The following is a 72,089-nucleotide window of genomic DNA, read 5'->3' as shown; positions in this document are numbered from 1 at the left end:
TGAACACCCAAGTTCATTAACACCTACAGGTGGCGAACCTGCAAATATTTCCACAAGACTATCTAGAAAAGTCCGTGGTCGTCATCTAAACTCCGCTAGATGACTAAATCAAACAACAACGAGGCCTCTCATCTGTTTATTACACACCAACTATCTACCCATGTTCTACCCAACATATTAGTAGATAAAAATATACATTTTTATACATAGTTTAAAAACCTGTATAGCATGCTTTAATCAATACATATTCCACATAACATATGAGGCACACACACACATAACACGTAATTCATAGAGAATAATCATATCTATGACATAAAGTGAATACACATTCACACATATAAACAAAAATATACTTAATACACTCAAACCATACTTGTATTATTATCGTGTTTATGAAAGGTAGTATACACTCACTTGATCAGAAGATGACCAGACAGCACTACGACTTGCAGAAGTAGTAATCCTCAGCAGATCTGGAAGATCTTCACAAAAATCGAACTTCTCGCGGGCAGAGCTTCGGCTCGGGAATCGCACTTCTCGGGATCTTCGGGATCTCGGGACTTGCTTCGGGACTCGGGAATAATACCGGGGCTTCGGGGTATTTCTGGCACGCAAATCGATGCAAAACGGGAGAGAGAAGAGAGAAAAGAGCAAAAGAACTCGGCTGTCCTCGCTTCCTATTTATAGGAGGCTGGAGCCTCGGAGTACGCGGGGCGTGCAGGTCCGAAATCGTCACTGCTTACGTATCCGAAGTGCTCGAGTGCGAGTGTCGACATCCCTCGGTGTACGCGGGGCGTACACGAGTATACGGGGCGTACTTCGGATCAGATCGGTGACTCCTTCGGATAATCATCCGAATTAAAGATTAAATTTAAATACAAATTATTTAATAAACTTCGGAAATTCATAACTTCTTCATATGAAATCCGTTTTCGACGTTCTTTATATCCACGCGAAGGTGAGACTACGCTCTACAACTTTCGTTTAGACTCCGTTGGCTAATTTTTACTTTATTTTTATTATTTATTTTTAATAGGTCGGGACAGAAAAACTTCGTTATGAATTCATAACTTCTTCGTTTGATGTCTGTTCTCGCCTAACTTTTCATCGCTTCGATACCAACAACGAGACCTTCGATCCTTGTTTAGATTGCTTCGGCTAAAAACTACTCGATCTGAAATCGAGTATTTCAGGCTGCACACCGCTAAGCCGAAACTTCAATAAATCATAACTTCCTCATACGAAGTCAGATTTGGGCGTTCTATATATATTTGGAAACCTCGTTTCAACTACTACAACATCAACCAAAGATATCAAGTTTATTTTACACTTAAATTTTGACGCCTATTTTTATTCTTAATTAATCCAACCACATAATTAAGCAATTAAGCACAAAACACATAATACTCAAATAATACAATCTTATTATTTCAAAACGGGTTACAAAGGTTAACCTAGACTATTACATTGCTAAAACTGGCAAGCCCGGAAACACAGGCGTTACAATTCTCTCCACCTTAGAATGATTCCGTCCCTGGAATCCCACATCAACAAACAAATGCGGATAGCGACTCAACATGTCACTCTCCGTCTCCCAGGTGAGATTCGGTCCATTCGTGTGTTTCCGTTGGACAAGCACTAACCCAAACCATTTTGCGTCGCAACTTCTTAGTCTTTCGGTCAACAATTGCCTCTAGTTCTTCAATCAACCTTTTGTTCTCATCAATTCTCAATTCAGAAATTGGAATTATGTCGGGAACTTCTCCCGTGAACTTCCTCAAATAACACACATGAAAAGTGTTGTGAATTCCATTCAGTTCTTCTGGTAGTTCGAGCTTGTAAGCTTGGTTCCCAACCCTCTGAAGAAATTTAAACGGTCCAATAAACCTTGGACTCAACTTTCCCCTTTTACCAAATCTTGTAAGTCCCTTCCACGGCGAGACTTTAAACAAAACCGAATCTCCAATTTCAAAAGTCATCGGTCTTCGCTTCTTGTCAGCATAGCTCTTTTGACGATCCTGAGCTGCTAACATTCTTTCCCTAATTATTTTCAACTTTTCAGCAGTTTGATGAACCATCTCCGGTCCCATAAACTGCTTTTCCCCAGCCTCAAGCCAACAAGACGGCGTACGACACTTCTGTCCATACAAAGCTTGATAAGGTGCCATCTTAATGCTCGCGTGAAAACTATTATTATAGGAAAATTCTACCAATGGTAAATGTTCATCCCAATTACCTAGGAATTCCAGGGTACATGCTCTCAGCATATCTTCAAGTGTTTGTATCGTTCTTTCACTCTGACCATCAGTCTGCGGATGGTAAGCTGTACTTAAACATAACTTGGTACCCATTTCCTCTTGTAGACTTTTCCAAAACCTCGAGGTGAAACGGCTATCACGATCTGACACAATCGTTAACGGAACACCGTGAAGCCTCACAATTTCCTTCACGTAAGAATTCGCAAGCTTCTCCATAGACCATTTCTCCTTGGCTGCTATGAAATGCGCACTCTTAGTGAATCGATCAATGACCACCCAAATCATGTCATGAGCATTCTTTGTTCTGGGCAGTTTAGTGACAAAATCGATAGCAATGTCTTCCCACTTACCCATAGGCACAGGAAATGGTTCTAAACTCCCGTACGGTTTCTGATTTTGTGTCTTGACTCTCGCACAAGTCACACACTCGGCCACATACTTTGCAACATCAAGCTTCATTGTCGGCCACCAGTAGTAGGGTTTCAGGTCCCTATACATTTTAGTGCTACCGGGATGAATCGAGTACATGGTCTTGTGAGCTTCTTCCATCAGAAGATCCCTAATTCCTCCTGACTTAGGTACCCAAATACGATCTTGGAATACCTTCAGTCCATGACCGTTTGTACCAAACACCAATGTTTTACCCAAACGTTCCTCCTTTCGGTCATTTTTCTCAGAAGCTTCCTCTTGAGCTTTCTTTATACTTTCCACAATGGTCGAGACAACTTCAATTCTCAACGCTCTTGGCCTTTTCCTTTCAAGATTGACTTTCCGATTGAGAGCATCAGCAACAACATTAGCTTTACCGGGATGGTAAAGTATCTCACAGTTGTAGTCCTTGAGTAACTCTAGCCATCGTCGTTGCCTCATATTCAATTCTTTCTGATTAAAGAGATATTGGAGACTCTTATGATCAGTGAAAAGTTTGCACTTCGTGCCATAGAGGTAATGCCTCCATATTTTCAGAGTGAAAACTACCGCTGCCAACTCCAAATCATGAGTCAGGTAATTCTTTTCATGCTCTTTCAGCTGTTGAGACGCATATGCTATCACCTCTTCTCTTTGGGTCAAAACACAACCCAATCCAACACCAGACGCATCGCTATAAACATCGAAGTCTTCAACTCCATCGGGTAAAGAAAGTATCGGTGCCTCGCATAGCTTCTTCTTTAGCTTCTCGAATGCTTCTTTATGCTTATCACTCCAAGCATAAGTAGCTCCTTTGTGGGTCAAAGCTGTTAATGGAGTAGCAATCGAAGAAAAGCCTTGGATAAACCTTCGGTAATATCCGGCTAATCCTAAAAAGCTTCGAATCTCCGTGGGACTTTTCGGTTGTTCCCACTTCATTAAAGCTTCAATCTTCGCTGGATCAACCATTATCCCTTCTTGGTTGACCACGTGACCCAAGAATTGGACTTCACGAATCCAAAAATCACATTTGGAGAACTTTGCATACAGCTTCTCCTGCTTCAAAACTTCTAACACTTCTCGCAAGTGTCTGCCATGCTCCTCCTGGCTTTTCGAGTAAATCAGAATGTTGTCTATGAACACTATCACGGATTTATCAAGGAAAGGATTACAAACCCTATTCATTAAATCCATAAATGCTGCCGGAGCATTGGTTAGTCCAAACGACATAACCAAGAACTCGTAGTGTCCATATCGCGTTCTGAATGCAGTCTTCTCTATATCTTGCTCTCTTACTTTTAGCTGATGATATCCTGACCTTAGATCGATCTTCGAGAAATAGCTCGAACCTTGCAATTGATCAAATAGGTCATCAATCCTCGGAAACGGATATCTATTCTTTATTGTTGCCTTGTTCAGCTCTCTGTAATCGATGCACATTCTCATACTTCCATCTTTCTTCTTCACGAATAACACCGGAGCTCCCTAGGGCGATGAACTAGGTCTAATGAAACCTTTGTCCAATAACTCCTGAAGTTGCATCATGAGCTCCTTCATCTCTGTCGGTGCTAATCGATAAGGTGCTTTTGCTATTGGCATGGTTCCTGGTAACAAGTCTATTCTGAACTCCACTTGTGTATCAGGTGGTAATCCAGGAAGATCTTCGGGAAATACTTCCGGATAATCACACACCACTGGAATACTCTGCAATACCTTCTTTTCCTTCTTAGCATCAATCACGAATGCTAAGTATGATGTACATCCCTTGGTCAAACACTTTCTGGCTTTCATTAGAGAAATGATTTCAGAATTTACTCGCCGTTTGTCCCTGTACACCATAAATGAATCTTTCCCAGGCGGGTTTACTTTAACTATCTTCTTCTTGCATAAAATTTCGGCATCATTGGCGCTAAGCCAATCCATTCCCAGAACGATGTCGAAACCATTAAGTTCGATAGGCAATAATTCCTCGTGAAACTTATTCCCATTAAGGTCGATTAAGATGTTTTTCATACGATGGCTAACAGGTACAAACTTTCCACTAGCAACTTCGACTAATAAAGCATTATCTAGTCTATCAACAGGCAAAGCTAGTTTTCTACCAAACTCATGCGAAATAAAGGAGTAGTTGGCTCCAGAATCAAACAAAATTTGAGTAGGTAATTCGTTTACGAGAAAGGTACCTGAAGCGACATCAGCTTCATCTTTCGCGGCCTCAAGTGTCATCTGGAAGGCTCTCGCCTTCGGCTTTGGTGGAATGTTGGGCCTAGCTGCCTCCTTCTTCTTCGGACAGTCTTTCAAAATATGCCCCTCTTCATTACAACCAAAACACATCCTTTTGTTGTTCGGAAACTCATTGGCAAAATGCCCAATTTTTCCGCACTTGTAGCAGGTTACATCCTCGCTACATTTCCCAAAGTGCTTTTTCTTGCACTTATCACACCACTTCGCTTCTCCTCCTTTCCCTCCACCAAACTTTTTCGAATCAGATTTCAAAAATTTGCTTTTCTTACTGGAACCAGATGTTCCCTCAAACTTTCTCTTCTCACCAACCTCAACCTTGTCGGTGGTTCTCCCCTTAATCATGTTCTCAACAGACTTGGCAGCCCAGATAGCTGCCTCTAGAGTATGTGTCTGACATATTGACACCTCGTACTCCCATGGGAGTCCCTTCGCATACCGGTCCACCTTTGTCAACTTGTCTGGGACGATACGCAAGGCAAACTCCATCTTATCGGTGAAGTTATTGGTGTATTCATCAACTGACATGCTGCCTTTCGTCAATGTCAGAAACTTGTTCTCTAGTTCCAACAGATTTTGGGCCGAGCAGAACTTGCGCTTGAACTGCACCAAGAACTCTGCCCATGTCAATTGCAGTGGCTCATTAGGGCTCAACGTCTTCCCTAGAGTGTTCCACCAACAAACGGCTCCACCTCGGAATTGACGCACTGCATAGATAGTCTACAACTTGCCTCTGCAGCCACAAGTCATGAAGGCTAACTCCATTTCTGAGATCCAATCCATAACCCCAATCGGATCCTCCTTTCCATTAAAGGTCGATGGTTTGCAAGTTAGAAAGTCCTTGTACTTGCATCCCATTCCATCATTCCTTCCATCATGGTTGTTTTGCCTAACCATCGGTGGGTTGGCTTGACCAACAGACCCACTGAAGTTTCCACCTTCCGAGTGCCCTTCATTTAATTCAGGCTCTTCCACACGAATTGACAGTTCTTCACGATTCTGTTGAAGCAACCATCTAGTTTCATCCATCTGACGACCCAACATCGTTTGAATCACCATTTGCACACCATCCATGGTTATTGGCTCAGGTGCTGCTGCTACGACAGGTATTTGTTCAATCACTGGTGGTTGATTCCTGTTTTCATCAGCATTTCCAACTCCACTTCTTGTTCTCACCATTTTGATCTACACACCGAATAAGGTGAAATTAGACCCTCATTCACGATAGATATTAAAATCATCCTTATCACTCCGAAACGTTTACATGCTAGATCTAATATCGTAGACGCACGCTTAGAATCCTACACACATAAATTTTCTAGATCCGGTCGGCAACAGACCATAGATCCGAACAAATAATATCATATAAGGCAACATATAACATTTAGCACATAAAGCATTTTAGGCAACTTTCCTAAAATAAACTAGTGCTCGTGTCTAAAATATCACAGACACACATCTCAAAATTTCACTTAGCATTCTAAGTTTAAGTCTAGAAATCCTACAAATTCCTAGTTCGCTTAAACTAATGCTCTGATACCAACTGTGACATCCCCAAAATCTTGGCCAGAAAAGACCGATTTTCATTTATGCTTTTAAAATAATTTCAGAGTAAATCCTTTTGATTTGAAAGAGTTGCGGAATTTGTTCCCAAAAACAAAACATAATAAAACAATGTTTACCAAAGCATTTCATTAAAGAAATGTATTTTTCATTATATAATCAAAACTCGGGGTGTCATGTTCCGATACAGACCAATAAGCATAAACGATAACATTACAAGTCATTCAACAAATATATACATATACAGACTTGTAAACAAAACAACTTGATGGTTCATCCATCTTATGCCCTCACGCCACTTCCTGTAATACAAATAAAACTGAGTGGGTCAGGCTTGGGAGCCTGGTGAGCATATAGGGTTTTCAACCCACAATAAATAATCATATTTAATTTCCACCAACCAATAATAACCCAATTACCCATTCCCGTTATTCTCACTTTATGTCCCTAAAAGAACTAACATAAGGGACCTAGTCTAAGAATATTTCATCGGGGCGACAACACATGTTTCGGGGGTTCCTCAGCAATATAAGTCAAATAAGGCAACCATGAGGGGGATGGAGTACAACGAATGAACACCCAAGTTCATTAACACCTACAGGTGGCGAACCTGCTAATGTTTCCACAAGATTATCTAGAAAAGTCCGTGGTCGTCATCTAAACTCCGCTAGATGACTAAATCAAACAACAACGAGACCTCTCATCTGTTTATTACACACCAACTATCTACCCATGTTCTACCCAACATATTAGTAGATAAAAATATACATTTTTATACATAGTTTTAAAACCTGTATAGCATGCTTTAATCAATACATAATCCACATAACAGATGAGGCACACACACACATAACACGTAATTCATAGAGAATAATCATATCTATGAGATAGAAGAAAGTGAATACACATTCACACATATAAACAACAATATACTTAATAAACTCAAACCATACTTGTATTATTATCGTGTTTATGAAAGGTAGTATACACTCACTTGGTCAGAAGATGATCGGACAGCACTACGACTTGCAGAAGTAGTAATCCTCAGCAGATCTGGAAGATCTTCACAAAAATCGAACTTCTCGCGGGCAGAGCTTCGGCTTGGGAATCGCACTTCTCGGGATCTTCGGGATCTCGGGACTTGCTTCGGGACTCGGGAATAATACCGGGGCTTCGGGGTATTTCTGGCACACAAATCGATGCAAAACGGGAGAGAGAAGAGAGAAAAGAGCAAAAGAACTCGGCTGCCCTCGCTTGCTATTTATAGGAGGCTGGAGCCTCGGAGTACGCGGGGCGTACAGGTCCGAAATCGTCACTGCTTACGTATCCGAAGTGCTCGAGTGCGAGTGTAGACATCCCTCGGTGTACGCGGGGCGTACTTCGGATCAGATCGGTGACTCCTTCGGATAATCATCCGAATTAAAGATTAAATTTAAATACAAATTATTTAATAAACTTCGGAAATTCATAACTTCTTCATACGAACTCCGTTTTCGACGTTCTTTATATCCACGCGAAGGTGAGACTACGCTCTACAACTTTCGTCTCCGTCGGCTAATTTTAACTTTATTTTTGTTATTTATTTTTAATAGGTCGGGACAGAAAAACTTCGTTATAAACTCATAACTTCTTCGTTTGACGTCCGTTCTCGCCTAACTTTTTCATCGCTTCGATACCAACAACGATACCTTCGATCCTCGTTTAGATTGCTTCGGCTAAAAACCGCTCAGTCTCAAATCGAGTATTTCGGGCTGCACACCGCTAAGCCGAAACTTCAATAAATCATAACTTTCTCATACGAAGTCAGATTTGGGCGTTCTATATATATTCGGAAACCTCATTTCAACTACTACAACATCAACCAAAGATATCAAGTTTATTTTATACTTAAATTTTGATGCTTATTTTTATTCTTAATTAATCTAACCACATAATTAAGCAATTAAGCACAAAACACATAATACTCAAATAATACAATCTTATTATTTCAAAACGGGTTACAAAGGTTAACCTAGACTATTACATTGCTTAAAATGGCAAGCCTGGAAACATAGGCGTTACATTTACTCTTGAAGAGCAAACTCCATATCTATGCCCTATACGTCCGTAGATGCCACCCGGGTCACTCCAAACACTTGTAATGAAGTGTTTTCGTGCCTCGAAGTGTTTATTCATATTTGATTAGTAGTACAAAACCTAATTACATAAAAATGTGTATCTCTTCATATTACATAGGAACCTCGTGCGTTTTCAAGCCTCGAACTGACGTTTAGCATCCAAACCGACACAATTCTCGTCTAGTGAGTTCATACCCCTACACCTTTTCCGTGTTTTTCAAATGTTTTTAGGGGGAATACAAGAAAAAGTAAAAGGATATCTTGTACTCAAACTTATTATTTCATTTGAAATGTTTCATATTCCTCATGCTCTTAACAATCAAAACCGTTTTAACCAACAGTTTGACTTGCAGAGTTAGTTTTCAAATCTTATTATATATTGTTATAATATATGTTTCTCACATGATTTTCCACTTTATTATTGTTAAAGGCATTAGTTTAGTACTTTTGATTTGTCCTCTGTAACACTCCACAGAGATACGCGAGTGGAGGACCGCCCTTTGTAATTAGAATCTAAAACAGGATTTTCCGCATTATTACTTGTAAATTCGTTAATCTTAATAATTGTAGACATGTCCTCTGTAACACTCCACAAAGATACGCGAGTGGAGGACCGCCCCCGTAACCAGAATCTCCTTGAGGGAGAGCGTGACTTGAGTGTATAGATCTATACGGGGCTGACTACCCCGCACCTAGCTGCTAGCTACAGCCGAACCGAAAGGTTCAAGGGTGACGAAAGTCATAAAATGATTTGGACTTCTTATTGCCATATCTAGTCTATCGTATGGTTATGGAACTCGCAATTTAGATAACGGAGATTTACTTGTTGGTAATAATGAATTTAGTAAGCTAATAACCTTAAGAATTAGTTTACTTTCCACACAATAGTTTTATACACGTGTTAAAACTAACATACATTTCAAGGATAACCAGGCTTTCAGGAAACTTCACACAAACTTTTAGGAAAATAAGGGTTTTTCCTGGGATAACTGAACTGATCTTATCTAGACCGTGTAACTAATGGATAACTAAACTTTACTTATAAGAAAATATAGGATTTTCTTGAATTCATAACTTTTTCAGAAAACCAAAGGAAACTTGTTCATTTTTAGAAAAACAAACCGCTTATGAACTCACTAGCTTTATGCTGACTTTTAAACTGCTTGTATTCTCAGGTCCACATTAGGCAGGTACCCCGCGATCTTTTGGAAGTCGGAGCGTATAGAAGACCCGTCTTAGCTTTTGTTCATATGATACATATATGTATAACACTTGTAACACTTTGTTTTCAGACAATGAAAATGAATCTATGTAATGCAATGTTTTGTGTTTACTATGCTTACTATGTACATTGGTTGCGATACTTCATGACGTCCTCCGCCCCGGAACGTTTCCGCCTTCGGTTTCGGGGTGTGACATACAACATATGCAATCAATCCTATACCCGAAGCGTATGGGATACACTTTATAATGAAAACGTGATACTTTACCAGTTTCTTACTATAATATCGTCATAATATTTCTATTTGCCGTGTTCTCAAAATTCGAACTAAAAAGAGGGATGTCGTAATCATAATCGAACTTTGAGAATGCAAATAATAAATATACCCTTGACTAAATTCAATTAAAATTTCTTGATCTAAGATTTTAGATTGGAAACGAAGTATAACATTCTCTCCCTTAATTATAGCAAAAACAACTTTTCTACCCCTGCCACTTTGCAAAGTGAACCTTTTGTTTTTCTATAATTAATATTGCCAACTTGCAATACTTAAATAATAATCATGATCCCGCTAACATGATGATTATATCCATTCCAGCATAACATTTATACTCCCACTAGCTTTGACACATATTTAGAAACCATCTAAACTTCTAGAAAACAATACTTATTGACTTCCAAAGTTCCTTGTTTCTAATACGATATGCTTCTATAAGCCTTTATCTAAGCTTCTCAAAATCACACACCTTTCTTTAGACAACTCATATGTGTGTCTAAACTAATGCAGGACTTATTTTACTAAGTCCTAAATGTTCAGACTAATCGCCAAATCTCACATTCGAACTATGAAGAGGGATGTCGTAATCATAATCGAATTTGAGAATGAAATTTACATAATCGCTATCTCCTTAAAATCTCTCTTAGTGAAAGCGTTTCCTCACAATCATTTTCATGAAGGAGAGAAACCTTATGACACTTAGATTTTATGGTGTATGTGTTTCTATCCATGTGAATTTTCCATAACCATAATCGAAAGATAATGTTTGTGACGAATTCAAACTCTTATGGACAGAACTTGTTCATTCTTAATTTCTTGCCATCAAGGGTGCCACCATTGCTTCCAAGTTATCTAGTAGCTTACCTATGCCAGTCAATGTACTTTCATTGAGCAAGGTGCTTGCCTTATGCAGTCTAGTGAGAACTCGTAGAACTCATATGCATAATCACTCAACAGGATTGGCACAAAAATAGAATTTTGTCAACACGATAGGTTATAAACCGCAAGTCATGTGCTAGTGTTTAATAAGTTTACTCTTGATTAGTTCTTGAATCTTTTCAAGATCTTTAGACTCCCACTGACCTCTTGACATATTAGATTCTCTTATCAAGAAACATTTCTTGACAAAAACAAAAATCCAAGAGTTAGTGTGTGTTTATATCAAGACAAAACTACGCGCAATTTGGTGCTATTTGGCCTTTGTCTTATTCAAGACATCACAACTTACGAAAATGTGCTAGTGTAAGAACATTCCTACTTAAGATTATCTCACTCATGTCACAATCTTGGAGTATAACTCTAAGACTTGATTTTGGAACGAAGTACGATACATCTTATTGACTTAACCACTACAACAATTCCCAATTCCTCTTCTTAGCCGAACTAGTGCACTAAGATGTCCTAAGAGGATCAATTGTGATATGGTTCTTAATCATTAAGATGATCATAAAACCGATACAAAAGTATTCTCCCTTCTTCCTAGATTGGAGAAACTTTTATCTTTCTGCCTGAATGATTCTTCTTATTCGTTCTGCCATTCATTGAAACTTTTAAATGATTCATAATTACACTTAATCTTGTAAGTATAACCATATTTACTAGACTTTTAGTAAATTATGATGAATAGTCTTATTGTTATTGTGGTGGACTTGACTAGTGCACAACATTGTGTTCTAGTCCTTTAGTCCTTTACTTGACTCACATACTTGTGTGATCAAGGAATTAGTCATAATTTCCTAAGTACCAAGATTTCCATACATCACACAATATAAGTTGTATGATTCCAAATTTCTGTCCAAATGAAACTTGGGTGATGGGAATCTTTCCTTACTTAGAAAATTTTGACACTACCATAAATAACATAACTAAGAATCACATTCATTTATAGAAATACATAAACGTCAATTTTTCACAACGATTTTATTGCAAGGATATATATATAAATAAATAAGACTACTCAAAATTTTATTTTATTCATAAAAGCAGCGGAAAAACATGTCCTTACAATGCAAAATCAACTGAAAAACTATGTAATCAAATATTCCTAACAAATCTATCATAACTTCCAAAGCTCAAAATCTGATCTTCGAATCCATGCGATCGTGATCCATTTCTTCGTGATCAGACTCATCTTGCTCTTCCATCAAGCTTCCTCTCTTTTCATTGATTCTGCAAAATATTCAAATGTAATCTTATCACATTATGTATTAAGAATCAATGAACAGGAACTTAATGGAGTTAGATAGTGGATTTTACCTGAAGTTGAGCCACACGTCTTGACTCTCCCATCTCTTAGATCTCTCGGGTAGATCTGGCAGTTTCGTCTCCAATGCCCCTTCTCTTGGCAATAAAAGCAAATTGACTCTTTTGGAATAGCACACATAACTACTTCAGACTTTGCCTTTTTATTATGATCAAACTTTTCGACCATGGCATGCCTTTCGTTGCCATTGCCTATGTCCATAGAGGTCTGGAAGGCAGATCCACCAATCAACTTTGCTTTTGAGTGCACCAAATCATCACTGATTCAGCAACAATAAGCAAATAGGTGAGATCGATGAGGGTCACGTCGTGGTCTATCATATAGTACTCTCTTACGAACTCACTATATGAGTCTGGAAGCGACTGAAGAACCCATTCAACAGCAGGTCCTCATAGACAATGACTCCCAACATTCTTAACCTATCAATGTGTGACTTCATCTCTAAGACGTGTGCACACACTGACTTTCCTTCTTCATGTTTACTTGCCAAAAGGGCTTGAGTGAGTTTGAACTTTTCAAGCCTTTGAACTTGTGGGTTAGGGAGAACAATAGGAGGAGGTGGAGGAAGTGAAGAACGATTTCTTGTTCAATGATCGAATCGTGGAATATCATCTTCATTTGGAAATCTTTTTCCAATGGATTTAGGAAGACAATAGTTGTTAAATTTTGACATCTACAAAATGGGAGAAAATTCAAGTTAGTTGATTAAGTCCTTAATAAAACACCCAAATGAGATATTAAGGATAGGACATAACACAATATCCTACAAATTGGAAGAGGGATGCCATAATCCAACTTGCAAAACATTTGAAGGTAAGTGAATGACGATTCACTAATTTTCCACCATGAAAAGCGAAAAAGAATTTAAGTTTTAAATGTATTGAAAACTCCTAGATCTTTTGAGATTCATCGAACTTTTCAATGGCATGTTTAAATCTCGATATGCCCCTCGATTTGTGACAGAGATGCCGAGGATCACAAAACACGGTGTGCATAACCATGCAAATATACATGGTGCCCCCAATGTTACAGTCACCTATTCGATGTGCCAGTTAACCACACACGCTCCACTGAACTATGACAAACATCGAGTCACCCTTTTCTACCTTTGCTTAGAACCCATTTAGTGTGTCGGTTAACCACAAATGCTCCACTAACGTCTTAGCAAGGGTACAAAGTGTAATTTCATGGAATTGCATCAATTCACTTTTGCCTAAAGTAACTAAGATTGGGGATTTTGTAAAGCATTTAGTTACTTTATACTTGATTATACTTTTAATGGAAAGGGTTTGCCCTATCCTACCCGTTTGGCTAACGACCCTCCACTAATCAAGGAAGCGGTGGGTGAGAGTGGACACCCATTAAACGACCATTTTATAGGCCATAACCTTATATCCCTCTTATAGATCGACTTCGTGAATGAGGCCTACTAATGGTAAGAATAGCAGTTTATCTTATACATATATAATCTTAGACTTTTAATGTTATATATAGTATAAGGGTGTATTTTACACTTTCAAAATGCTAGGTGGTCTAATTTAATAAATTATACTTTTAATATAATTAAATGTAAACCATATCACTATGGATTCATTAATTCTCTTTTAGTTATACACTTAATTTATTTAATAAAACCATAAGGGTGTAATTTGAACTTTTCAAAATTAGGGTTTTAGAATTTAACATTTTAAAATTAAACCTTTTAATCAAAATTTAAATTCCAAAACTTGAGGGCAAGTTTTGAAACATTTCAAATCATTAGGGTTTAGAATTTAAATATTTCAAAATTAAACTTTATAATCAAAATTTTAAATTCCAAAACTCGAGGACAAGTTTTGAAACTTTTCAAAACTATCTAGATCAAATTACAAATAATTAAATTAATCAAATAATTTGAATTATTTAAATTTGACCTAATTTAATTTTTCATAAGATAATTTAAATTAAAATTACAAATAATCAATCTTTATCTAACAAGTAATTATCTTAAATCTGACAATTATCTATTAATTTGATTAGGATATCAATTACCAAACTTGAAAAATCTGATTTTTATTTGAAAAAACAATTTATGGTAATTATCCAAAGCAAATTAAGGCAAAATTTTCAAAATCATGCTGTCAGACTGAATTCACGAGGTGAACACACTGTGCTCATGACATGAGTCTGGTTTAATTCGAAAATCTCAAATTTTAGGTTTGAAAACATAATTTTGCATCAAATACAATAGAAGAACACCATAGGCTCTGATACCACTGATGGGTTTTGAATAAATCATCAATCCTATGGTGCACATGCAAAAACCTAAAACTTTGGATCTAGGTTTATCTAATTGTACATGCAAATAATCCAAAGCTCATAAGCCCTAGATCTAGCATACTATAATGGAAATCATATATGTAAATAGGGTTTAGATCTTACCTTGATTGTTATGTAGCAATAACAATCTCAAATCCTCCTTGTGATTGGCTTCAGAAAGCTTAGTGTCACACCCCCGAACTAGACGGCGGAAACGTCCGAGGGCTCACGTGACTTTAATTGAATATAATCACAATGAATATACATGAATCATAACATAAACATCGCCGTGCATCAATATATTACAATTGGAATTGTTCACATCAAGTATATTATTTTAACATTACACATTCATAACATAAATTGTTTGAGTGTTTTCAACAACATAACATCCGAACATTACTTCATATTACCCTTCCGCTTACCTCTTACCTGAGAATACAAGTTATTTTGGAAAAACATCAACATATGAAATGGTGGTGAGTTCCTAAGCAATGTTGTGATAAAATGATTTGTGTAGTTTGTAAAACCCAGAAAATCCGATATTTTCTGAAAAGACTTTTGTTTATCAAAGTGTGAAGATCCATAAGCTGATGCATGAATGATTTCAAAAACATATATATGAAGGGCATTTTGTATTGTAGTTATAGAAATTTCTAGAGAGTAATATTGAATTCCCGTAAAACCCGATGTTTTCCGATGTCGAAAGGTATCCGTGATTACTGATTTTTGTAACGTCATATCGAATGAATATTGATTACTCCACCTTGAATATCGTCCTAATTCCGTCTACTTTGATTTCTCATAAGCCTTAGCGAACGAAGAGAAGAGGAGCACTATGTCCTGCTACTATCGTAAGTACCTGAGGCTATCGGGGATGCGAAAGACACGATGGTCCAACTCGCATTTGATTACTTTGACCTTACTAGCCTTACTAATGGGCCACTAGGACCCAATAGCACATAAAAGCTATTGAAAGTCCTTTTACACAGAATTGGGTCATAGGAGGCCCAATAACATATAAGCGTTATCCCTTTGGGCCCAAAGATCATTTTCGATGGACTTGCAAGATCCAACAAGCATGATTTGAAAATCTCAAGCCCAAAGTTTGTAAGTTTACTCATCGTAGTTATCGCGTATCTAATGAAGTGTTTGATTTAACGGTTGTTGTTTTTGTATTGATTCGAGACCGAATCGATTCGTTTATAACGATATTTGGAGTTAAACGTGTATTCGTTTTCCGTTTTGTCGGTAGTCGTGGTTTTGTATTTTGACTTAATGAATTAATTTGTTTAAAAGTAGAAGTTTGACCTTTTCACTACCTTTCTTTTTATAAAAGTAATAATTTTAGTCCTTTATATAAAAGAATCTCATTTTTAGTCCTTAAAACATTTTCTTGACACTTTAGCATCCTAAATTTGTTGAAAAGATAGTTTTAACCCAAAATTTGTTTTGTTAACAGATTCAGCCCTTCCAGAATGGTATTTCTCGGTTAAAACCCTATTTTTCGCAACTTTTACAGTTTTGGCCCAAAATCCAAAAACTTTTCATTTTTGATCCTTTTTGGTAGTGAAAAGCATTTTTGACCCTTGAAATAGTTTTATTACGCTATTTATCCCCTGTCTTGAAGAAAGTTTCATTTCAGCCCCTTAAATTGTCATTTTTCGCAATTTTAGGCTTATTGGGGCAAAAAGCCCAAAATTAGCCCATTAAGCTAAAAATTTACATTTCAAGTCCTTTGAAAATTTTATTATTTAGAAAAGAAATTATGGAAACTGTTTGACTCTTTTGGCCCTTAAGAAACCGTGACTTGGCCATTTTTAACCCTAGTTTTGTATATTTGACATTTTAAGCCCAAAAATGGATTTTTATATTGAAATATGTTTATCATAATCTTATAAGTTATTATTCTTGACTTGTTTAGTGTAAAATAACTTATATTATGTTTGTTTCCCTTCTCATATCATAGATCTCGAGATTCACCCATTTTTAGTTACATGTTTCTCACAAAAACACATAAAAATACACATACATGCATAAAATCACACATAGCATACACATACACATAGATCTACAGATTTTCTTGTATTCTCCCCCATAAAACACATAAAAACCGAAAAGAGAGGGGTATGAAGCTCACCTTGAGTTGTAGTTTCGGTTTTGAAGAGACAAAATGAAGAAAGTTTCGATCCTAGCAAGTCCTCTTGGTAAATCTCGAACTTAGATGATTTCTAAGAGAGTGATCATGATTTTGTATGAGATAAGGAAGAGGTTTTTGATAAAACAAAGAGTCTAGATCATAGATCCAAGCATGAACTTACCTTAGATGATGAATTTGTGGAAATATCTTCTTGAAAAACCTCCTAAATTTCGAGAACTTAGTGAAGAGTGAAGGGAGTTCCCTTGAGAGAGTTTTGAGTGAAATGTGTGTGTGTGTTTGTGTTGGGTTCGGCCGAGAGAAGAAAAGAGAGGGGAAGAGAGAGTAGATGATAAGATGGTTACTTGGAAGCATGAGACTTTGCATGGAAACCCATCAAATATTAGTGAGGTGGCAAATGAAAAGTCAACCCTTCCTTTCTTTTGTGGTTTGGGCCGAGAATGGAGAGGGGAAGAAAAAATAATTGGGCCTTGTATGCTTAAGCCCATTTTATGGTTAAGTTAGATGATTTTTGGCCCAACAGAAATCAAAGAATGATTTTTATGACCTATTAGGGCTAATTTAATTTTTTTATGGTCCAATAAGGCCCATTAAAGATAACCTAGTTCATTTTAGGCTTATAAGGCCCAAAATATTAAGTTTCATGTATATGGGTCCAATTAGGGCCCATTGAGAGTTCTATGTTCAAGATAATTAAATTGGAAGCTTATTGGTGCATTAGGTCCAATAAGGAAATCCTAGTCCAAAATGGACTTAAACCGGGATTTTTAGGGCTTCCAAACTTTTGTTGACTATTTGATGTGCTCTTACAAAGCGTTTGATGGATGTTTTGTTGTTATTGAGTAAGCATCATACATGCTTTCACATTGTTGTTTCACATTTGTTATTGTTGTTAAATGTTTACAAAAGAACTCCTCTGCGCCATACTCTGACTAGCGAATACTATAACACCCCCCACATTATCACGACACTCTCTTGCTGACTCACTGATGCTACGGTTCCCCATAGTCTTACAATACTCTTTCTCTAATTCACGTATGCTACGGCTCCCCGCAGTCACACGATACACTCCCTCTCTGAATAGTGAATACCATGGCTCGCCGCAGTATCACAATACCCTCTCTCTGACTCACGTATGTTGCGGCTCTCCGCAGTCAAACGATACCCTTTCTCTCACTGACTCATGGATGCTACGACTCCCCGATAATCCCAAGTGATCACCTCCACTCGGATCCACCCGCTCTCGTAACACCATAAAATCTCATCATCAAGTCAACACCAAGTTGAGTTCACTAACTCATGCTTCGCAACCCAACATAGATAAGTGCACACACCCACTCAGTTTGTCCACCACCACTTGCTGATGTAACTTCTCGTAGGCAAGGCACTTTTTTTGTTGCACGATTATACCCTTAGACAATCTGACTCTGACGACAATTAACCGAGGGGTCCCCACTGGAACAAAAGTCACCCGAAACTCCGCTCGCCATTCCATAACTCGAGTCTCAACATGACCAAAAATTTAGGACATCATACATGGGTACCTCGGTACACCATCACTACATCTCACGATGTCTTGCCTCAACCACTGATCTTCCACTCACGCAACTCGAAATCTCGAAATACCCCAATATCACAAATTAAAACACGGAGGAATCGCCAACGACTGAAAACACGTCTACAAAAATCCGAAGCTCCATTCTCTACTGATCACCACCCATACGAAACTACTCATACTGACTCTGAAATTAGTTGACAACTCAATTGTTGCCCATCCTGGAGTATAGATCACAATCCATACCGATACCCATAAATCTCAGCAATTGCCCCTGAACTCAGCGGCCCAACCGCCTCGAACTCAATATTTGCAAACCCGAAAATCCCTGGCCATAATAAATTCTCTGACCAACGGCCACCTGCCATGGATTCACTCATCCTTTCTTAAGCACATACACATACATCATCCCACCTTGCACCTCGCTTCATCCACCAATAACCCAAATTTCCTGTGTCCGCACCGCAGATCTCCATAACCAGCTCTCTATCAACACCTAAACAAATCTCTGACCCTCTTAATTTCCCCTCCTAGAGTATATATCACAATCCATACCGATGCCCATAAATCTCAGCAATTGCCCCCTGAACTCAGCGACCCAACCGCCTGGAACTCAACATTTTCAAACCCGAAAATCCCTGGCCACAATAAATTCTGTGACCAATGGCCACCTACCGTGGATTCACTCATCCTTTCTTAAGCACATACACGTACATCATCCCACCTTACACCTCGCTTCATCCACCAATAACCCAGATTTCCTTTGTCCACACCACAGATCTCCATAACCAGCTCTCTATCAGCATCTGAACAAATATCTGATCCTCTTAATAAAATACTTAGTCCTCCCCCACTCAGGGTTCGACCCATCACCAATTGGGATACCCACATTCTACTCCACAGACAGCTTCCGGGTGCATCACACTTAACTTTTGGAATATATCACGTAGTTGTATTAATGATCTTCCCGATGGAAGGCAAACAACTCCAAATATCTCGTAGCCCAGGAAAAAATCTCAGAATCCTGTCGAAGTGACTGCCTCTAGTCATCTCAAGGCCTCAGACTGACACACCGCCGGGTACCCCAACTGTTCCAAAACAATCCTGACTCTCGGTCCAGAAATAATGCACTACCACACACCTCGTCTCTGACTCCTCGACCAGCCTCCCAACACAGGAATCATCATCAAAGCACGAGACCTCACTCCCACAACCGATACATAGCATAACAACGAGGGCCACCACCCTAGTATACTCCTCTTGATCACTTGAAACCGCTGCTAAAAGCATTCCTGGCTTGACTAAGGCATCTTTTTGTACTTCTCTCAGTCTCCACTAATCGCTCTCTCATATAAGGTATACCTCGCAGCAAACATATTACCCAAATACTCTAGTGAAAAGGTTGCAACCCTATGCTACCCCACGGGGTTTACCTCCATCTCTGAAACCGGAAGCTTAACATCTCATTTTACTTCTCCCAAGTAACGGGAACAACGTAACTCTTTTCACATAAATTGACATCTCAACTATCGACCAATTGCTCAACTCTGTCCGCAATTCTCCATAAAGTCTCATCTCTACTCATCCCTGTGTCTTGCGACTCCCACTGGCATCTCACCAATAAATCTCTCGGAAACTAACTCGATTCCTTCTCCATGTATGCTCCATTAAAACTCTCTCGACATGGCCCTCTAGTCCCACACTCTATCATAACTGATCTCAGCCTAATCAATCACAACGAAATAACTGGCGAACTAGAAACACTAACTGCCACGAATCATGGTACTGAAACCAAGTGGTCACCTCTTAATCTAATATGAATCATGGTACCCGAACCATGTTATCTCCTCTCGATCTGCTACGAATCATGGCACTCAAACCATGTTCTCTCTCTTCTCAATCTGCTACAATTCGTGATACTCGAACCTTGTTACCTTTGGAATTCTCCTTGTTTCAAGTATGGGTCCTCTGCTTTCAGTAGTACGGGCCCATAATACCTATCACATCTACCCATACCTTCCACATGGATCGTCCCAAATTTTCTAAGTAGTTGTTCAACCTTCTTAATCACCAATCCCATCACACGTGTTCGCTCTCCAGCGAGATACTCTCCTCTATCAGCGTACTCATCTGGCTAAGGTCACCCTCCCCTAAGCTCTCCCTAGGTTCTCAAACTTTTCCGCCATCAGCTACTGAAGAACTCCTTATGATGCTAGCCATCTACCTCCTGAATATCGTCATTTTCACTTAGTAGCTGACTCCCATCATCAAGAGTTCCACAAAGCACAAAGCAAGCAGCATTCAGGCATCGAATAACCTCTACCAACATGTAAAACCACTCTAGGTTGTTACCCGCTTGCTCTCCTCATACTCAAAGGATATCACCGAACTCAAGAAACTTTACCCCACGTGGGCATCTGACTACTCTCTCAATATACTCCCTCCTAAATTACTCCTCTACTCCAATCCCTCTCTAAAAAGAATTCATGCTGGATACTCTCACTCCGCACATACTCAAAAGAAAATCACAAATAGCAGCAATTCCTAGGCTAAGGCATCACAAATCAGGCCAATCTAGTCCTAAATTATGAAATACTTAGCCTATCTCTAGCATGCATGATATCTCATAAAATATCTCATAAATATCTCTTAACACAAGAGTAAGGGTATTTTGGGAAATCACCGTTCGGGCTCTGGCTGATTGTACATACTGTCCTTCTCGTTTTTCTCTTAGAAACTCTTGCTCGTTTTAGAAAATGGTTTCAATTGAAAATTTTCCTCAAATCCTCAGTTTGAGTCCAGATTTACCCGAAGGTGCATCCAAATCCCTCAAACCAAGGCTCTGATAACAACTTGTAACACCGTAATTTTCCAAACAAAATTTTTATTTTAAATTCATATAATTCTCATAACGCGTTTCACAAAATCTTATTTATTTAATTTACAAAACGCATCTCCATAATTGTTTGTTTAATAATCCAGGATCCTCAAAACATAACTCTTTCTCTGGTGTGTACAATCGAGCCGACGCCTTCCCGCGATCCTGAGAAAACCTGAAATACATAACACATAACACGGTAAGCATGAATCTTAGTAAGTTCCCCAAAATACTACACATATCTCAGTAGCCTCTCATGGCCATACTCAGATAAGACCCTCCGGTCAATGTGTCTCAGTGGGGCCCTCCGGTCCCAGAACTCAGGTGGACCCTCCGGTCCTAACTCAACAAGCTCATAATAATAATACTCAACATAAATAACAGAGACATAATGCAGAATATCACAATACACAAATACGCACATAAGACATCTCAATCACACAAGGATACCACTCATGGTAAGTATAGTGAGAAGACTCACCTCGGATGACGAACAACTCCTATAGAAGCTGCTCCTACGCACCGGCCACTAACTCTGTGCCAAACCCACAATTATCCCAATTAGGAACTAAGTCCGAAACTCTCACTCATTAGGTCTAAAGGTAGTCCACTAACCAACCCAACAATGGCCTAAAACCCATTGGGCCCACCAAGGCCCAATAATAGATGGGCTCTCCCAAGGCCCAATTCTCAATCTAAATGGTATGCCCAACTCAAGGGCCCAAAGTACAATATAATATTTTCCTGCTCAAATTCTCTAATACCCAAGCCCAAACATCCAGGCCCAATCCCTAAGGCCCATTAAAAGATCTAACTCAAAAGCCCATAGAAGGTTACACGGGGCATACCTCCCTTGGTATGCTCAGCGTACACTAGCATGCACGAATCTGATCGGGGACCTCAACCCAGTACTTGGGGTGTACTGGAATTATGTTGGGCGCACACCCAGTTATGCTTAATCCATTCTCATGGTCTTAACCCGTTAAGACCTTAGCTCATTTCTCATATCTGGGATCCCTAATGGCTCTTACTCCATAAAGTTAGGGACTTTAAGCCTTTGCATGGCTGATAAAGTCACAAACACCCACAACTCTCTTTCTCTTGATTAAAAATACTCATATCTCATGCATGAGGTGGTTCCCACGTCCAAGACCTCATTTTTATGGATCCTTTACACTAGAAACCCTTATAAGGACAAATATTAGGCTCTGGAGTGCAACAACTCATAAAGCTTCAATCTTTGGGACCAAAAACCCTAAAATGGACCATATTATGCACAAATAAAAAGGATGAGAAAGCTCTAAACTTTATACCTTCAGATGGTGCTCCATCCACAGGAAAGCTCAGATCAAAATCCTTAACTGCAACTCTATTCTCTTCCATGCTCCATCTTCACTCCAAAGATCCCATAAAACACTTATAAACTCACAATGGTCACACACAAGCTCAAGAACAAGGATTAGGGTTTAGGGGGGTTTATTGAATGAGGATGGTGGCCAAGAATGAGGCCATCTCATTCTTTATATAGGGACACTACTCTTATTTAGGGTTTCCTTCTATGCCTAGTACGCCCAACGTACTAGGTGGCTCAGCTTAAATGTCACGTGCATGAGTACGCTAAGCGTACACACACGTAAGCCCAACGTACTCTGCTGCCCACATTTTCAACTAAGGGACTTATCTTGCCAAATCATCAACTGTCATTGCTTCCTCGACATGACCTCAAATCCTATGAACCTCATACCCTCAGATAGGTGACGAGATACCCTAAGGTCCTAGCAACTTATCACAGCCCCGAGACTCCCTCTTGCTCGGTTGCAGCCCAGGAACCCTAATCACGGGCGATCAGAAATAAGATGTTACAATAAAGTTTCCAAATTTATGGTTATGCATGCTCAATAAGTTCCTAAACTCAAAACCCTTGCTTGTCTTAACCACTCAAGACCTTTATAACTTGCATGCAACCACTAAATGGGCCAAGATAACATTTTTATGACCTAAAATACCCTAAATCTCCAGAAAGGATAGATCCTTTGGTCTTAGAGTAGCACAACTCATGAAGACCAAGAAAAGGGACTTAAGCACACATAAAACTTTCCATGAAAGATCTAAGGGAAAATACAAGTAAAGGTAAAAGCTTTACCTTCTGGAGCTTCCCAAGGAAATGAAAGCCTCAGATCCACAACTTGAATCCTTACCAAGGTTCTTCAAGGAATCTCTTTTTCTTCTTCTCAACACAAAGAACCCTCACACATACAAGGCTAGGGTCTTGCAAAACATCCCAAGGATATCGAGGCTGAAAATGTTGGGATAAATGACCTATAAGGACACTTATATACCACCAAACCCTAAATATTAGGCTTTTCATCTAGACATGAGTACGCCCAGCATACTAGGGCGCGTACTAGTACGCTCAACGTACCCTTATGTACGCTTAGCGTAATCCTCCTCACCAAAATTACCAGATTGCTATTAGGGCATCCCATGGCTACAACCTTCTATTCCCAAGGACTAAAATGACAAAGATAATAACTAAGGAAGGATTTGAAAATAGCTGAAAACCCTGGATGTTACAATTTAATAGTTTTATGGTTTGATAGGATTACCTCAAGAAAATATTCACCAAAATGAATTAATCATCGCTCGGAAACTATTCGACGCTGCCGCTTTGCGAGGCTATACATCTAGTGTGTGTGTGTGTGTGTATTTATACACACACACACATTAATAGAGAGATAGAGAGAAAGTATGAGTAAGAGTGAGAGCAAGAGACTACAGGTGGGAGCGGGAGCGAGAGAGAGAGAGAGAGAGAGAGAGAGAGAGAGAGAGAGCGTGAGAGGGAGAGCGAGAGTGTCAAATTGGTGATTCCTCAGATTTTTATATAAAAGAAAATAAAGTCGATCCATTATATTTACATCGATCAATCCGACCAACATGCAGGAATAACACTATGCATTTCTGTATTTTGGGGGAAACCATTTGACACATGCACATGTCAAAAAAGAATTGTCAAAAGCATCTTGGTTTTGCATTCATGGTGATTTATGTTTTCTTCTTTTTAATTAATATATTTAATTTAAACTATTATTATATATGATTTCAAGTTCCATATTGGTTTAATTCACTATTATTTTTATAATTTGGACTTTTTTTTGGTTAAGTATAATGTATCTGGTGATCATGTTTGTTAATTCTCCGAATGAATGATTATGTGAATTATTTTAATCTTATATGACAGTTGTGCGGAAAATGGTATATTTAGTTTGGTTAGTAATATTCATCATCAGGTAAATACTTTTTTAATTTTGCTTTTGGTTATAGATATAAGCTTTGTACCTTTTTATTAAATTTCATTTCATTCTTCCACAATATAATAAAAAAACATACACCATACTTCTTTTGGTCAACTATTAGTAATATGTAAACATTTTATAACAACATAAAAACATTTTTGGTAGATTTGAAATATACAACATTACACTTTTTAAGAATTCTATAAGTTTTAGATTGTATATTGTTGTTTGGTTAGCAAATGTTACTAAGATGCAATTATAGGAAAAAAGAATACAAGCACATTGCTATTATATGCAAAATTGCTTCCTTTTTCGTACAACATATCACATACTTTACTTCAAGAAGGGACAATGACCTCAGGTTGTTGCTCACACTTTAATGCTTCGAAGATCCAGGTGAAATATTTCATGATTTGCAAAATGATAACATGGAGAAAAAAAGCAACAAGCATCATGTACTCTTTATGTTTCCCGACCAATTTTTACTCAGTTAAACCCTAAAACCAAATTGTACCCACCACCAAAGACTGTATTTATCTACCACTTGTATGAACTCATGATCTACCGTGGAATTATATATACATTTAGATTATATAAAAATGAATAATAATTCATTTATCGGTCCACCCGTTCAACGAACGGGTATTACACTAGTTTAAATTATATGTATGGTATCTTTGTTTAAGAAATTAGAAGATTCTAAAATATTAAACATGGATATTGAAACAAAAGCGTTTGGAGATCTAAACTTTCTAAAAATGGTGCGTTTTATGTAGGAATGGAAATGGGGCAAGTATGGGGCAGGGTTGACCATCTCTGTCCCTATCCCCAAGCGCCTAATCTCATCTCCACCCCCAATCCCCATCCCCATCCCCGACGGGTGCCGGGAATCGAATCTCCTCCCCTTTAAATTTAGGAATTTTCGTTTTCTCCGGCCCATCCTCGGCCTGTCCCCGATCCCTCAAAATAATAAACTAAACTTACACAAAAAAAAATCAAGTTTAATAAGTGATAAAAAAACAGAAGCCATAATCAGATTATGTTTACATCAATCATAAAATCTAACACGCATAAAAAATGAAGTGATGATTTGGTATACGGACCGTGAACAAAATGAGGATTTAAGAACTCTTGAAATTTGGAACATAATTTGGTATATAGACTCTCGGTCCAATACAAATCAATTCATTCTTAGTGGACTTATTTCATAATTAATAAATTATAAACATAGTAATATATATATATATATATATATATATATATATATATATATATATATATATATATATATATATATATATATATATATATATATATATATATATATATATATATATATATATAATGTCAACAATGCAGGGGCTGGGCGGGGCGGGGATTGATATAGCCCGCCCCGACCCCATCCCCGGTTTTAGCATAATGAGGATCCCTAGCCCAATCCCTTGTACCCGTTTTTGCGAGGAATACATGTCCCCAATTGGGGAAGGTCAACCGGGTTCCCCACTGGATCGGGTGAAATTTCCATTTCTAGTCTTATGTTCGGATATTAGGACTCTTATCGATAATAAAGTTACAACTTTGGTAATTAACCCTATAATTTGGATTAAACCGGTGTCTTTAAAAAGTATTGGTTTTGTATGGAAGGTTTATATGGGGCGTATTCATTTGGTTGTAGCTCTTTCTTTTAAAAGTATTGCCATTGCTTCTACTTCCTGCATTATGTGTTCTAGTGCGGTGGAAGACATTGACCATCTTCTTGTGGATTGTTCTTTCGTTTGTGAGTCTCTGATTTGGATTTTTAGATGGTGCAACATCTCGGTCCATCTTTATTCCAAGGTCTCAGACTGCGTTGATTTTGAGGCTACTTGGGGAATTATCCTAAGAAACGGAAAATTCTTCTTATTATCTTCTATGGTTTCCTTTGTGTATTTAGAAAGCAAGAAACGACAAATTTTTTAACAAGGTACAAATTCTCCTCCTAAATTGGCAGATAATGTTTTTACATTAGTCTTTAATTGGGTTATACTAAGGGAAAAGTTAGGAGATTGTAAATAAGGTGATTGGGTTTGTTCCCCTTTCATTGTGTAATTTCTTTGTTTTTTGCCCAATATTGTTGTTTTTAGGCTAGTTTTATAATATTCGTCGTTTCAAAAAAGAAAGCCGTAAAGTGTTAAATATTAACGATTTTATCTTATTTCAAAAATTATTTTCATTAATGTCTAATAATTAAGAAGTTTTTCTCTAAAATAGAATTTATTTGGTATAGCACCTCATAATTTTTTTGTATTATGTCAAACACCTTATAATTGGTTACTCATGCCATGTTCAAAGATGCCCCGGTATAATTATGATAAGTAGGATGTCACATAAGTAAAAACATCTCACACCTAATACTATTCACAACTTAAAAGGGTTCGATTATCCACACAAATATGTTATATAGCTTTTTCATCAATAGAATGACAACATCTTCAACCAGATTAAGCTTTAACCGGAAGTTCATGATGCATGAACAAGCCTGTCATTAGATGACAACGTGGTGACATTTGTCCGGTTTTGGATTTCAAGAACATCGAGCAAATCAAGGAAGAAGGTTTTGGGGTTTCCCTAATTTTTAGGTAACAATGATGTATTTTCTACTACATTCCTTAACTGAGATATAACATGGCTTATTTGGTAGGATCTAGCAGCTCATTATGATTTATTTAAAAAATATGATCTTCCAAGTACATGTGATGATGGAAAATGGTGGCATTATTGTAGATTGTTGTAGGGTTGTTTGTGGTTGTTTTTATTAATGGTTGTATTAGTAGTTATTAGGATGTAATTTTCCTTAGGTTCCACTATATTATGGATTTAAAGTGTAATAGTAATGAACTTGTTTTGAAATGGAAATAAAGTTTCCTAAAATGGTAGTGAGGTTGCTTTGAAATGGTAATCCAATTTTCAACAATGATGTAGCACCATACAAATTAATACAAAATACATCTAAAAAAAGTCATTTTTTTCAAACTACATAACAAGTAGTTGTACATTTATATTAACATGGTGGTATACAAGTAGTTCTCATGAGATCATGTATACAACAAAACGTCGATCAAGCCGAGCATTACAATCAATCTAAAGAAAAATGCCGACTATACACCTGACTTAAATAAAAAAGCATAAGCAATGTAAAAACCTGAAAAATAATACAATATATACCCAATGTTTTTTTAAAAGGGGATTAAAAACGAGTAGATTTACATTTATATTAATTTTACACTTACAAGTAGTTACCAAAATATCATTTACACTAATTAGTATCCAAAGATCAAGTCATGTATTACAATTATTTTATTGCAAAACACAAAACTACACATGGAGCAAGAGATCATATATCTCTTAGCTACAGAGCTGGCAAAAATCGATCCAACCCATTAACCCAACCCGAATTCAACCCAAAGTTAGCAAGTTGGGTTGAGATTTTCAACCCATTTAGGATAAATGGGTCAACCCACCTAACCCATTTAATTAAATAGGTTGGGTTAGGTAAATGTTGTCAAAGACTATATTTATCTCCCTCATGTATGAACTCATGAATAACTGTGGAATTATATATACATTTAGGTTATATGAAAAATGAATAATAATTCATTTATCGGTCCACCCGTTCACCGAACGGGTATAACACTAGTTCAAAATATGTGTATGGTATCTTTGTTTAAGAAATTAGAAGATCGTAAAATATTAAACATGGATGTTGAACAAAAGCGGTTGGAGATCTAAACATTCTAAAAATGGTGCGTCTTATGTAGGAATGGAAATGGGGCAGGTATGGAGCGGGGTTGACCATCTCTGTCCCCATACCCAAGCGCCTAATCTCATCTCCATCCCCATCCCCATCCCCGACAGATGCCGGGAATGGAATCCCCTCCCCTTTAAATTTTGGGATTTTCGTTTTTTTACGGCCCATCCTTGGTCCATCCCCGATCCATCAAAATAATTAACTAAACTTATGCAAAAAAATCAAGTTTAATAAGTGATAAAAAACAGAGGCCATAATTAGATTATGTTTACATCAATCATAAAATCTAACAAGCATCAAAACATGAAGTGATGATTTGGTATACAGACCGTCGAACAAAATGAGGATTTAAGAACTCTTGGAATTAGGAACATAATTTGGTATATAGACTCTCGGTCCAATACAAATCAATTCATTCTTAGTGGACTGATTTCATAATTAATAAATTATCAATATCGTTATATATATATATATATATATATATATATATATATATATATATATATATATATATATATATATATATATATATATATATATATATATATATAATGTCATCAATACGGGGGCAGTGCAGGGTGGGTTGGGGATTGATATACCCGGACCCGACCCCATCCCCGGTTTTAGCATAATGGGGATCCCTAGCCCCATCCCCGGTACCTGTTTTTGCGAGGAATACATGTCCCCAATTGGGGAGGGTCAACCGGGTTCCCTACCGGACCGGGTGAAATTTCCATGTCTAGTCTTATGTTCGGATCTTAGGACTCTTATCGATAATAAAGTTACAACTTTGTGGTGATTAACCCTACAATTTGGATTAAATTGGTGTCTTTAAAAAGTATTGGTTTTGTATGGAGGGTTTATATGGGGCGCATTCCTTCGGTTGTAGCTCTTTCTTATAAAAGTATTGGCATTGCTTCTACTTCCTTCATTATGTGTTATAGTGCGGTGGAAGACGTCGACCATCTTCTTGTGGATTGTTCTTTTGCTTGTGAGTCTCTTCTTTTGATTTTTAAATGGTGAAACATCTCGGTCCATCTTTTTTCCAAGGTCTCAGACTGCTTTGATTTTGAGGCTAATTGGGGAAATTGTCCTAAGAAACAGAAAATTCTTGTTATTATCTTCTATCGTTTCTTTGTGTATTTAGAAAGCAAGAAACGGCAAATTTTTTAACAAGGTACAAATTCACCTCCTAAATTGGCAGATAATGTTTTTACATTAGTCTCTTTAATTGGGTTATGTTTAGGGAAAAGTTAGGAGATTGTAAATAAGGTGATTGGGTTTGTTCCCCTTTCATTTTGTAATTTCTTTGTTTGTTTTTCGCCCAACATTGTTCTCTTTAGGCTATTTTTATAATATTCGTCATTTCAAAAAAAAAAGTCATAAAGTGTTAAATATTAACGATTTTATCTTATTTCAAAAATTATTTTCATTAATGTCTAATAATTACGAAGTTTTTTTCTAAAATAGAATTTATTTGGTTTAGCACCTCATAATTTTATTAATTATGTCAAACACCTTATAACCGGTTACTCAAGCCATGTTCAAAGACGCCCTGGTATAATTATGATACGTAGGATGTCACATAAGTAAAAACATCTCACACCTAATACTATTCACAACTTAAAAGGGTTCGATTATCCATAAAAATATGTTATATAGTTTTTTCATCAATAGAATGACAACGTCTTCAACCAGATTAAGCTTTAACCGGAAGTTCATGATGCAAGAACAAACCTGTCATCTGATGACGATGTGGTGACATTTGTCCAATTTCGATTTCAAGAACATCGAGCAAATCAAGGAAGAAGGTTTTGGGTTTTCCCCATTTTTTAGGTAACAATGATGTAATTTCTACTACATTCCTTAACTGAGATATAACATGACTTAAAGTGTAATAGTAATGAACTTGTTTTGAAATGGAAATAAAGTTTCCTAAAATGGTAGTGAGGTTGCTTTGAAATTGTAATCCAATTTGCAACAATGATGTAACACCATACAAATTAATACAAAGTACATCTAAAAAAGTCATTTTTTCAAACTACATAAAAAGTAGGTGTACATTTATATTAACATGGTGGTATACAAGTAGTTTTCATAAGATCATGTATACAAGAAAACATCGATCAAGCCGAGTATTACAACATTCTATAGAAAAATGCAGACTATACATCCAACTTAAATAAAAAAGCATAAGCAATGTACACACCTGAAAAATAACACAATATATTGATGGGTTTTAGCCATAAGAACTTTCCTATGTGCGCATGCAAAACCCTACAGCTTGGATCTAGGCTTTCTAATTAAACATGCTTTGAATCCAAGACTTCTAATGACTAATTAGGTATACGAACAATACAAAATCAGATCTAGAAGTTTACCTTTGAATCTCTTGTTTGATCTTGTTGTCTTGGAGCTCTAGAGTCACAATTGTCACTCCTCTAATGGCTTACAAACACCAACTAGCAAAGAGGATGATTTGAGAGAGAGGTTGGGAAGAAATCGGCCAGGGGTTCTTTTCCTTTGAAGAGATGCCGATTTCCCTTGCTCAAGGGGTCTATTTATACTTGTAGACTTCTAGGGTTTCACCTTTAAACCCTAGCTGGATAATCTTTCCTTAAAGCAATCCAAATCCTTACCTTAGATAAGCTTTGGATGATTTTGAGCTATCCTAAGCCCTAGAATCCGTGCAACCCTTATCCTTTAAGGATTTACAGTCTAAAGTGTAACTATCAAACAATTGACAGTTTATACCCTCTTATTTAATTAATCTCTTTAAGTCACCAAATTAATACTAATTAATTTATGACTTATATTAATCAAATAACAATATTATTATTCCTTACATTATTCTCATAATATATTAATAATATTTATTCTCTCATAATAAATCATCCTATCAAGTTGCTATGGTGAAGGCAACCCAAAAGGACCATGCACTATCGGGTCAAATACTTGCCTAATATAGTTGCAGCCTTAGACACTATTCCAACAATCTCCCACTTGGATAAGTCTAGTAACTATATGCACAAGTACAATTCGATTTGCAATCGTAGCTCTCAAAGACGCTGTCAAATACTGATCTAATCAATCTTGTCCTTTAGATAAGGGATCGTACAGTCCTCTGTTAGATATCATGGTGGCAATTCTATGGAATGATTAGTCAAGCATTTAGGTTTCTCGATCTCTGATTTATTCGACATAGAACTTAATCGAACACATCAATTCAGTTCTGACCGGGCCCGACACATAAGTCAAATCAAATCATCGAGCGGCCGAGATATCGCTTTTAACTTCTTAGGATAAAAGTTACAGATAAACTTCGACTTATATGCATTTACTTGTTCATTAATCAACTATACACAACAATGCGTTTTATAACATCGAGTTACCGATGCATTTTTGCATTATCAATGTACAATCAATTAACAAATAACAAACCATATATCTAGGTTTTAAGACTATATGATATTATCGTCTTGCGATCACCCTTTTATATATCATATTCCATAACGTGATTCCAGCAAGCGCGGGTTTGTTCCAATGCTCAAAACCAGTTCATAAGCACTCATGAACGTCGCATCAATCTTTTGCCATGTCTAATACCATTTAGACAATCTACGCACCAATTCATGACAATCTTCTTTCATATCTACTTCCAACATATGAACGATTATGGACAATTTGAACAATTCGATTATTCTTAATAAATTCAATTATTCTGGAAGTCAAAACATGCAAAATGAAACAATAGTTAAACAATTAACATAAGACAGTAACATTACTCATAATAAAACTCCTTTATTTAATCATCAAATGTTAATTACATTTATCTATTACACGTTTCTACTACTATCTAATGTATGCTAATATCATCCTTCAACCCAATACTCCTAGCATGCTGCAAGTGCTTAACCCTACTCAGTCCCTTCGTAAGTGGATCTGCTGGGTTATCTTCTGATGATATCCTCTTCACTACGAGTTGTCCTTCTTCTACACGATGTCTTATAAAGTGATATTTTCTGTCGATATGTCTGGATCTACCATGATCCCTCGGTTCCTTGGTCAAGGCAACCGCTCCTTCATTATCACATAAAATCTCCATGGGCTCCTTTACGACAGGTACAACTCCAAGATCACCGATGAGATTTTTCAGCCATATTGCCTCCTTTGACGCTTCGCTCGCTGCAATATACTCTGATTCGAACGTTGAATCAGCTACGGTTTCCTACTTGGAACTTTTCCAAGTCACTGCTCCTCCATTCAGGGTAAAGACCCAGCCTGAATGCGAACGGTAGTTGTCCCTGTCGGTCTGAAAGCTGGCGTCACTATACCCTCGCACCTTCAAGTCATCACTCCCTCCGAGAACTAAGAACCATTCCTTCGTCCTCCAAAGGTACTTAAGGATATTCTTCACCGCAATCCAATGAGCTCTGCTAGGATTCCCTTGATATCTGCTAACCATGCTCAAAGCAAAGGCTACATCACGGCGAGTACAAGTCATAGCGTACATGATTGAGCCAACTGCGGAAGCGTATGGTACTCGGCTCATTTCTGCAATTTCTGCTTCGGTACTCGGACTTTGAGTCTTACTCAACTTGGCATTACTTTGTATCGGTAATTCTCCCTTCTTCGAGTTTTCCATACTAAAACGTTTTAGTACCTTCTCTAAGTAAGTGTTCTGACTAAGTCCTATTAGTCTCTTACTTCTTTCTCTCACTATCCTTATTCCCAAAATGTAAGAAGCCCCTCTGAGGTCCTTCATAGCGAAGCACTTCCCGAGCCAGGACTTAACCTCCTGCAAATTCGGGATGTCGTTTCCTATGAGTAATATGTCATCGGCATATAGAACGAGGAAGCTTACTATACTCCCACTGGCTTTGACATATACACGAGATTCATCTTCACTTCGTGCAAATCCAAACTCTTTGACTTTCTCATCGAAGCAAAGATTCCATCTGCGAGATGCTTGCTTAAGTCCATAAATGGACTTCTCAAGCTTACACACTCTATTCGGATGCTTCGGATCCACAAACCCCTCTGGCTGAGCCATGTAAACATCCTCAGCCAACTTCCCATTAAGGAAAGCGGTCTTGACATCCATTTGCCAAATCTCATAATCATGAAATGCGGCAATCGCTAGCATCACTCTAATAGATTTTATCTTCGCAACTGGTGAGAAGGTCTCGTCATAGTCAACTCCGGGAATTTGAGTAAAGCCCTTTGCGACCAATCGTGCTTTATATGTGTGTACGTTTCTATCCACGTCAGTCTTCTTCTTGAAGATCCATTTTCACCCAACGGTCTTACGTCCGGGCACATTATCAATCAAATTCCAAACTTGGTTATCATACATGGATTGGATCTCGCTATCTATTGCCTCTTTCCATTTTGCAGACTCCGGGCCTGCCATGGCTTCCTTATAGCTATTAGGTTCATCAAGATTTATTAGTGTACCATCACTAATATACGTGTCCCCTTCGGTAGTAATATGAAAACCATAAAACTGGGGTTGAACTCTAACTCTTTTGGAACGTCTAAGAGGTAAGGACTCGTCAATCGGTTCAACCGGAGTTTCCTCCTCGGGTTGAGTGCCAACGGTAGAGGTTCCTTATGTTGGGTTTTGAGCAATCTAACACTTCCTAAGTGTTCATGCAACCCTAATAAACCTTGGATCTATGTTTGTCTAAATACATGCAAAATAATTGATTTTCCAAGGTTCATAATCTATCTAACATGGCATGGGGAACATTTCAACATAAAAGAGTTAGAAGAGATTACATACCTTTTTGATGAGTTTGATTCTTAAGGAGTTTGAGGGCCAAGCACCAATAGTGTGAACGCCTCAAATGGAATCACAAATCACTAGAAACTCTTGGAAAACTTTGAGAGAGTATACACACTTGCAATTTTTCGGCCACAAACAAGCACACACACACACACACACTAGTTCACTAGTTGCCATTTCATGCACCATAAGCATGCTTATATAGTGTACATGGTTAGGGTGAAACCCTAATAACCCATGACCTTTCCTTTTCCAAGGACCCATGGGTTAAAAGCTCCATGGATCATCCATGGACTTCCATCCAAGCCTAGCCCATTAACAAATGAGTGTTAGCCCACACCATATAAAACCAATAGCCCATAATCTAATTAGTCTTCCTTATATTCTCTAAATTAATTCATAATTAATTTAAGACTAAGACTAATTAAATAACATAACTTCATATTAATATATTATAACTTATAATATATTAATAAACATATGTGTATAACTCTCATAAAATTATCCATAAATCGTTCGGGTGAAGTGCAACCCAAATGGACCATGCCGGGTCGGGTCAAGTATATACCAAATAAGTTATGGACTTAGACACCTTATCCAACAGACTCCCACTTGGATAACTCTAATAACTGTATTTGCCTATATAACTTCAGGAACCAACCAACAATCGTAGCTCTCGAAAACTCTGTTGAACTATGAAACGCCATTTTAAGACAAGTGATCATTTAATCCTCTGTTCTCATGATATTAGTCGGACAAACACATGTAACTATGTCTTGCTTATTGTCTGGCAGTTGTTTCTCGATTTCCGATTTGTTTGACAAAGAAATTTACTGAACACATCAGTTTAGTTCTGACTGGGCCCGGTACATGGGTCAACACAAAATCATCGGGGGGCCCAGATATCGCTTCTATTTCTAGAAGGAACAGATAAAGTTCGACTCATATGCTTGTTCTACTACTTTTTGAATTGTACACAAAGGCACGTTTTATAACATCAAGTTACTGATGCGTTTACGTGCAATCAATGCACAACCAAATCATAGGTAACAACTCATATCTCTAGGTTTGAAGACTTATATGATATTATCGTCTCACGATCACTCGAGATAAATTCCATGAAGTGATACAAGTGAGCGTGGGTTTATACCAATACTCATAACTTATGAGTACTCATGAATGTTGCAGCAACCATTGCCATGTCTAAACACCTTTAGCCATCTACAAACCCAATTCATGACAATCTTGATTCATACCTACTTCCGACGTATGACCGATTGTGGAGGTTTGAATAAATTAATTATTCTGGAAGTCAAAACATGCAAAACTGAAACAATAGTAAATAATTGACAATGATAGTAACACTTTACTCATAAATAAGTCACAAATTTTATTCATCATCAAACGTCGATTACATTTTACAAGTTTCAGGAAAACTATCTAATCTGTAAAACTAATATCGTCCCTCAGCCCAATGCGCCTTGCATGCTGAAAATGCTTAACCCTCGTCAGTCCCTTTCGTAAGGGGATCTGCAGGATTCTCATCCGACGATATCCTGCTTGCCACGAGGAGTCCTTCTTCAATCTTGTGTCTTATGAAGTGATATTTTCTGTCAATTTGTCGGGATCTGCCATGATCTCTTGGTTCCTTGGCTAAGGCAACCGCACTATTGTTGTCACAGAAAATCTTCATAGGTTCCTTAATAGCTGGTACAACTCCAAGGTCTCCGATAAAGTTCTTTAGTCATATCGCCTCCTTCGCTGCTTCACTCGCTGCTATATACTCTGATTCACAAGTCGAATCAGCCACTGTCTCCTGCTTGGAACTCTTCCAAGAAATTGCCCTTCCATTTAAGGTAAAGACCCAACCCGAATGAGAGCGGAAGTTATCCCTATCAGTCTGAAAACTAGCATCACTATACCCTAATACTCTCAAGTCATCACTCCCACCAAGGGTAAGGATCCAATCCTTAGTCCTCCGCAGATACTTGAGAATGTTCTTTACCGCGGTCCAATGAGCCTTGCCAGGGTTCCCTTGATACCTGCTGACCATGCTCAAAGCAAATGCCACATCAGGGCGGGTACAAGTCATAGCATACATGATCGAGCCAACAGTGGAAGCATACGGTAATTGGCTCATCTCAGCTATCTCTGCTTCTGTACTCGGACTCTAAGTCTTACTCAGTTTGGCATTGCTTTTGATCGGTAAATCTCCTTTCTTGGAATTCTGCATGTTGAACCTTTTCAACACCTTATCCTAGTAGGTACTCTGACTAAGTCCAATTAGTCTCTTACTCCTTTCTCTTAATATCCTTATCCCTAGGATATAGGCAGCCTCCCCTAGGTCCTTCATAGCAAAGCACTTCCCAAGCCAGGACTTAACCTCCTGCAAGGTTGGGATGTCATTTCCTATAAGTAGTATGTCATCCACATACAGTACCAAGAAGCTAATTATACTCCCACTAGCTCTGACATACACACAAGACTCATCTTCACTTCTCGAGAAGCCAAACTCTTTGACCTTCTCATCAAAACAAAGATTCCAGCTACGAGATGCTTGTTTTAATCCATAAATGGATTTCTCAAGCTTGCATACTATGTTAGGGTACTCTGCACTGACAAAACCCTCTGGCTGATTCATGTACACATCCTCAGCCAACTTTCCATTAAGGAAAGCGGTTTTGACATCCATTTTCCATATTTCATAATCATGAAATGCTGCAATGGCTAGCATAACCCTAATAGACTTAATCTTTGCTACCGGCGAGAAGGTTTCATCATAATCAATACCCTGAGTCTGAGTAAAACCCTTCGCAACCAGTCGAGCCTTATAAGTATGCACTTTTCCTTCCATGTCGGTCTTCTTCTTGAAGATCCATTTGCACCCGACTGTTTTACAGCCTGGTACATTGTCAACCAAGTTCCAAACTTGATTGTTATACATGGACTGTATCTCGCTGTCCATAGCCTCCTTCCATTTAGCAGACTCCGGACCTGCCATGGCTTCCTTAACACTGCTAGGTTCATCCAAATTTACCAGTGTACTATCGCTGATAAACGTATCACCTTCCATAGTAATATGAAAGCCATAATAAAACGAAGGTGTGTTCCTAACCCGTGTGGAACGCCTCGGAGGTACAGACATGTCAGCTTGCTCAACAGGAGTTTCCTCCTCAGGTTGATTGCTAGTGTCTGAGGTTCCTTCACCAATTGCTTCTTGAATTTCTTCAAGATCAATTTGCCTCCCACTGTCTCCTAGGCTTATAAACTCTCTCTCACGAAAGACCCCTCTTCTTGCTACAAAGACCACATTCTCACTAGGTCTGTAGAAGAGGTAACCGAAGGATTTTTGTGGGTAGCCGATGAAAATACACCTTTCACTTCGGGGTTCGAGCTTATCATGAGTTTCACGCCTCACCAAAGCCTCGCAACCCCACATCTTGATGTGGTCCAAATTGGGAACCTTCCCAGTTCACATCTCATGAGGTGTTTTGGTAACCTTCTTTGTAAGGACTAGATTAAGGATATGGGCGGCAGTCTCTAAGGCATACCCCCAAAAAGAGATTGGTAGCGAAACTCGACTCATCATAGAGCGAACCATGTCCAACAAGGTTCGATTACGCCTCTCAGCTACACCATTCAACTGTGGTGTCCTGGGAGGAGTCAGTTGTGAGACAATCCCACACTCCTTAAGATAGTCAAGAAACTCGGTACTAAGATACTCACCACCTCGATCGGATCGAAGCATCTTAATGTTCCTGCCCAATTGATTTTCTACTTCCTGTTTGAATTCCTTAAACCTTTCAAAGGTTTCTGACTTATGTTTGATTAAGTAGACATACCCATATCTACTAAAATCATCAATAAAAGTCACATAATACTGATTCGCATCCCTTGTGGCGGTTTTGAATGGCCCACATACATCAGTATGTATTAAGTCCAACAAACCCTCACCCCTTTCACAAGTTCCAGTGAAGGGTGATTTTGTCATCTTTCCAAGTAGACAAGATTCACAACTATCATCCGATTTAAGGTCGAATGACTCCAAGACTCCACTCTTTTGGAGTTGGCCTATGCGTTTCTTGTTTCGATGTCCAAGACAACAATGCCACAATGATGCTTTATCTAGGCTAGTAGAAGAATCAATATACAACACATTATTTCCTAAGTTGTCTACAATCGACACAGTTTCATACACACCATCACAAGGTAATGCTTTAAAATAAAACACATTTTTAAAGAAAGCATTAATACCACCACATTCATTATCAAACGAAAAGGTAAAACCTTGTTTGTACAAAGCATGAAAAGAAATAATATTCCTCGCCATTTCAGACGAGTACACACATTTATTCAAATCTAATTTTAACCCATTATTAAGCAACAAAGTATAAACTCCAATCTTGGAAACAGGTGAAGCCTTCCTATTCCTCATGATCAAGTTTATCTTCCCGTGCTCCACATCCTCACTTCTTCTTAGGCCCTGCATATCAGAACATATGTGAATACCACATCCTGTATCAAGCACCCAAGAGTTAGAATATGTTGAGTAATTAGACAATATCGTGTAAATACCTGCATGGGTGGGTTTCACTTTCCCATCCTTTAGATCCTGCAAGTACTTAGGGCAGTTTCGCTTCCAGTGTGCCTTTTCATGGCAATAAAAGCATTCAACATCCTTGGGAACGGAAGAAGGAGTGACAGAACCGCTCTTGGTCTTCGATGAGGAGCCTTCAAGAGACTTTCCCTTGGTACCCTTCGAAGGTTGCTTCCTCTTTTTCCCTTTGCCTTTCCCGATAGCCAAAACAGGGGTAGATGTTGGAGTAGGAGTAGTAGAGGTAACAACCGCCTTGCCCTTAAGACCGGTTTCAGTGGTCTTCAAGAGTCCTTGAAGCTTGCTGAGGGTAACTTCCTCCTTGTTCATATGATATGTCATACGAAATTGGTCATAACAAGAAGGTAAGGAGTGCAAAATGATGTCAATTGCCAACTCCTTAGGGATGTTCACATTCAGCTTCAGCAAACGGTCCACATACCTTTGCATCTTTTGCATGTGAGCCGTGACGGAATCACCGTCCTTCATGCGGGTAGTTATTATGGAGGAGATTATTTCATACCGCTCCTGACGAGCACTCTGATGGTACCTTTCCATCAGGTCTTGGTGCATCTCAAAAGGGTAGAAATCTTCATATGACTTTTGGAGCTCGGCTGTCATCGTGGCCATCAAGATACATGCCACCTTAGTAGCATCTCTCTCATGTGTCCTAAATTCAGCGATCTCCTCAGGAGTAGCAGTAGACTCATCAAGCTCTTTTAACTCCTTATCGAGGACATATTCCTTGTCCTCATAACGAGTAACCATCGTGATGTTCCTAATCCAATCCATGAAGTTAGAACCATCAAAGATGACCCTCCCACAAAGATTCATGAGAGAGAAAGAACCAGTTGGGTTAGAGCCCGAAGCATTAGTGTTGGAAGACATCTAAAAGAAGAAAGCAAGTTTAGATTAGATATATAGAATCCTTAATAAGACACCAAAATGTAATATTAAGGCTAGGACCCAATCACAATATATTATACTTAGAAGAGGGATGCCGTAATCTAAGTAATAATATATTTGAAAGGTAGGTGAATGACGATTCACCAATTTCCACCATGAAAAACAAAATGAATTATTAGGTTTTAATTGGATTTGAAATTCCTAGATTCTTTTGAGATTCATTGAACTTTTCAATGGCATGTTTCAATCTCGATTGTTCCCTTCAAGTTTTGTGACCGGGATGCCGAGGATCACAAAACAAGGTTTGAATAACCATGCTAATTCACTTGGTACCCTTAATATTATCACCTAATCAATGTGCCGGTTAACCACACACGCTCCATTGATCTATGACAAACATTAAGTCACCCTTCGTGATCCTTACCAGTCCAAGTTAGTGTGCCGGTTAACCACACACGCTCCACCAACGACTTGGTAAGGTACAAAGTGTGAATTCCATGGACTAGCACCATGTTCACATTTTTCCTAAAATAACTAAGATCGGGAATTAAAGAGGTTTAGTTACTTTATAATAATCATTATACTTTTAATGAGGATTTAAAGTCATTGTCCTACCCATTCGGCTAACGACCCTCCACTAGTCAAGCAAGCGGTGGGTGAGAGTGGACACCCATTAAGTCGCCATTTTATAGGCAACAACCTTATACCTACCTTATAGACTGGTTTCGTGAATGAGGCCTACTAACGGTAGAACGACTTATTCTTATACATATATATATATATATATATATATATATATATATATATATATATATATATATATAATAATAATAATTAACCATTAATGTTATAAATAGTATAAGGGTTGAATTTTAACTATTAAAACTCTAAGGGTTGGAATTAAAGTTTTTTAAAGTGTGTGAAACTTTACAAATTCCAAAACTTGAGGGCAAGTTTTGTAACTATCCAAAACTTTTCATTTCATAACTTATGAATTAAAGGTTCATAAAAATGAAGACTCTTCATTTTCATGTAACTTATGTGTTTAAATGTGTGTGTTAAAGAAAGTGACCTTTGGATATCCATAACTTGAGGACAAATTATGGACTCCATTAAAACACATAAATGATCAAGAATTAATTCTAAACAATTCAGCAAATAATTCCTATCATCTTCTAAATTCATAAGAACATGAACATGATCATCAAAATTTCAAAAATTATATGAACACATAAAAATCATGGAATTTTGATATATGCTATTGTAAATGGATTAGAACAACCATTACACCAACTAAAACAAGTTTTAAAACACCAAAACAGTTTAGGGTAATGTTTCTAGTCCATTTCCAGCAGCTAAAGTCGAAAATCTACACTCTGTGGCTCCTACTCGTCGAGTGCATGAACCTACTCGGCGAGTAGGTTGAAGATACACATGAACTCGGCGAGTCCCCCCATGGACTCGGCGAGTTCATCAGTCAGACAACAAGTTTTTCGACTTTTCCAACTATTTTGCATCAAGTATCAAACAAGCAAGCCTAGGCTCTGATACCACTGTTGGGTTTTGAGCAATCTAACACTTCCTAAGTGTGCATGAAACCCTAATAAACCTTGGATCTATGTTTGTATAAATACATGCAAAATAATTGATTTTGCAAGGTTCATAATCTATCTAACATGGCATGGGGAACATTTCAACATAAAAGAGTTAGAAGAGATTACATACCTTTTTGATGAGTTTGATTCTTAAGGAGTTTGAGGGCCAAGCACCAATACTGTGAACGCCTCAAATGGAATCACAAATCACTAGAAACTCTTGGAAAACTTTGAGAGAGTATACACACTTGCAATTTTTCGGCCACAAACAAGCACACACACACACACACTAGTTCACTAGTTGCCATTTCATGCACCATAAGCATGCTTATATAGTGTACATGGTTAGGGTGAAACCCTAATAACCCATGACCTTTCCTTTTCCAAGGACCCATGGGTTAAAAGCTCCATGGATCATCCATGGACTTCCATCCAAGCCTAGCCCATTAACAAATGAGTGTTAGCCCACACCATATAAAACCAATAGCCCATAATCTAATTAGTCTTCCTTATATTCTCTAAATTAATTCATAATTAATTTAAGACGAAGACTAATTAAATAACATAACTTCATATTAATATATTATAACTTATAATATATTAATAAACATATGTGTATAACTCTCATAAAATTATCCATAAATTGTTCGGGTGAAGTGCAACCCAAATGGACCATGCCGGGTCGGGTCAAGTATATACCAAATAAGTTATGGACTTAGACACCTTATCCAACACCTTTATCTATCGATTCTTGAATCCATTTAAGCTCGATTTGCCTCCCACTTTCTCCTTGGCTTATGAGTTCTCGCTCTTGGAAAACTCCTCTCCTCGCAACAAAGACAACATTGTCCTTCGGTCTATAGAAGAGATATCCAAAGGATTTCTACGGGTAGCCGATGAAAATACATCGCTCACTACGAGGTTCGAGCTTGTCGTGAGTATCTCATCTTACAAAAGCCTCGCAACCCCAAACCTTGATATGTGCCAACGAGGGAGCTTTCCCTGTCCACATCTCGTGAGGTGTTTTGGCAACCTTCTTAGTAGGGACTCGGTTAAGGATATGGGCGGCAGTCTCTAAGGCATACCCCCAAAAAGAGATTGATAGTGAAGCACAACTCATCATAGAGCGAACCATATCCAATAAGGTTCGATTACGCCTTTCTGCCACACCATTCAACTGCGGTGTCCTAGGAGGCATCAATTGTGAAACTATTCCACACTCCTTGAGATAATTGTGGAATTCAAGACTTAGGTACTCTCCTCCTCGATCGGATCGAAGCATCTTGATTTTCCTGCCCAATTGATTCTCCAATTCATTCTTGAACTCTTTGAACTTTTCAAAAGTTTCTAACTTTTGCTTGATTAAATAGATATACCCATATCTACTATATTCATCGGTAAAAGTCACGTAGAAGCGGTTCCCATCCTTCGTGGTTGATCTAAACGGTCCACATACATCGGTATGTACTTCTGAAGGGTGACTTGGTCATCTTTCCAAGTAAACACGAGTCGCATGTGTCATCTTCCCTAAGGTCGAATGACTCCAACACTCCATCCTTTTGGAGTTGGGCTATGCGTTTCTTGTTGACATGTCCAAGACGACAATGCCACAAGGATGCTCTATCCATACTATTGGAAGAATCTATGTTCAAAACATCATTTCCTAAGTTATCAACAATCATAACAGTTTCATAAATTCCATTACATGGTATAGCTTCAAAATAAAAAAAACACCATTTAGATAAGCCAAAATAGAACCATTCTCATTATTAAAAGAAAATCTGAAACCTTGTCTAAATAAACCATGAAATGAAATGATGTTTCTAGCCATTTCTGGCGAATAGCAACAATTGTTCAAATCTAAAGTTAAACCATTCCTAAGCACTAAAGAATACACTCCAATCTTGGTCACATGCGGAGATCTTCTGTTCCCCATGGTTAGATTTATTCTTCCAGCCTCCACATCCCTATTTCTTCTTAGTCCCTGCACATTAGAACAAATGTGGTAACCACAACCGGTATCAAGAACCCAAGAAATAGCATGAGATGAATCGTTAGATTTGATTGTGTATATACCCGCGAAAGATGGCTTGATCTTTCCTTCCTTGATGGCTTGCAGGTACTCTGGGCAGCTTCTCTTCCAATGTCATATTTTGTGGCAGTGGTGGCATTCTGCCTCCTTTGGGTTAGGGCAGGGCTTAGCAGGATCAACTTTGGTCCCACTAGAAGAGGCACCATCTCAGGCTTTAACCTTACGATAGTTCTTAGATGAAGCCTTCCTCTTTTTTTCCTTTCCTTGTCCAATAGCCAAGACAGGAGCAACGGATGGATTGGGAGTTGGTGTAACAGACTTGTCCTTGAAGTTGCTCTCAGCGACCCTCAAGAGACCTTGGAGTTTGCTTAGGGTGACCTCTTCTTTGTTCATGTGGTAGGTCATCCTAAATTGATTATAGCTTGGAGGCAAAGAGTGAAGCACCATGTCGATCGCCAAGTCTTCCCCAAAGTCAACATTCAACTTGCGAAGACGGTCGACATACCTTTGCATCTTTTGCAGGTGCACGGTAGGAGACCCTCCATGACCCATCTTAGCGGAAATCATTTTAGTGAAAATCTCATAACGCTCTTGTCTCGCGTTTTGGTGGTATCTCTCCAATAAGTCTTGGTGCATCTCATACGGGTACATGTCCTCATAGGACTTTTGGAATTCGGAGTTCATGGTGGTTATCATGATGCAATGTACCTTCGTTGCATCGCGCTCATGAGTTTCAAAAGCGGTCATTTAAGCCGGAGTAGCGATTTCAGGGTTAATTTTCTCGAGCTTCTCATCGAAGACATACTCCTTGTCCTCATAGCGAGCAATGGTGCGAATGTATCTTATCCATTCGCTAAAGTTTATCCCATCGAAAGTGACCTTTTGACAAAGGCTCATCAATGTGAAAGAACTAGCAGCAGCGTTGTTTGCGTTCGACATCTACAAATAGAAAGGACAAAGATAGATTAGAATATGAATCCCTAATTATCACCCAATAAGAAGAATTAGGGCTAGGATCCAACAACGATATTTACATATTAGAAAAGGGATGCCGTAATCCAACATGCAAATAATATGAAGGTAAGTGAATGACGATTCACTAATTCTCCACCATAAAAACATAACTTTAAGTCCTAAATGTATTGAGAATTCCTAGGTTCGGATGAGATTTGTTGAAACTATTCAATGGAATGTTTAAATCTTGATATGCCCCTTTTGTTTGTGACTGGGATACCGAGGATCACAAAGCGGGTGTGAATTACATGCAAATTCACATGGTGCCTTCATTGTAACGATCACTTATTCGATGTGCCGGTAAACCACACACGCTCCATCGAACTATGATAAACAATGAATCACCCTTTGCCACCTTTGCTTAGAATCAATTAGTGTGTCGGAAAACCAAACACGCTCCACTAACTTCTTAGCAAGGGTGCAAAGTGTAATTTCATGGGATTGCATCAATTCACTTTTCCTAATGTAACTAAGATTGGGAAATTTTAAAACATGTAGTTACTTTGTATTTCATATTATACTTTTAATGAGAGGATGAGGCTGCCCTATCCTACTCGTTCGGCTAACGACCCTCCACCGATCAAACAAGCGGTGGGTGTGAGTGTACACCCATTAAGCGCCATTTTATAGGCCGCAACCTTATACCCACCTTATAGATCGGCTTCGTGAATGAGGCCTACTAACGGTAAGACTAGCATTTTAGTTATATATATATATATATATATATATATATATATATATATATATATATATATATTAATCTTGTAATAATATATTAGTATAGGGTTGTATTTTAACCTTTAAAAAAATCTAGGGTTTGAAATTTAAATTGTCTAAATTAAAACTTTTAATCACAAAACATAAATCTCAAAACTTGAGGACAAGTTTAAAACTTTTAAAACATGGAGGATCAAATAAAATATAATTTAAATTAACAATTAATTCCATAATTATCCATGTTTGATTTATTAAGGATTTCTTGCAAGATAATTACCAATTTAATCAAAATAATTAATTAATTATCATATAAGGAAATTAAATATTTTATTAGTTGATAAATATCTTTAATTAGATCAAGATTATAGTCATATATATATCAAAAAATCGGATTAGGGTTGATCTAATATGATAAAGGCAAGTTTCCATAAGATAAATACCAAAAAATCCCGAGTCTGGCCCTTCCTGACGCTCAGACTCGCCGAGTACGCATACTGGACTCGCCGAGTCAGGCCAACTCACCTAGTCCACTATGGGACTCGCCGAGTCTATGACTCAGAAACACAAAAATCGAATTTTACAAATAAGATTCAAACAAACAAGAACCAATTTAATAGAAACCAATCTAGGCTCTGATACCACTGATGGGTTTTAGCCATAAGAACTTTCCTATGTGTGCATGCAAAACCCTAATGCTTGGATCTAGGAATTAAACATGCTTTGAATCCAAGACTTCTAATGACTAATTAGGTATAAGAACTTTACAAAATCAGATCTAGAAGTTTACCTTTGAATCTCTTGTTTGATCTTGTTGTCTTGGAGCTCTAGAGTCACAATTGTCACTCCTCTAATGGCTTACAAACACCAACTAGCAAAGAGGATGATTTGAGAGAGAGGTTGGGAAGAAATCGACCAGGGGTTCTTTTCCTTTGAAGAGATGCCGATTTCCCTTGCTCAAGGGGTCTATTTATACTTGTAGACTTCTAGGGTTTCACCTTTAAACCCTAGCTGGATAATCTTTCCTTAAAGCAATCCTAATCCTTACCTTAGATAAGCTTTGGACGATTTTGAGCTATCTTAAGCCCTAGAATCCGTCCAACCCTTATCCTTTAAGGATTTACAATCTAAAGTGTAACTATCAAACAATTGACAGTTTATACCCTCTTATTTAATTAATCTCTTTAAGTCACCAAATTAATACTAATTAATTTATGACTTATATTAATCAAATAACAATATTATTATTCCTTATATTATTCTCATAATATATTAATAATATTTATTCTCTCATAATAAATCATCCTATCAAGTTGCTATGGTGAAGGCAACCCAAAAGGACCATGCACTATCGGGTCAAATACTTGCCTAATATAGTTGCAGCCTTAGACACTATTCCAACATATATACCCAATGTTTTTTAAAATGGGAATCAAAACAAGTAGATTTACATTTATATTAATTTTACACTTACAAGTAGTTACCAAAATATCATTTACACTAATTAGTATCCAAAGATCAAGTCATGTATTACAATTATTTTATTGCAAACAACAAAACTACACATTGAGCAAGAGATCATATATCTCTTAGCTAGAGAGCTGGCAAAAATCGACCCAACGCAATAACCCAACCCGAACTCAACTCAAAGTTAGCAGGGTTGGTTGAGAATTTCAACCCATTTAGGATAAATGGGTCAACCTACCTAACCCATTTAATTAAATAGGTTGGGTTAGGTAAATGTTGTCAAAGACTATATTTATCTCCCTCATGTATGAACTCATGAATAACCATGGAATTATATATACATTTAGATTATATGAAAAATGAATAATAATTCATTTATCGGTCCACCCGTTCACCAAACGGGTATTACACTAGGTTAAAATATGTGTATGGTATCTTTGTTTAAGAAATTAGAAGATCGTAAAATATTAAACATGGATATTGAAACAAAAGCGTTTGGAGATCTTAACTTTCTAAAAATGGTGCGTCTTATTATGGAATGAAAATGGGGCAGGTATGGGGCGGGGTTCACCATCTCTGTCCCCATCCCCAAGCGCCTAATCTCATCTCCATCCCCATCCCCATCCCCGACGGATGTTGGGAATCAAATCACCTCCTTTTTAAATTTTGGGATTTTCGTTTTCTCCGGCCCATCCCCGATCCATCAAAATAATAAACTATACCTACGCAAAAAAAAAAAATCAGATTATGTTTACATCAATCATAAAATGTAACTGTAACAGCCCTGAATTCAGGTATAACCCTTTATCCCTTCATCTTTTCATAAATATTATGTTGGCCCTTTTGTGTTGGGGCGAGTATGCTGGGCGTACAAAGAGTACGCTGCGCGTACTCGCGCGCTTAAATTGAATGCGTTGCCACCCGGGTACCCTGGGCGTACCTAAGGCTACGCTGGGCGTAACCGGTCCAGACCCAAAACCCTAATTTGAGTTGTTGGCTACAAAAGGAATGAGATGGCTTTGTTCCTCAGCCACCATCCTTCAGAAAGAAACCCTAAGAGAGTGTCCCTTCGTTCCTAGCCCTTTTTGTGAGTGTTCTAAGCTTGGTGGTGTCATTTCAAGGTAGCAAAGGAGAAGAAGAGTCCATTGTGAAGGCTAGAAGCCGGTGTTCAAGTGTAGATCCGGGCTTGGCAAAGTTTGGAGCTTCTTTCTAAGGTAAAAAGTTCGGATCTTGACTTGTGGATCTTGTGGTATGCTTTATGGACCATTTTCTAGGGTTTTGGTCCCAAAGGTGGAGACTTTATGAGCAAGTGGCCTCCATTAGCTTAGATCCATCATATTTCTCGTCCATTTGAGTTGTAGATCCATAAAAATGTAATCTTGGACGTGAATGATTAGCCATGCGTGAGATCTAGATCCTTGAGTTGAAATGGAAAAGTGTTAAGAAGTATAAGAGCCTTTACAGCCATGCCAAGGCTTAAAGGTTCCGACTTTATGAGTAAGGATGCTTAAATAAGGCCGGATCTAGAAGTTGAAGTAGTGGCTTAACCGATTAAGACTAGAAATGAAGAGTGTCTAGATCTGACTATTACGTTGGGCGTAACTCCCAGTACGTGCAGCGTACTAGGTGGAGACCCCGATTATTGAGTTGGCGATGTACGCCCCGCGTACTGAAGATGTTGACTTTTGCTGACTTTTAGGGTTTTGGTCAACATGTCGACTTTGAGTCAAGGGAGGGTAAAATGGTCTTTTACCCCTCCGAGGAATGTTAATAAAGGGTAAAGTCTAGTGGTGGAAGTCTATAGTAATTAAAATGATATTCGTTATGATTAGGCGAGGTTGAGTCTTAGTTTGGGATTCGGAGATAGCGAGCACGTGAGATTCTAGACTTTCCACGAGGTGAGTTTTCTCACTATACCATACCCGGAAGGGTTTAATTGTGTGACCGGAAGGTCGGGTATGTTATGAGTTGTATGCATTGAATGGGATTAAGTTAGCCGTTTATATGTGCTATGTATGTTATGCTTGATGTGCGCCGGAAGGCATTTATGTATGGGCCGGAAGGCATTTATATTATGGGCCGGAAGGCATTTGTGTTATGGGCCGGAAGGCATTGTGGTGTGGACCGGAAGGTCGACGCGGGTAAGACCAGAAGGTTCACCGGGTTGGGACGGAAGTCCCCTGAGACACATGGACCGGAAGGTCATGGCCTGGAAAGGCGTATGTGCGTAAAAAGTATTTTGGGGAACTCACTAAGCATTTATGCTTACAGTTGTTGTGTTATGTGTTTCAGGTACTAGCGAGGACCATGGAAAGGCGCCGACCTGATCTGTACACACTGATGGGGAATTTATGATCTTGGGATTCATATGATTTGTATTATGATATGATACATTGGATCTTTATGACTTGTTTTGGATGAAAACATGTTTTTAAGAAATGAAAATTTTGTTTTGAAAATTTACATTGTTACAAGTTGGTATCAGAGCCTTGGTTTGAGGGATTCGGATGCACCTTCGGGCGTAACTGAACTCAAACTGAGGATTTGAGGAATTTTTCAATTAATAAAGGCATAAAATTTTTATAAGAGATTCTGTAATAACCAAAGAAGAAGCAGTGTGTACGGTCAGCCAACGCCCGAACGGTAAAATCCCTAAAATACCCTTACAATATGTGTTATCAGATGTGTTGCGATATGTTATGCATGCTAGAGTAGACTAGGTATTCATATTAGGACTAGAGTGGCCTGATTTATGATGCCTTAGTCTAGAGGGAAACCTGCTGCTATGAGATGCTTTGAGAGCGAGTAGGTAATCAGTGCATAGCAAGAATAGAGTACTCGTGATTCGGGGTCCAAGGAGGAGGACTTGGGATGAACGCTGATGTAGTGTAGTCAGTAGTATAGGGCCCGTACTACTGAAGACACCGGATCAGTGGGCAGTCCAAGTAAGAATCCTTTGGGTATCGGAGGTCGAGTAGGGTTGCGTTATCAAGTGCGAGTATGCTCGATTGGGTCTTTGATATTTTTATGTTGTATTTAAGAGGCATCATGGTTGGGACACGCCACAGACCTGAGACGAGCGGCGTGAGTGACGAGGAGATTCGTCGGATGATCCACGATGAGGTGGCTGCGGCAATCCGGGCCGAGATACCGGAGATATTTGGGTCTATCAAGACCACGCTGTTGGAGACTTTTGATGAGCGGTACACTGCGGTGACTGAGGCCACAGCCGCTGCAGCTACGGCAGCTGTGGCTGCTGCTAGGCCTCAGGGAGGTTACTCATTGTTGTTCCGAGAGTTCAGCAACACGAAGCCACCCGAGTTTGATGGGACGTAGGATCCGATCGCTGCGATGAGATGGATTGCTGACATTGAGGGATGCTTCTATACTTGTTCATATCCGGAGCATCTGAGGGTACGGTTCGCTTTGAACCAGCTCCGCTTGGGAGCAAAGGATTGGTGGAAGTTCGTGACGGCGAACTTCACTCTTGTAGAGATTTCAGCGGTGACCTGGGAGAGGTTCACCACCATGTTCAGAGATGAGTATGTTCCCCCGGTGGAGAGGGAACGGTTGGTTCAGGAGTTCTTGACCCTCAAGAAGGGCAATGATTCGGTTACTATGGTCACCCGGAAGTTTCATGAGAGGGCGATGTTCTGCCCTGAGCAGGTGGCTACTAAGCAGGCTCGGATGAGCCGGTATCTGGGTATTCTGAGGAGGGACATCGGGGAGTTCGCGTCGAACTCGACGTACCAGACATTTGCTGAGCTCCAGGAAAATGCTAGGAAGAAGGAGATTGAGGTGGAGACTCAGGCCAGGGAGGAGGCCGAGTCTCAAAGGATGGATCGGTGGCCGGCTCAGTCTCAGCCGGCAGCCAAGCGAACCAAGTCCGCTGATTCGAGGACTGGAGGCCAGAAGGGCCGCACTTGCGGGAAGTGCGGCAAGGGTCATGAGGGGACCTGTTGATCGGGTGCTTGCTACAAATGTGGCAAGGAGGGGCATATCGCTAGGGATTGCCACAAGGGATTTATGGTTTGCTTCCATTGCAACCAGACTGGCCATCGGAAGGCCGAGTGCCCTCAGCTACACCAAGGATCAGCGCAGGGATCTGCGCCGGCTGCTAGGATTACCGAGGCTCGACCGACGAAGGCCGAGGCTCCGAAGGCTCGTGGGAGAGATTTTCAGTTGACTGCGGAGGAGGTCCGTGCGGCGCCCGATGTCGTGGCTGGTATGTATTCCGTCGTGTATTTATTTTGATGCTGAGATGTTGTGCTTATTTTATGATATGCGTATGTACTTTTTTTGTTTATTCTGTACCTGCCTTGGTATTGTATGACTCGGGTGCGAGTTGGTCTTTTGTATCTCTGGCTTTTAGTCAGCACCTTGGTATTGAGCGAGAGGTGATGAGTCGACCTCTGAGGGTTTCCATAGCTGATGAGAAAGCGGTATATGCCACCGACGTGATTCGAGGATGTGTGATCGAGATTTTTGGTGTCGATTTTCCTATAGACCTAGTTCCTATCGCTATGGGAGATGTCTGCGTCATCGTGGGCATGGACTGGTTGAGTAAGTTCGGAGCGGTCATTGACTGCGAGAGACAGCTAGTGACTATGCGAGACCCTAGTGGGGGAGTGCTTACTGTGTATGGCGATGGGACCCGATGCGTGTCAGCGTTCTGTTCGGCTACCAGGGCGAGGCAGAGTTTGCAGCAGGGCTGCAGTGGATTCATAGCTTTTGTAATGGACGCACGAGTGGCCACTGGGAGGCCAAGTTCAGTTGACGAGGTTCCGATAGTGTGTGAGTTCCCGGATGTTTTTCCCGAGGAGTTGCCGGGTGTGCCTCCTAAGAGGCAGGTGGAGTTTCGTATAGATTTGATTCCCGGGGCTGCGCCTATCGCTAAAGCGCCATATCGGCTAGCACCGCCAGAGATGCATGAGTTATCCTCACAGCTGCAGGAGCTGTTGGGGAAAGGGTTCATCCGTCCCAGTAGCTCTCCCTGGGGAGCGCCTATCCTTTTTGTCAAGAAAAAGGATGGTTCACACCGGATGTGCATTGATTACCGGGAGTTGAACAAGTTGACGGTCAAGAACCGTTATCCGTTACCAAGGATCGATGATCTATTCGATCAGTTGCAGGGGGCGTCTTGGTTCTCCAAGATAGACTTGAGGTCGGGATATCACCAGATGAGGGTTCGGGATGAGGATATCCAGAAGACGGCGTTTAGGACTCGTTACAGGCATTACGAGTTCGTGGTGATGCCATTCGGGCTCACCAATGCACCAGCGGCGTTCATGGATCTCATGAATAGGGTGTGAAGGCCGATGTTGGATCGGTCGGTGATCGTATTCATTGATGATATTTTGGTATATTCGAGGTCTAGAGAGCAGAATGAGGAGCATTTGAGGGAGATCCTTGGAGTTCTGAGATCGGAGAGGCTGTATGCCAAATTCTCCAAGTGTGAGTTCTGGTTACGAGAGGTCCAGTTCCTAGGACACCTTGTTAACCAGGAAGGGATATTGGTCGATCCGACCAAGATTGAGGTAGTGATGAGATGGGAGGTGCCGAGATCATCCACTGAGATCAGGAGCTTTCAGGGATTGGCCGGCTATTATCGGAGGTTTATTAGGTATTTCTCCAAGATCGCCGTGCCACTTACCAAGATGACCCGGAAGGGTGTTGCATTTTCTTGGGGTCCGGAGCAGCAGTCCTCATTTGAGACCCTATGTCAAAAGTTGTGCGAGGCCCCGATGCTCGCACTCCCGGAAGGGATGGAGGATTTTGTGGTATATTGTGATGCATCTATATCTGGGTTAAGGGCAGTGCTTATGCAGAGGGGGCACGTTATAGCGTATGCATCAAGGCAGCTGAAGCCTCATGAGTCGAGATATCCCACCCACGATCTGGAGTTGGGGGCGGTGGTGTTTGCCCTCAAGATCTGGCGGCACTATCTATATGGGGTTCGGTGTACCATATACACGGACCACAAGAGTCTGGAGTACTTGATGGATCAGCCAAACCTGAATATGCGCCAGAGGAGATGGTTGGATGTGGTGAAGGATTATGATTGTGAGATCCTATACCACCCGGGCAAGGCTAATGTCGTAGCCGATGCTTTGAGCCATAGGTCGGAGAGCGCCCCGATCTGAGACATTTGTATGAGGTTGACGGTGATGACTCCGGTATTGGACACCATCCGAGGGGCCCAGGTTGAGGCTGCGAGACCAGAGAACCGAAAGCGGGAGCGGGTTGTTGGGCAAGTGTCGGAGTTCGTTACCGATAGTCGGGGACTTATGACATTTCAGGGCCAGATTTGGGTACCATTTGTGGGCGGGACGCGTACCATTTTGATGGAGGAGACACATCGATCGAAGTTCTCGATCCATCCCGGGGCTACTAAGATGTATTTGGACCTAAATAGGGAGTATTGGTGGCCATGTATGAAGAGGGATGTTGCATGGTTCGTTGAGAGGTGCCTAACTTGTCGCCAAGTTAAGGCCGAGCACCAGCGTCCGCATGGTAAGCTGCAACCGCTGGAGATTCCCGAGGGGAAGTGGGAACAGATTACCATGGATTTTATCACCAAATTGCCAAGGACTGCGAGGGGAGTCGATGCAATTTGGGTGATTGTGGACAGATTGACGAAGAGCGCTCATTTTCTTGCTATCAGTGAGAACTCTTTTGCTGAGAGGTTGGCGGAGTTGTATGTGAGAGAGGTGGTATCGCGGCATGGTGTTCCGATGTCGATTGTTTCAGATCTAGACGTGCGATTTACTTCCATATTTTGGAAGAAGTTTCACGAGGAGTTGGGTACGAGACTGCATTTCAGTACCGCATACCACCCACAGACAGACGGGCAGAGTGAGCGGACGATTCAGACGCTCGAGGATATGCTCCGAGCGTGTGTTTTGGATTTTGGAGGGAGTTGGGACACCTATTTACCCTTGGCATAGTTTTCGTAGAACAACAACCATCATTCGAGCATTGGTATGCCACCCTTTGAGCTGTTATATGGGAGGAGGTGTCGGACCCCCATCTGCTGGGGAGAGGTGGGGCATCGGGTAATGGGTAGTACGGAGATTGTGCTTCAGATGACAGAACAGATACAGCAGGTCAGACAGAGATTGTTGACCGCTCAGAGTCGCCAGAAGAGTTATGCGGACAGGCGTCGGTCCGAGCTCGAGTTTCAGGTTGGTGACCTTGTACTCTTAAAGGTCTCTCCTTGGAAAGGAGTGATCCGATTCAGGAAGAGGGGCAAATTGGGGCCTTGATATATTGGACCTTTCAGGGTAACCGCGAGGATAGGCAGGGTAGCCTACTGTTTAGATCTACCTGCGGAGCTGGGACAGATTCACGACACCTTCCATGTGTCGTAGTTGAGGAAATGTATTGCCGACGAGTCGGCAGTGGTACCATTAGAGGATATTCAAGTGGATGCGGGCCAGAACTATATTGAGAGACCGGTGGCAATTAGGGATCGAAAGGTTAAGGTTCTGAGGAACAAGGAAGTGCCCTTGGTGCAAGTGCAGTGACAGCATCGGAAGGGGTCCGAGCTGACATGGGAGCCCGAGTCGGATATGCGGGAGCAGTATCCGGGGCTGTTTTCGGTATAAGACTTTGGGGACGAAGTCTGGTTCTAATGGGGGAGAATTGTAACAGACCGAAATTCAGGTATAACCCTTTAGCCCTTCATCTTTTCATAAATATCATGTTGGCCCTTTTGTGTTGGGGCGAGTACGTTGCGCGTACTCGCGCGCTTAAATTAAACGCGTTGCCACCCGGGTACGCTGGGCGTACCTAAGGCTACGCTGGGCGTAACCGGTCCAGACCCAAAACCCTAATTTGAGTTGTTGGCTATAAAAGGAATGAGATGGCTTGGTTCCTAAGCCACCATCCTTCAGAAAGAAACCCTAAGAGAGTGTCCCTTCGTTCCTAGCCCTTTTTGTGAGTGTTCTAAGCTTGGTGGTGTCATTTCAAGGTAGCAAAGGAGAAGAAGAGTCCATTGTGAAGGCTAGAAGCTGGTGTTCAAGTGTAGATCCGGGCTTGGCAAAGGTTGGAGCTTCTTTCTAAGGTAAAAAGTTCGGATCTTGACTTGTAGATCTTGTGGTATGCTCTATGGACCATTTTCTAGGGGTTTGGTCCCAAAGATGGAGACTTTATGAGCAAGTGGTCTCCATTAGCTTAGATCCATCATATTTTTGGTCCATTTGAGTTGTAGATCCATAGAAATGTAATCTTGGACGTGAATGATTAGCCATGCATGAGATCTAGATCCTTGAGTTGAAATGGAAAAGTGTTAAGAAGTATAAGAGCCTTTACAGCCATGCCAAGGCTTAAAGGTTCCGACTTTATGAGTAAGGATGCTTAAATAAGGCCAGATCTAGAAGTTGAAGTAGTGGCTTAACCGATTAAGACCAGAAATGAAGAGTGTCTAGATCTGACTATTACGCTGTGCGTAACTCCCAGTACGCGCAGCGTACTGGGTGGAGACCCTGATTATTGAGTTGGCGATGTACGGCCCACGTACACCAGTCTGTACGCCTCGCGTACTGAAGATGTTGACTTTTGCTGACTTTTAGGGTTTTGGTCAACATGTGGACTTTGAGTCAAGGGAGGGTAAAATGGTCTTTTACCCCTCTGAGGAATGTTAATAAGGGGTAAAGTCTAGTGGTGGAAGTCTATATTAATTAAAATGATATTCGTTGTGATTAGGCGAGCTTGAGTCTTCGTTTGGGATTCGGAGATAGCGAGCATGTGAGATTCTAGACTTTCCACGAGGTGAGTTTCCTCACTATATCGTACTCGGAAGGGTTTTATTGTGTGACCGGAAGGTCGGATATGTCATGAGTTGTATGCATTGAATGGGATTAAGTTAGCCGTTTATATGTGCTATGTATGCTATGCTTGATGTGGGCCGGAAGGCATTTATGTATGGGCTGGAAGGCATTATGTTATGGGCCGGAAGGCATTTATGTTATGGGCCGGAAGGTATTTGTGTTATGGGCTGGAAGGCATTGTGGTGTGGACCGGAAGGTCGATGCGGGTAAGACCAGAAGGTTTACCGGGTTGGGACGGAAGTCCCCTGAGACACATGGACCGGAAGGTCATGGCCTGGAAAGGCGTATGTGTGTAAGAAGTATTTTGGGGAACTCACTAAGCATTTATGCTTACAGTTGTTGTGTTATGTGTTTCAGGTACTAACGAGGACCGTGGGAAGGCGCCGGCATGATCTATACACACTGATGGGGAATTTATGATCTTGGGATTCATATGATTTGTATTATGATATGATACATTGGATCTTTATGACTTGTTTTGGATGAAAACATGTTTTTAAGAAATGAAAATTTTGTTTTGAAAATTTACGTTGTTACACTAACAAGCATCAAAACATGAAGTAATGATTTGGTATACAGACTGTCAAACAAAATGAGGATTTAAGAACTCTTGGAATTAGGAACATAATTTGGTATATAGACTCTTGGTCCAATACAAATCAATTCATTCTTAGTGGACTTTCTTCATAATTAATAAATTATCAATATTATATATATATATATATATATATATATATATATATATATATATATATATATATATATATATATATATATATATATAATGTCATCAATACGGGGGCGGGGCGGGATGGGGATTGATATACCCGACCCCGACCCCATCCCCGGTTTTAGCATAATAGGGATCCTTAGCCCATCCCCGGTACCCGTTTTTGCGAGGAATACATGTCCCCAATTGGGGAGGGTCAACTGGGTTCCCCACCGGATTGGGTGAAATTTCCATGTCTATTCTTGTGTTCAGAATATAGGACTCTTATTGATAATAAAGTTACAACTTTGGTGATTAACCCTACAATTTGGATTAAATTGGTGTCTTTAAAAAATATTGGTTTTGTATGGAGGGTTTATATGGGGTGTATTCCTTCGGTTGTAGCTCTTTCTTATAAAAGTATTGGCATTGCTTCTACTTCCTGTGTTATGTGTTCTAGTGCGGTGGAAGACATCGACCATCTTCTTGTGGATTGTTCTTTCGCTTGTGAGTCTCCTCTTTGGATTTTTAGATGGTGCAACATCTTGGTCCATTTTTTTCCATGGTCTCGGACTGCGTTGATTTTGAGGCTAATTGGGGAAATTGTCCTAAGAAACGGAAAATTCTTGTTATTATCTTCTATGGTTTCCATTGTGTATGTAAAAAGCAAGAAACGACAAATATTTTAACAAGGTACAATTTCTCCTCCTAAATTGGCAGATAATGTTTTTACATTAGCCTTTAATTGGGTTATGTTTAGGGAAAAGTTTGGAGATTGTAAATAAGGTGATTGGGTTTATTCCCCTTTCATTTTGTAATTTCTTTGTTTGTTTTTTGCCCAACATTGTTCTTTTTAGGCTAGTTTTATAATATTCGTCGTTTCAAAAAAAAAAAAAAAAAAAAAACAAAGTCGTAAAGTGTTAAATATTAACGATTTTATCTTATTTCAAAAGTTATTTTCATTAATGTCTAATAATTAAGAAGTTTTTCTTTAAAATAAAATTTATTTGGTATAGCACCTCATAATTTCATTTAGTATGTCAAACACCTTATAATCGGTTACTCACCATGTTCAAGGATGTCGTGGTATAATTATGATAAGTAGGATGTCACATAAGTAAAAACATCTCACACCTAATAATATTCACAACTTAAAAGGATTTGATTATCCGTACACATATGTTATATAGCTTTTTCATCAATAGATTGACAACATCTTCAACTAGATGAAGCTTTAACCGAAAGTTCATGATGCAAGAGCAAGCTTGTCATCTGTCACACCCCCGGACTAGACGGCGGAAACGTTCGAAGGCATGTGACTTCGTTGTGCAGTATCATAACCATTGAATATACACGAAACTGATCAATCCAAGCATTATACATTGAGATAACAAACTTACATTGCTTACATATTGTATTTGTTCTTCGTGTTACACAAAATATACATAAGTAGAAAACGTCAAACAACAACTAAATGGTCTTGCATCAGCGTCCCTTGTTACCTGCTTACTAGATCACTGAGAATAAAAGTCGTTTTGAAAAGCATCAACTAAAAAGTTGGTGAGTTCATAAGCATTATTGTATAAAATCGTTTACACTTTTTTAGAATCGTTCTCATTGTACTTTTAGAAAATCCGATATTTACTATGAAATCATTTGAAGTCTTGCCTTAAAAATCATGGGTATATGTGTGCATGTCATAATTTTTGTTCATCTTTATAAGGAGTGATCTTTGAAAAGTATTGTATTTCGTGAAAACGATTTGTGTCCGAGAATAGTTTTTTTGAATAGTAATAGTGAACCGTTTCAACAAAAATCGCTTATCTTCAAAAAGGAAATATGGTTAAAAATCTTGTTCCCCTTATCGAGTAAAATTGAGTGTGCGTTCTAGTTTATCGTTATCGAAATCGTAGAAAAATCGTTTTCTCCAGAAAATCCTATATTTTCTGCTATAAAATATTCGTAAGTTCTAGTTTATCGTCATCGAAATCATAGAAAATCGTTTTCTCCATAAAATCGTATATTTTCTGCAATAAAATATTCGTAAGTTCTAGTTTATCGTTATCGAAATCGTAGAAAATCGTTTTCCATAGACTCATACACTTTTTAATTTGTAAAATAACAGTATTACGACTCTATACTTGTTAGGAGAAAGAGTCAACATGACAATTGTGGACATTCTACGCAATGAAAAAGGACAATCAACACAACAAATGCGGACCATCACCTATCACGTATAGGACAGTCAACACAACGTGCCAAAATTTATTGATGAGGTTTTCCTTACATAAATTTCTAGTTAATTAAACATATTCTAGTGAGTCGTTATAACCATACTAATCTGACGGAGTGCGTGTTTTGGCGTTTCTCAGGCGCCCTCGTTTTGGAAAAGACATTTGTCACCCTAGACTGGCCTGTCTAGCTGTAGCGAACAGCGAAGGTGCGGGGTGTCAACCCTGTATAGATCTATACACAAATTTCCGCTCTCCCTCCAGAAGACTCTGGCTATAACTCCTTATAGGAGTTAGACGTACACTAATATTTTCGTATTTAGGTAATTTTGAGATTTTTCTGACTAGAATATTAACAACCTTTTGAGCAATCGTTAGAGATCCATTATTTGTTAAATAAATAATGAAATTCGTACTCTTTGAATAGAAATATCGTTCTCGTTCCATATCGTTGATTGTGCTCGTTAACTGGGTGCTCGTGTTCGCTCCTTTTCGTTTATTAAAAAATGAGTCATTTTAGTCGAGATAAAAAGTGTCAAGTTATAATTTATATAAATTTATAACTGCCGGTTATGTCACTCATTTTCTGTTTTATGACATATAGAACATTACTTATGTTCTTGGAGGTTTTATAACATCACCTTATGACATGCAAATATTTCTGTCATAAAGGCTCTATTGGTATATTTTCTTGATGCAAACTTTTATATCGAATATTTACAAAATACCTTCTGATACTTTGCAATTAGTCACAAAGTTCCATTTTTGAAAATTTCTAGAACTGGTGTCCACATTTCAAGATCCCTTTTTATAACTTTTATCTCTAGACATGAAAGCATAGATAAAGGGGTTAAGTTGGACACAACCAATAGTTGGGAGGCTCTTTTGTACAAAGTATCCTCTGTTCTTTATGAAATTGATAAATCCTACGTTCATGAGTATATTACTAAAATATTAATTTAATAATATCTCACACACACATACAAATATACGTAAATATGCAATCATTTAAGAATTTAGGCAAGATTTGACTTGTACTCTCCCCCAAAAACATTAAAACATTGAAAAAGGTGGGGTATGAAGCTCACCTTAGTTACTTGTTGGGTGATTTGAAGAGATGAGGAGGAGTTTCCAAGTTCCAACACTTGGGGGTTCTTTTGAGCTTAGAAATATCCTAACAATAATTTTTGTGTAAATATAATGAAATCTTAGAATAATGTGAAAAATTATTATTCACAGAAGGTGAATACTTACCAAAAATCTGGGAATTTTTCTTGAAGGGATGAAACTTGAAGCTTGAAGGAGTTGAGAGCACTCTTAGAAGTTTGCTGGAGATGAAAATGAGAAGTGTGAAAGTGGAAGGAGAGGAGTTCATGTATTCTAAGTGGAGGGATAAGGAGTGACTTGACATTTGATTGGAGGACTAGTGGGTAAAGCTTATTTCCTAAGGTTAATGTGTGTTTATTTGGGATTTGCATGGGAAATGAGAAATTTCATCAAATCACAAAGTCAAACTTCCTTGTCCTTTTCTTGATTTAGGATAATGTCTTCCTAAATCCCAAACATTTGTTTCTATGTAAATATTCTTAAAATAATTAATTTTAGCATAAAATAGGTGTTTAAGGGGTTTAGGATAGGAAAAATATGAATTTGTTGTGATTTCCGGCGTCAAAATGACCAAAAATGATGAAAAGGACCGAAAATTACCAAAATCCGGAGTGGGGATTGGTTCATGCGACGGCCCAAAGGGTGTAGGAGAAGTTCCGGAGTCAGCTTCTAATTTCCGGAGCATTTCTCAATGTTCCTGAGTCATTTGGGTCATTTCCGAAACTGATGGGTGAGTTCCGAAGTGAGAAGCTTCTTGGTTTCTCAGAAGGTATCCAGACTAATAGGGTTCCGAACCAAGAGGAGTCCGGACCAAGAGGTTCAGGATTAAGAGGAGTCCGGACCAAGAGGGTTCTGGACCAAGAGGTTCCGGACTAAGAGGGTACTTTTGAGGTTTCCTCTTCTGGTTTTGAGCTGTTTTCAACTAAGGAAGGTACTTAGGGAGATTTGAGAGAGATTTGAGATACGTGGAGAGATTTGGGAGAGATTCAATATACTTGGAGAGATTTGGGAGATATTCACTATACTTGGAGAGATTTCACATACTTAGAGAGATTTGGGAGAGATTTCACATATTTGGAGAGATTTGGGAGAGATTCACTATACTTGGAGAGATTTTGCATACTTAGAGAGATTTGGGAGAGATTCACTATACTTGGAGAGATTTCTCATACTTAGGGAGATTTGGGAGAGATTTCACATACTTGGAGAGATTTAGGAGAGATTCACTATACTTGGAGAGATTTGGGAGAGATTCACTATACTTGGAAAGATTTGCATTCTAACACTATATGGCTCCTTAGGAACTCATATTGAACACTTAGGTGTGTTAGCACAAGTCTCACAATAGTCCTTGCTTACTTGAGGATGAAATTTCCTAGCCAAAATGGCTAGTTGTGACATCATCCCCCTGTTAAAGGGAATTTCGTCTCGAAATTCTTTCTAAAGATAGGGTCATGAAAGCGGAAATAGGTGAGAGTACTTTTGAGTTATTTGGTTTTCGTGTTCCCAAGTGAATACCGGCTCACGCCTAGCGTTCCCTTGAACCTTCACCATCGGGATGTGGCTTTGTTTTGTATGCTTAACTTTTGTATCCATAGTGTTGATAGGTTGATAAATTTTTAGGAGGTTCTAGTCTACTAACCTTATCTAGTGGGACTAGAAAGGTTTTGTCTGACAGACCCTTTGTAGGTTCGACACATGGAACGCAGGATGTACGTCACTAAGATTGGAGGGTAGTTGGAGTTCGTAAGCTACCAGACCGATTCGTGCAAGGATATCGAATGGTCTGGTGCATCGGGGAGTTAGTTTATATTTCCTTTCAAATCGAGACATCCTTCCCTGAGGGAAGATCTTTATGAATACCCTGATCCCTTACTTGGGATTCTGAGGCTTTAACCTGCTACCTATGTAGGTTTATTGCTGACTTATACAATGTTTGGGGTCGTGTTCAGGTTTTGACTATCCTTTTTGTGGTTTCTCGAATAATCTTGGGCTTAGGGAGTGTACTATTGAGTGTTTGTCCTCTTGTCAGTTGGGTGTCTCTCACCTCAGCCCAATAGAGGATGATCTGCATTTCCGGTCACGCGGGGCCTCGAAGGGTACAACTCCCATGCTCGGGTGGCAGTTGTTGGTATATGAGTACTCGAGTAGAGGTAGGTGGGTATCCCAACTGTTTCAATGTCCATTACACATGTTTCCCTTCGGAGTGTAGATTCTTGTTTACCTCGTTCTTGTCAAGTGGGATTTCTAGGAATTTGGTGGTCTGGCTCTTATGAGTGTCGAATACATGGGATGTAAAATGTCTAAACTAAGCTCTTAGGTTACTCGGAGACTATGGGTCATCGGATCTTTCTCGGCGAGGCCTTTTGAATGGTCTTCTAGGGATCGGGATCCTGGTGCCTTAAAAGTAGAGTTTTCTGGGCCTTAAGAGTTGGTACTATGGTCACCAAGGTTGAGTTTGTGTGTGATGTGGTTGACCTCATGAGTCTTCGATAATCTTGGGAGTTTTCTCCCTAGGGTCTTTCCAAGCTAAAGGTAGGTCGGACTTTTCTAGTTCCTTGCTGTTGGTTGATCATGTCTCCAATTCGTGGTAGGGAGCATTGATCCTTGAGGATGGGTTTTGTTTGGCTTTATCGTAGTCGGTGGTGCCTATCGCAATTTCGTCTTTCTCCCCTTATGAGTTAGACAAGTGCTTCCTGTGTTTAGGGACTGGGTCTGATGTGTCCTTTCTATAATATGCCGATCTTATGATCAGACACTATTTGTTCTTGTGGCCGTGCTAAGTGGTGTCGGGTGTTTGGTCATTGAGGTGGTTCCAGGAGTCGAGGTGATTCTATCTCTGCTTAGCACATGGTTGAGGTTTTTAAGAGATTTTGGGAATCTTTGGAGGAATGTTGGAAGCCTTTTGGATTCCTTTTTATGCCCTTTGCGCCTTGATTTTCAATCTTTGCTGGGGCTAGGGAAGGGCGTGGTATTCCTTACGCCAGAACTTAGGCGTCTGGTTGATAGGGATTTCGTCGTTATCGACTGAACAAGTTTTGTTATTCGGTTGAGTAGAACGAAAGTCTATTTGCAGAGCTCGAGGTTTGTAAGGTGAGAATCAATCCTATCCGTGTCAACTGATGACATTGGACTCTTTGTTGTTACATCGATTTGAGGAGTATTGGTTGTTAGGAATGACAGGGTGTTTTATATTCATGTTCCTATCATTACTAGTTTTGTTTTCGTTGTTACCATTGGGTCTATCTCGTTTCTACTTTTTTGGTGTTCTAGTGTTTTTGTTCTTATCGTTGCTAGTTTCATTTTTGTTGTTACCATTGGGTATATCTCGTTTATGCTTGTTAGGTGTTCTAGTGTTCGTGTTCTTATCGTTGCTAGTTTCGTTTTCGTTGTTACCGTTGGGTCTATCTCGTTTCTGCTTGTTAGGTGTTCTAGTGTTCGTGTTCTTATCGTTGCTAGTTTCGTTTTCGTTTTTACCATTGGATCTATCTCGTTTCTGCTTGTTAGGTGTTCTAGTGTCCGTGTTCTTATTGTTGTTAGTTTCGTTTTCGTTGTCACCATTGGTTCTATCTCGTTTCTGCTTGTTAGGTGTTCTAGTGTTCATGTTCTTATCGTTACTAGTTTCGTTTTCATTGTCACCATTGGGTCTATCTCGTTTCTGCTTGTTAGGTGTTTTAGCGACACAAAGGTGCTGCTATAAGTCAAGGGAATTCGTAATCTGACTTCTGCCAGGTTTTTCCACTATAGATGGATGTGATGCGACCGCACATACTTAGGATTTTAAAAGGTATTTGACTGTGGGGTTATGTCCTATTCAGACCAGGGATAGGAAAAATGATGCGGGATCGCACATTTTTAGTTTATGGAATCCTGACTATATATGATACTAACTTTCATATAGAACCATCATGGTCCATTCGTAAGGATTCGCTAGCTTCTCCGTGATTTACGAATTTGCTCGAATTGGGAAATAGTTTTTGATTATGTTTTCAATTTGCAAGACCTTTTTGTGAACATTCGTTACATAAAGTTTATCGTTTGAAACGTACCAAGAATCTCGGTAGGGTTTCTTGTCGTCTCTCCTTGTATAGTAGTCACTCCCTCGTCAGTCATCTCTATTGGACAATTTCTCTTGAAATGTCTTGTTGCACCGCACTTGTGACAAACTGGACTTACTTCTGAGTTGAGGGTCGGAGTGACGCATGGGGCCGGGGCCTTACAATAACAGGAGGTGTGTCCCATCTTGTTGCACCTTTTACAACGAAATGTCTGACATGCTCCCCAATGATGGTATTTGAACTTGTTGCAGGGTGGATTGTTCCTAAGGTATGATTGTGTTGATGTGGAAGGAGTAGGTTTAGTAGGGGTAGGGACTGGTCCCGCTTGTTGCCTTTTTGTAAAACTCTGAGTCGAACTACCTCCTTTTTCGTTTCCGAACTTTTGTTTCTTGTTCTTAGGTTTAGGTTTTTGAGTGCATGGGTGAGTTGTCCTTCGTTGGTTTCCTTGGTTATTTTTGTGGTTGTAGTTACCGACACTGCTTCCAACTTCGTTTGTGTCATTGACATTGAAGTATTCAATGACGGCTGCCACGGCCGCTGTTACAGTGGCTTGGAAAGTGACAGAGTCTATTCGTAGGATCGGCGCATGGTCGGGGTACTGGTTACCATCATGAGAAGGTATAACTCTGTTGCACACGAAAAGTGAGCTTGTGAGTACTCATAGTTAGTTCCAAGTGATTTTACTTGCATAATATTAACGTACTAGTGTTAACCGGGTCAACCTACATCCCCATGATGCAGTTATGGCAGAGAGTGGAAACATGTATTGTGTGACGTAAAGTCCGTCAAAATAGCACATAGCTAGCAATATGGTTAACAGATTAAGTTGTAGGGATTCTGGGAGGACGTACTCCTCTTGGTTTACTATTACTTGTTGTGATTAAGGGCATTATGGACCTAAGGCAAGTAGTGTAGTAATCCTCTTTTGGAACACAAAGTGCTTGGCCATTCCACTTATACTATGTGTAACACCCCAAAATTCATAACAAAAATTTCTCTTGAAATCATTGCCAAAGCTATATTAATAAAAACATATCATACGTCATAACATAAATTCAGAGTGTAAATTCCAAAACTTATTTCATTATCAGAGTAAAACATCCCAGGCTGACTAATCAATGGTGTGTGCCATGCGATCACCCCGAGCTCTTCCCTCCGCTACTAGAAGTACCTGAACCCAAAACTGAAAACCGTAAGCACGAAGTTTAGTGAGTTCCCCCAACCTACCACATACCCTAAATAAACACATATTGCACATACTGGGCCACACCCGCTATTCTGGGCCTCGCCCGCTACAATGGCCCCGCCTGGCTTCGAGCCCTGCTCGGGTACAAATCTGTTTCTTTTATGCCCCGCCTGAATCTGGGCCCCGCCCGCTAACCACATAATACAAAATAGCATATAACACATAACTGAACATACCCTACTGTATTCCTGTCCTAAGGCCTCGCTTGTCTTGGGCCTCGTCCCTATCCTGTTACTAGCGAGTCATGGAACCCCGTCCAAGCTCCTCCTACAAGTGAGATACGGGCCCCCGCCCACCCTCACTCCATACCTATCTTGGGCCTTGCCCCTGCTCTACTACTAATGAGATATGGAACACCGTCCATACTCTGCTATTTGTGAGATACGGGACCTCGCCCACACTCACCTTCCTACCAGTCACATACATGCATCATACAGACAACAAGTATACTCTATCATTCAAACCATTCCTTGGGCACTCGCCCGACATTGGACCTTGGTCCTGAATATCATACAAGCAAACAGTGCCTAGGGCTAACCCCCGGGTCTTCCTACTCATAACTACATGGGTCGGCATTGTGGCTGTAGACCCATTCACACAAAGGGAAACTCACCAGCACTGCTGAACTCTTGCTGATAACCCTCTGACTGCTGACCAACAATTCTCTGAACCGCTGCTCCACTAGCTCCCTGAGCTACCAATAACAATATACATAACACTTATATCCAAACAGAACTCTAGAAGCCAACTAAGTCCACTCTTGTCAAAGTCAAAGTCCTTGTCAAAGTCAAACTGCTTGACTGACTCCAATCGCCGAGTCCTTATGCTTTGAAACTCTAATAATACACCTCAACTCGCCGAGTCACCCTGCCGAATCGTCGAGTTCAACGATCTTTGAGTCCCATCCTGTCCAACTAACTGAGTCACCACTCAACTCACCGTTCTAGGTCTTAACCAGAAAAGGTTGGGGTTCTGCGATCCAACTCGTCGAGTCCACATCAATCTTCAACAGATTCGCCGAGTTGTTCTTCCAACTCGTCGAGTTCCTGCCTATCTTCATCCAACTCGCCGAGTCCACCCATGTGACTCGCCAAGTAGCTTCAGTTCTTAATCCATACAATGGCTTTTCGAGCCATGCAAGGATTCCAACTCATAGATCCACTCTTCCAAAGTCTATTCCTCACGTAAAGTTGCAAACTTTACGTGAAACCAAGGAGCTATAGGCTTAAAACACTCTAGGGCTAGGGTTTATGACAAACATGCTTCACCAACACACCAAGGGCTGATACTTTACGGGGTTTTGGACCAAGACAAGCCTAGATCTGAAGTAGCAACCTCAGATCTGGACTTCTAACTCAAAAAGGCTCCTTATCATACCAAAATGGCCCCAAAACATCATCCATGAGAAGATCTAGAAGCAACAAAGGCAAGGTGACAGATTGTTACCTTCAAACTGATGATCACAACAAAAGGGTTGGATCCTCCAGCTCCTTAGTGGTCAAATCCTCCAAATCTTCCTCTTGCAAAAGCCCCAAACTCACTTTCTTCCTTCTCTCACTCAACTTAGGGTTTGGAATCGTGTATAGTAGCTTCCGGCCAACAAGGCGGACTAAGGAAAGGACATAAGGTCCTTTAAATAGGGTGCAAACCCTAAGATTAGGGCTTTTCTCATCCAGACCAGACTCGCCTAGTCCACTCGCCGAGTCGGTCACTTAATATGTAACCCGGATCCTGCTCCGACTCGTCGAGTTCTTCCCTGGACTCGACGAGTTGACTCCTTGACTTATAGCTTTTCCTTTCTTTTCTTGGTCTTTCTGATTCTGGGTGTTACACTATGAGTGCCCTTTTGTGTCCCTTACGTAGCTAAGGTTGTCCTAGCCTTGATTGCTATGAGTTGTGGTCTCCAAATGACCATTTCCTCTTTTAAGGAGTGTATATGGTCTACATAGTTCTCTGGTCCTACTGGTGGGTTTCGTAAGGAATTTGGAATGGTGTTCTTGTTACTCGTGGGGGATCGAATTTCCACTGTTGTACACTAGGCTTTGTTTGTGGTCTCCATTACTCCATGATGGAGGGTTGGAAACCGGGAGTCAATTCGGGTTACTCGTGACCCAAACGGATGTCTGATTCGTGAGGGTGTCGGCTATCGAAGTTCGGTGGGCGTCGATTGTGGATCAGATTGTCTTTTGTGGAGATGTGTCTTGAACCGGGTACGAGTCAATTGCTCAAATTGTTTTTGCGTGGGTATCGTTTTGTTTCTAGGTCTGTTCATTCCAAGAGTACCTATATGGGGTGTTTATGTATCTGGGAAGAGAAAGGTGAAAGGGTCTCGGGTCTATTCTCAGTTGGGTAAAGCTAGTCAAGGGTTTCCTTGGTGCTTTTATCCTTGCTGGGTTCTTAGTCGAAATTCTCCCTTTCATAATTCATCTCTGGGTACCCCTTAGGGTCCCCTTCTGGATTTTCCTCTTAAACTTCTTTTGGTCTCTCCTTGCCCCATCCGCAAATCACCGTGATAGGGTAGTAGAAGCCTTGGCGAGGAATTTCAACTACGTTGTTTGTGAAAGAGTCGCGACACGAGGTATACGGGGATAGTTTAGGTGTGAGGGGGTTTATAGTATCCTAAAATACTCCTATAGTATTTTAAAAGTATTCTCTTGTGCACATAGTTGGTAGATCTTAGGTTTGTTGCAACACCACCATCACTCCCAAGCACATGTTGGTCATATCTCGAATAAATATAGTTGATCAGGCTATATTGATCCTAGATATGATTACATAACTACCTAGGTTTGACTGTAGTGTTCAACCTTTAGTTACTTTTGGTCTTCTCGTTATGATACTGGGTTAGTAATTATGTATACTTATAGAAAATACTTATCTTCTTAAAGTATACTTTTAGGTAGAGTTTGTTTTAGTCCCATTGTATTTATAGTTATATATCTAGTATGGCTAGATATACCAGCTCACTATAAACAATGCTCTGATACCAATTTGTCACACCTCCGGACCAGACGGCGGAAACGTCCAGAGGCGGGTGACTTCATTGTGCAGTTTCATAACAATTGAATATACATGAAACCGAGCAATCCAAACAACATACATTGAGATAACAAACTTACATTGTTTATATATTATATTTGTTCTTCGAGTTACACAAAAGATACATAAGTAGAAAACTTCAAACTACAGCTAAATGGTCTTGCATCAGCGTCCCTTGTTACTTGCTTACTAGAACCCTGAGAATACAAGTTGTTTTGAAAAGCGTCAACTAAAAAGTTTGTGAGTTCATAAGCATTTTTGTATAAAACTGTTTACACTTGTTTAGAATCTTTCTCATTGTACTTTCAGAAAATCCGATATTTTCTATGAAATCGTTTGAAGTCTTGCCTTAAAAATCTTGGGTATATGTGTGCATTTCATTACTTTTGTTCATCCTTATGAGGAGTGATCTTTGAAAAGTATTGTAATTTTTGAAAAAGAGTTGTGTCCGAGAATAGTTCTTTTGAATAGTAATAGCCAACCGTTTCAAGAAAAATCCCTTATTTTCAAAAAGGAAATATGGTTGAAAATCTTGTTCCCCTTATCGAGTAAAATTGAGTGTGCGTTCTAGTTTGTCGTTATCGAAATCGTAGAAAAATCGTTTTCGCCAGAGTCCTACGCTTTTTAATTTGTAAAATAGCAGTATTACGACTCTATACTTGTTAGGAGAAAGAGTCGACATGGCAATTATGGACATTCTATGCAATGAAAAAGGAACGTCAACACAACAAATGCGGACCATCACCTATCACGTATAGGACAGTCAACACAACGTGCCAAGATTTATTTATGAGGTTTTCCTTAAATAAATTTCTAGTTAATAAAACATATTCTGGTGAGTCGTTATAACCATACTAATCTGACGGAGTGCCTATTTTGGCGTTTCTCAGGCGCCCTTGGTTTGGAAAAGACATTTGTCATCCTAGACTGGCCTGTCTAGCTGTGGCGAACAAAGAAGGTGCGGGGTGTCAACCCCGTATGGATCTATATACAAATTCCCGCTCTCCCTCCAGGAGACTCTGGCTATAACTCCTTACATGACTCAGACGTACACTAATATTTTCATATTTAGGTACTTTTGAGATTTGTCTGACTAGAATATTAACAACCTTTTGAGCAATCGTTAGAGATCCATTATTTGTTAGATAAATAATGAAATTCATACTTTTTGAATAGAAATATCGTTCTCGTTCCATATCGTTTATTGTGCTCGTTAACTGGGTGCTCATGTTCGCTCCTTTTCGTTTATTGAAAAATGAGTCATTTTAGTCAAGAGAAAAAGCATCAAGTTATAGTTTATATAAATTTACAACTATCGGTTATGACACACATTTTCTGTTTTATGACATATAGAACATTACTTATGTTCGTGGAGGTTTTATGACAACAGCTTATGACATGCAAATATTTCTGTCATAAAGGATCAATTGGTATATTTTCTTGACGCAAACTTTTATATCGAATATTTGTAAAATACCCCCTGATAGTTTGCAATTAGTCACAAAGTCCCATTTTTGAAAATTTCTAGAATTGGTGTGCACATATCAGGATCCTTTTTTATAACTTTTATCTCTAGACATGAAAGCATAGATAAAGGGGTTAAGTTGGACACACCCAATAGTTGGGAGGCTCTTTTGTACAAAGTATCCTCTGTTCTTTATGAAATTGATAAATCCTACGTTCATGAGTATATTACTAAAATATTAATTTAATAATATTTCACACACACATAAAAATATACGTATATATGCAATCATTTAAGAATTTAGGCAAGATTTGACTTGTACTCTCCCCCAAAAACATTAAAACATTGAAAAAGGTGGGGTATGAAGCTCACCTTAGTTACTTGCTGGGTGATTTGAAAAGATGAGGAGGAGTTTCCAAGTTCCAACACTTGGGGGTTCTTTTGAGCTTAGAAATATCCTAACAATAATTTATGTGTAAATATAATGAAATCTTAGAATAATGTGAAAAATTATTATTCACAGAAGGTGAATACTTACCAAAAATCTGGGAATTTTTCTTGAAGGGATGAAACTTGAAGCTTGAAGGAGTTGACAGCACTCTTAGAAGTTTACTGTAACAATGTAAATTTTCAAACAAATTTTTCATTTCAAAATAAAGTATTTTGATTCAAAACAAGGCATAAAACATTCCAAGTTTCATGTCAGAATACAAATCATATAAATCCCAAGATCACAAAACATCTATCAGTATGTACAGATCACGCCAGCGCCTTCCCACGGTCCTCGCTAGTACCTGAAACACATACATAACAACTGTAAGCATAAATGCTTAGTGAGTTCCCCAAAATACAACTTACGCACATACGCCTTTCCAGGCCCTGACCTTCCGGTCCATGTGTCTCAGGGGACTTCCGTCCCTGCTGGGTAAACCTTCCGGTCCTACCCACGCCAACCTTACGGTCCAGATTACACGCCTTCCGGCCCATAACATAATGCCTTCCGGCCCACATAACTTAATGCCTTCCGGCCCACATAAACATACATAGCACGCATAACAATTATCTTATCACATATAGCACATATATCACATATCATATCCGACCTTCCGGTCACACAGTCAAACCTTTCCGGGTACGGTATAGTGAGAAGACTCACCTCGGGAATATCGAAAGCTAGCAAATCCCGAAGTCACTCGTGCTCGATCCGCCGAGCTACAATCTCCCTATAACATCATACATCTCTTATTAACACTTTTATCTTCTAAGTTTGACTATCCCTAAGAAGTCAAACATAGGTCAACTTTGGTCAACGGTCAACGGTCAACTTGACCGGACTCGGCGAGTGCTAGGGCGACTCGGCGAGTCTAGACGTCCTCACCAATTCTCTAAGATTCCCTTTCTACACGTCGAGTATCTCCCCTGACTCGACGAGTTCCTCCTGGAAGAATCGCGGGGCCACCCCGACTCAACTCGCCGAGTCTGAAGAACAACTCGGCGAGTCCCAGTTCGACTCAGACCATTCTAAGGCAAACTTCAAGCTACTCGCCGAGTCTGTTCATCGGACTCGGCGAGTCCATGCCATGCAACCGCTCAAACTGCTTTCTAAGGTCAGATCTGCTCCGGCAATTCATAGGTCTGCCCTTCCTAGACTGGTTCATCACGTAAAGTCCTTATTTCGGTGCTCATGATACACGCCATGACTCATAATTGACGTTTTAACCTAAGGCATAAGGATTCCAATCCAAAACCTCCATTGATTCCCGAAATGCTCAGGCATGGGACATTCTGGACTTCCAAGGGTCTCAATATAGGGTTCCAATCGCTTGGGGGACTAAGGAAACACTCAATCTAGCCACAAAAGGATTCAATAAACCCTAAATCCATATACACATCAACATAGAAGAATGCAACTCGAAAATATTACCTGAATAACGTTGCTCTGTGTCCCCAATCCTCAGAATGTGGCTTCTATTGTTGTTCCCTTAACCAAGCCTCCTCCTCCTTGCAAAATAACACTTCCAAGATCAATAATGGTCTTCTACCTTGCTCCAGATGCTCACAATCGAATTAGGGTTTCTCTCAAAGGACTAGGATGAACAATGACGGCCATAAGGCCCCTTATATATGTCCCAAACCTGGACGGTTAGGGTTTCCCTAAACAGTGCAGACTCGCCGAGTCCATATCCGTACTCGTCGAGTCTAGTCGCGAACCCGCGACCAGATCCGCGATCCTACTCGGCGAGTCTGAGCTCCAACTCGCCGAGTCCCCTCTTAAAACACCCAAAAATCATAAATATAACGATACCTGGAATTCCGGGCTGTTACAACTCTCCCCCACTAGGACTAGACTTCGTCCTCGAAGTCTCACTCTGAAAATAGCTCCGGATGCTGCTCCCGCATCTCACGCTCCGGCTCCCAGGTCATTTCCGATCCCTTCCGGTGCTGCCACTGAACTAACACCAGAGGTATCTCCTTATTCCTCAGAACCTTGATCTTCCGATCTCTGATGGCCACTGGTCTCTCGGCATAATTCAGGCTCGCATCCACCTGAATGTCCTCTAATGGAACTACTGCCGACTCATCGGCTATACACTTTCTCAATTGCGACACATGAAAAGTGTCGTGGATCTGTCTCAATTCCGTTGGCAACTCCAAACGGTAGGCCACCCGTCCTACCCTCGCAATCACACGAAAAGGCCCAATATACCGGGGCCCCAACTTGCCCCTCTTCCTGAATCGAATCACTCCTTTCCAAGGAGAGACCTTCAGAAGTACGAAGTCGCCGACCTGAAACTCAAGCTCGGACCGGCGTCTGTCTGTATAACTTTTCTGTCGGCTCTGGGCGGTCAATAACCTCTGTCTATCCAGCTGAATCTGCTCTGTCTTCTGAAGCACTATCTCTGTACTACCCATCACTCTCTGTCCCACCTCTCCCCAACAAATGTGGGTCCGACATCTCCTACCATACAACA

The sequence above is a fragment of the Lactuca sativa genome, chromosome 3, assembly GCF_002870075.4.
Source record: "Lactuca sativa cultivar Salinas chromosome 3, Lsat_Salinas_v11, whole genome shotgun sequence".
Lineage (NCBI taxonomy): Eukaryota > Viridiplantae > Streptophyta > Magnoliopsida > Asterales > Asteraceae > Lactuca > Lactuca sativa.
The sequence above is the reverse complement of the archived record's forward strand: the minus strand, read 5'-3'. Positions refer to the sequence as shown.